Here is a 72089-nt window from a genome sequence, read left to right as displayed (position 1 = left end):
AAAGCAATGGTTGTGAAAACACATTTAACTCCATAACTTTTAGAAACAATAGTTACAAGGACACAAATTTTGAATTTGCTAGTGCTTTTAAAATATGTATAATGTGGACTAGGTCCGATAAAACTTAAAAATATGGATATTTTTTGTTATGGCGTGAAGTCATATGTATTTTCTTGTAATTCTTACATAAAAATTTTGTGCCTGTTGGGTTATCCAGTGTGGCTTTGTAATAGAGGGATCTAATAATTGACCAATGCTCTCAATAAAAGACACGGTTATCGTTTGACTAATGAATGAAGGAAAAAAACATTGAGCTCCCAAAGGGGCTCCAACTGGGTTGCTCCACTACTAGGTCTGCCGAAAGCACCATTGCCATTGTGGAGATTTTGAAAGACGAAAGACCTGTTTACCCCTATCCATGGGTAATTCTTTACATCAAAACAGGAGTGGCAACAGATCAACGAACCCTAACAAATACAACCCAAAAAAATAGCAAAAAACACAAAAACCTTCTCACAGGCTTTAGTTCGTTCAAAGTCGACTCCAACATGAATCTACACTGACAGAAATCAGTTACTAAAACTAGATATATTTGACGAGGGCAAGCTTAACTATAATGCATGATCTTTCCCCTGATTCCCTGAGCATTTAAGCAAAGCTTTAAGCACTTGTTGACTTGTAGTGACATTCATCGATGGTAGAGTAAGCCAGCCCTTCCGATTCAAGAGATGCTATTGCTTCCCTATCAAGATTCAAAAAAGATTAGGTTATAAAGAAGGGACTTGTTACAATCTGCATGCAAATGAAAATGAGGAACAAAATTGTCCTTTATCTTTTTGTTTGATAGATAAAGAGATATACTTGATTTTCTCCAGAGGAACTTTAAGTTGTTGAGCAATTTCATTCCAGTGTATCCCTTTCTCCTGTGAACTGAACATGGATAGATGATAAGATTTTGCATCTAGAGCTAGGAAACATGATCAACTCAAACGAAGATGAATGATGTTCTTCAAAAGACCCCTTCTACAATATTACAGCTTGGTATTAAAAGCAGTTGAGTGCTACATGTTGCAGAATTACTCAGACGCCAACTACATGTTCCACAAAAAGCAAAATTGGTACGAGCCGATTATGTTTTAACTACCATCGAGCAATTCAACTCTAGGAAATGATATCTATCTTGATTTCAAATGAAGCATGGAATCTTGATCTTTTTATTAGTTTGATGGAAGATTCACCATATTTCAATGCATTTCTTCCTTGAGGGCATAATTATTGTGATTCCCTCCACTATACAATATCACTTACTCCTACAAATAGAGAACAGTGTTTTTATTTTTGATATCCATATGAAAACAACATTCGAATCGTCCTTAAATTTTAATTGCTACAAATATGCATGACCAATCAAGCACTGAAAATAACCTCCACAAATGGTTCTCATCAAAGAACATTTTCCAGATAATAGTTTCGGAAAATGTTATATGCACAATCAAATTTATAACCGTGGTGCCTGGTCCAACTTGAGCAAGCCAGCCAGCGACAGATTTTGGCCAAATTATGATGCACGTGAACCCATGGTCTTTCCTCCAAAACAAGTATTTTATGTACATATTTCCTAGAATTGATCTTATTTGTTGGCCCCCATGCTCCAAAATGGTTGAATGGTGCATTTGGTTAAATATTGAGTTTTCTACCCCAAAGGAAGAGGTATCAGTTCCCACTAAATATTCTTTTTTCTTCTTTCTTAGCGGTGCACCCATGTTCTAAAAATCCTAAATCCGTCTCTGGCTTGAGCGCACATTGACTAATTCCATGGGATACTTGCTACCTCCCACAAGCACAACCAAATAGGATTCACTATTTTCAGTAAATATTTGGCTTAAAATGGCAAGTAATGTCAAATCAAATGCCTTCAGCACTTTGAGGCAGTAGTTTCAAAGCTGCTGACCTCTTTTCTACTTTTCCTTTCTTTCAGAACTATCTTTTTCAAAATCAATTGCTCTGAACAAAATATAATTATCCCATAAAGTTTACCAAAATACTCTCAGAGCATCGTCGTCATTGCAAAATATGAACATAGATAAATCATGTTGTGTTCAGTGTCTGCTCAAGAGGATTTAGATTTGGGCTGAACTGTGTATATGCATCTTTGTATACATATGCATGTATGTGTGTATGAATGACAGTATCTTTTCTAGCTTCACAAGTTAATCACAGTAGAGAAGTTACTCAAATCAAGTAAACCTATATTCTTGCGGCTGCCAAATTTGCCTGGAATGTTTGAAAAGCCAACTAGGTGCCATTTAACCCTCAGAAACGAGTGTGACGAAGGATAATGTTACCCCCTTCTCTTCAATTCGAAGTTCCTTGTCTTTTTAAAAGGTCAAACTTGATCAAACTTATTTCTGATAATTCTCTCGTATGCTTTTGAAGAACAAAATGAGAAAAATAACAAAATATAAACAAGTAAGATCAAGAAGAAGCTTCCTGGATTTCAAATGCTGAATAAATCTTTCATCAAATTAGAGTTTTAAGAGAATCTTAATTTTTGGATGAACAGGGCGTCGTTCACTTTGAGATGGAGAGGAAACTCAAACCAAAAAAGTTAGTTTAACTCTTGAAAACTAGACTATGTCATTCGGAAAGCATACGATTCATACTCAATAAAATTTTCTCTTCTGAAATAGTATATCAACCAAAGAGAAGCTATGAGCATCATGAATCACTGATATGATTAACAGCATATTAAACAACTTACAGTGATGACGGCTGTTCCAAATAATCGATCACTGCCTTCTCTATGCCCTTGAGCCCATCGATGCTCAAATGTCCAGACAACTGAAAGAAATAATGGGTGAAGCAGATAATCACACAAAATCATCTGTGCATGATGCATAATAGAATAGCGATCTGGAATCATCATTCACTGCATAGTCCAATACTAACCTGACTGGAACTGAATCCACTTAAAGGGGCACTAACTGCTGCAAGCACATCAGTTTGACCGGGAGCGGAGACAGAGAGACCGCTCTGTATTGGAGAAAAGAGTAAAGTTATTCTACAAGTAGGGCTGTAGAAGGAACAGAAAAGGATGATTTATATCAAACTCTCATTTGCTTTTAGAAGCCAATTTTTACCTGTGGCTTCCTATTGCAGTGATGGACATAGATACATTCAAGGTAGTGTGTAGCAACTTCATTGTAATCAGTAATCGGTCTGAAATATCATTAACGACCAAAATAGTGTGTTTATTGATAAGCTTATAAAAGAATCGCTATATACAATGATGTAAAGTTTTTAGCAATCTTTCTGGCAAGGGGGACAAAGAGTTAGGATAAACCTTTTGTTACAACTTGAAAGGAAGAGAATTTGGGCAAATTTTCACATATCATATTTTGGAGGAAAATAAAAGCTAAAGAAACCAACTTCATTTTACATTAGTTGCACATGCAGCATAAACTAAGTTACTTGGAGATAAAATGCTTGCTTTCGAAAGGTTAAGAGGTGCTATGCATATCTTGAAAACTCAGGGATGCCACGTGAAAACTGGAAAATAACCGGGGAGAATGAAGTCTCACCCTTCATCAACAACTGATTCTAGAGTTCAATTTAATTAAAACTAAGGTCCATAAGGGACAAACAATATAAAATCTCTAAATTACAAGTAATAAGCCAAACTAAAGATTAGTCAAGGATGATCTGTGGAACAAGCAAAGTTCAACCACAAACCACCCGAAGATAATTTCGGCACTCAATATCACTATAGACATCCTAAAAATGATCAAGAAAGAGAAACACAAAGAAAGCTATACATAGGAATTGGAAGTTATACCAATAAACAGATTTGGAAATCAATGTCGAAAACCTCACACCATCTGAAAAGACACTCAAAGGACATTAATTCACAAACAAAGAGTACGCAAGTCCAAGAAAATAGTTTCTATAACAAATAAACACTAAGCTGTCCTGATTCAACTCCATAGCATGTCCCCAGCGTCCAATACTAAATTGTTTGTCTTCTAATATTCTACCTTTCTCTAGGCAAAAACAAAAAGTTGGGAGCGCGAACTTTAATACAGTGTACAACAAGAGGAGGCATGATTGATAAATTATGGATCAGTCTTAAAATGTTTAAGAAAATACCTGGAAAAGCAGATATTACATACTTTAAATGACTAATCATACCAAAGTTTGATAAAGATCATAAAGTTCAATTGACGAAACACCATAAGACATACACTGTAAATCTCTATGGTTCTCAGTGAACACCTCACACTTGAAGGACTGCAAATTTGGCTATGTAAGTTGAAATCAGGTAGTGCTAAAGGGAAAGGTTGTTCCCCCCTCAGAGAGAACACAAATAAATGAACAAAGAGATCATCCTTGGATCAAAACTAACAAGTAGAAGAGGATTATGGATTAGTTTTCCCCCACTAATTGGAGAAAAATCAAGGGTGTGAATATTCTATCAAAAAAGTAGTTCCAATCGTTGAAGACATTATGAGGTCATGATATTGTTTAACTCTTGAGAAGAAAAAGGTATTATCTGTTAGAGATATTAATGACGAACTGCAACATAATTGCAATAACAAGTAAGGAAAATTTGGCCATAGAATAGTTAAGATCGTACAAGTTTAGAGCATTTTTTAAAATAGAACAAGAATAGAAGCATAGACTTCACAAACCTGATAGCAAAAATCACTAGCTGTGTTTTACCCTGAAAACCTTTCAAGTGTCCGTGGACCCGCACATACATCCCATCCCTGCTTAAAGAAATGTAGATTTACAAAGGTAAAAAAGAGAAAACACATCATTGGCTCCCAAATGGTTGATAGAGACGTGACTTACGATACTTCCTCTACTTCCTTGGTATCCACAGCATCATTCACCCTGAAAAAGGGTAAGAGATTAAACCTAGAGCCATCAAGGTAGACAACATCAAGCTTCAAATACTGCATTGAGCTCCCTAATTTTTTTAAGTTTGGTCAAACTTGTTGCATTTCAATTACAGAAAATACAAGTTCACATTAGTTACCAAAAGAGAAAATACAAGTTCACCTTCATTTTATGCACAGGAAGAACTTTTTTTAAGAAGGCACCTCCATTTTTATGTACTGAAAGCAGTATTAGGAATAAAAGCACCCAAACCAATCGATAGGAAAATGACTAATAACACAGTAAAGATCCTGTATCACCATCTTAAATACTTCAATTGTTCAAGAAACACAGCCAAAATGTGAAAGTTACTTACAAGAAGTAAGTTTTAATTTAAGTGCTCTTGCAGCAATGGATCCCCTTAGGATGACCATTGTTTGCCCCCTAACAGCATGTAGATCATATATGTATTTTTATGTCTTTATATAAGTGAGAAAATGTAATGTCAAGAAAAAGAAAAGCAAGAAAATTTACCATCTAGTGCATTCAATGCGACCAGTGCCATCATCAATTGTAAAAGTCACATCTGTCACTCTCTCGGATTTTTTAAATGCCAATCCGACCAATCTCACCTAAACCAAAAAGTTGGGTAAAATTTCACAGACAACCCCCAAAATATCTTTTCTAGTGGAAGGAATAAATATGCAATATTTACACAACACTGGAAATGGCACCTTAGCACACAGCACCACCGAAAGAGTAGCTTAACCCAACAATTGCCCTTTGAATTGACTCAATTTTAACCCACAAAAACTACAAACCAAAAATTAAGTGGAAATTTCCACAGGTATACCTGGATTTACTGAATAACAATATTGACCCTCAAAAATTCTAAACAGAAGAATCAAGTAATCCAAAATATTACCTCCTCCCAATTCATATGACACTATTAATATGAACAGTCAAAGTGGCTTTTTCTTGAATCCTTGTAATCACAAACAATTGTGATTTGAAAATACTTTTCATTTCGTTTCCAGTTATGTGAATTCCCATTTTTTCTAGAAAATAAGTTGCGACATGGATACCCCAATTAAGACCAAAATTTAAATGTTTTAACCCTTGTGCTCTTTTAGAACGGACCGAGTACCCAAAAAAATGAACAAATTCTTGACTTCAAAAAGAAAAAAAAATAAAACAACACTTACATTATTGACATCGACACCATCAATAACAAAGTTAGATTTCTCATCACTTGATTGTATTGCTTGGCTTATCTGTTTCACTGTTAGCGGAAGCAGAGGTGGGTTATCACGACTCTGTCCAAAAAAATAAAAAGAATCTTGTCATGTGCGAGAAAAATACATCAGAAAAGGAAAAGGTTTATTGGGTTTGGCAGTAGAGATTCATTACCTTAGCGGAAGTGCGTGAAGGATCGGAGCCTTGAGTTGATTGAGAAGGCATAAAACCTCCGCCAGAAAATGAGTCCAATTGACTGCCTCCGAACATTTTTTCGATTCTTTCTTTACTTTACTCTCTCAAAAAGGGAAATAGATTAAGTTGGGTGTTTTGTTGACAGAGGAATTTATTCTATATTGTAACCCTATAAAAATGTTGAAGAATTTTCCCGCCATTTTTTGCAACTTTTCCCGCTAATAAACCGAAGGGGTTTGCATAACATGTATTCTCTTTTTATAAATTATTTAAACGGTACCCACTTAGTAGTAAATTAATAATATTCAAACAAAAAAAAAACTAAGGAACATTATAAAAGTTGCGTCCAATATAGATCGTGTGATTTGCTACCATAATTTCTAGTTTTTCAATGCAGTAGCTTTATTCAAAAATCCAAAACTTGTTGTTGATCATCAAAAACACTTCAGATTTAATTTACAGATGTAGTGTGAGTATTATTTATGTATTTATTTATCAATATTTCTGTAGTTGATCGAGCTTTCATCAAGCACTTTAGATTTTGCATTATTTTTGTGGTTGATCGAGCTTTATATTATAATTAATTAGAATCAGATTCTTTTTTTTGAAGTTTAACAATTTTAAAAAAAAAAAACTTCACGAAAAAAATAAAATTTAGTAACTTTATGTTACTTAAAATTAGTTAGAAATCATATTTAGTTGTCTGATATTTGAAACTTTAGATTTTATAACTTGTAGAGCCTCAAATATTTTGAAAGCTTAAGATTTCATAATAAAATCAGCTTCAACAAACAACCAATTGTTTCCAGAAAAATTTCAAATGAATGAGTCTGAAGTTCTAAAATTTTAGAAGCTAACTTTAGCCATTTTAGTCTGACATAAACTAGTTTTGTTTTACTTACAATTGGTTAGAAATCATATTTAGTTGTCTAAAATTTGAAACTTCAGATTTCATAACTTACAGAATCTCAAAACATCTTGAAAACTTCAAATTTAATAATTAAAATCGTGTGAAATTTTAAAAAAATTTGAAGAAGTAACAATCACTTTTTCAATGAGTCTGAAGTTTCAAATTAGAAACTAACTGCATCGTTTTTTATCTGAAGTGAAAAACACTTCAAATATGATATCTTTTTTGTGTTTTACTATAATGATTTGATCGGTCGTTTTGAGTACTAGCTTCACTTTCTGTATTTCAAAAAATTTCATAGCTTTTTTTGATTATTTATCACTTGCGTGCATGGTCCGTGCCTATCTTCGAAAAATTCAAATGTGAATTTTTAACGAAAAGGGTGATTTTTTACTTTGAAAATTGCTAGAATTGACCACAGTCAATGTTTTTGGTTAACAACCTTGGATCGGTGTTTTGATGATTCATGTAGGTTTGCATGATGATTTTTGACCTGTACGCATGTTTGGTTGGGTCCTCGGGTGACCCGAAGTCGTTTTGGCGCTTTATGTGAAAAGTTAGAAAAATTGAGAACTTTGAAAAATCTTGAGTTTTGATGATTGATTATTGATTTTAAATGTTATTTTGATGATTGAGCTTGCGAGCGAGTTTGTATGGTGTTATTACACTTGTGTGAATGTACTAATTGGAGTCTGAGGGACTCGGGTAAGTTTCAGGTAGGGTGCAAACTGATTTTGCATAACTGTTAGGTTGCTAGTGTTGTTGATCTGCAAATCTCGCATTTGAGAGATTCTGATCGCAAATGCGAGTCTCGCATTTGCGATGCTGGAGGGGACTGGGGAGCTTCGCATTTGTGATGAGAGGTGGATTTCGCAATTGCTGTCTATTAGTTGCATTTGCGACCTTGGAGAAATTAGGACAGCTTCACTTTTGTGAAGCCAATTCTGCATTTGCGATTGGTCCCATGTTCGCATTTGCGACAACAAAAGAGCTGAGGCATGGGGTTTGCAATTGCGATACCTGCGGCTAGGTAAAATATGGAGATTTCAGGACTTAGCTCATTTTACACTAATTTTAGACCTAGACTCAATAGAGGCGATTTTTAGAGAGCAATTTCTTCTCAGCTTCATAGGTTAGTAACTTTAACTTATTTTCATGAATTTTCACTTTTAAATATGAGATTTCATATATTAGAAATTAGGGTTTGAGTAGAAATTAGAGATTTTATAAAATTGAGATTTATATCTCAAATTGAGGTCGGATTTCGAAACAAATTACATATTCGGACTCGGGATGAATGGGTTTGATCTTAATTTTAAATTTTGACTACGTGGACTTGGGTTACCTTTTAAATTATATTAAAGAACCTTTACCATTCATGGGTAATCTTTAAAGTTTGTTTTGACTTGTTTGAACAATAATTGACTAAATTCGGGTGGTTTAGATACTTGTTCCAAAGGAAAAGTCGTGTTGAATTGTTGATTTTGTTCCGGAAAGAAGTAAGTATCTTGCCTAGCTTTGCTGAGGAAATTTTCCTAATAAATGATATTATTTGCGACATGCGACGGTGATACATATACGAGGTAACGAGCGTATATGCATGTGCTAGTTTTTCATACTCGGGGAGGGGGAATTATATGCTTCTTCGTGCTTTGTTGAACTTGGTGATCCCTTGAATTATGCTTCACTTAATTTTGTGACTGGTGAATTTAATTAACTGTGTTAGAAATCATGTTAGAATGTATGGCATCTTAAAAGGATTTAATATGTTGTTTTGAGATTGTTTACGCATTTAACTTGTCCGTAGTATCATGAACACACATCTATACATGTTATTGTCATATTACTTGAGCTTATTTATCTGTAGTAAGAGATGATGATTAGGGCCTTAGGACAATGTTTGGCACGGTGGGTATTTTCGTGCGGTTGATATGATGTTGGCATAAAAAGTATTTTCGTGCGGCTTGAAACAAGATTGGCCTTTTGGTTGTTTCCGTACAAAAAGAAAGGAAGTTGTTATTATTACTCATTTGTTAGACATATACATGCGCTCTATCTTGGTTCTCATCTATGTCTTTTGTTTTGTATGTTACTTTCACACTTGTGTTTTTTTATGTAGTTTGCCTCTATGTTTCCTATTTTGTCTGTTACTATTGTCGCGCCCCCTTTTCCCTCGCGGGGTCCGGGTTTCGACATTCATGGGGGAACAACTCGTTTTCTTTTGGGAATTGGGTATTTGAAGAGTCGCCACCTAACAGATTAAGGTGCGTTTGGGCACCTAGAGCGATTAACTCATGTGACTAGTTTGCATTACCAGAGATTAGGGTAAGGGCTTGAAACAACCTTGAGGGGAAGGTGTTAGGCACCCCTCGCGGTCCACAACGATTGGTCCCGACCGAACTTAAACTATGAGAATTAGTCAATTAATAAGTAGCATGTATTTGCAAATAACGTAGTTTTCCCCATCTAAATGCATATATGATCAAGGAAGTTCAGATAATGAGGGTAAAAGGGGTTTGGACAGCTTACACACGTATATATAAAGAAAAGGGAAGTTTAGATAATTTAAACATATATTGAAATTAGGAAAGGGGAGTCCTAAGTTGATTAGCCTACAGGATCAATCTATGAAATGCCCCGGTAATCCTCCTCAACTAGAGGGGCTACACGTGACATTAGCGCACATGTCATCATATCCTTTACTACCCATTACCCTCCTCTTAATGGTTATATAAGCGAGTTTGATTAACGACCTCTAAGCGTGCTACTACCTGTCCCTTCCTTGTGGTCCTGGAGGAGCTTAGGACCTCTAAATCGGGGCAGTTCTAAACAAACCTAAGGTATTTAAAAGGCAAAAATCTAGGCGACAAACAAAATAACATATAGGACAAGCAAATCGGGAAAAGGCAGTTAAAAGGCTCATGTTTACCTCCGCATGTATATAGGCAAATAGATAGCACGTCTCAAACAACTGATTTTGAAGAAGTTCAAAAAGCCTAGGAATATGATATCTAGATGAATGTTACAGATACAGGATATGCAACGTTTGTTTTAAGGGAAGTGGCAGAATCCTAACCAGTTGCCTACTAGTTTTATAGCCTGTTAAGCCTAGATAATTTCACACATAAACATGACTGGATTTCACAGTAATTTAATGGCCTAAGGCTTGCCTAGGCGTGTGTCTATATGCAGTCATAATCTAGGAATTAATTAAGCAACTTGAAGTTAGTTAATCCTATAGGCATGCTGATCTAAGTGACAATGACTGATTTTAGGCATGTTGACAGTAGGACGTGATATCTATGTGTTTGGACTATTTTTAAACCCTTTTGTAGACAGCTATTGATTTGATCTAAATAAACATGGTTCAAACAGATGCAACTAGAGTTCCTAGAAAATATGGTATCTAATCCATACAGGAGATGACTACTTTTATTAAGGCGGGATTATTAACTTAATAGCAGGATCTCTAAGTGAAAATACTAATGCAAAATCAAAGCTGGAATAGAGATATATGACATGCAATATGCTGAAGCAATAAACGTGAATACCCTAAGAACGGGATGTTTAGTGTGCATGTTTAACATTGTTTGAATGCAAATAGACATACCAGTCCTAGAACATGATTTTTAGTGTAGATTTGCGTAATGTAAAGCCTAAAAACATGATTTCTACCCAGCATTACCCCACAATACCATACAACTACCCTCCCGTTTCACTAGTTACCCCAATATATGTTTACAAATAATTATTACAAACCAGGATTGAATAAATTACATAAATTCAATAGAAATTAAGCTGTAGGGAGCCTGATGCAGGCCCAAAGCAAACCTGGGGTACCATGCCTTCAATAGTCTCAAATAATGTTGTATTCTGGGCCGGGTCCGGGGCCTAAATGGGCCAAACGGGCCGGGCCAAATGGGCATGGGCTTGGCGGTCCCGGGCTTCGTGGGCTCAACGGGTGGAACCAGCCCGTGACGGGCCTAAGCCCATATGGTCCTGGGCTAAACGGGTCGGGCTCGTAGGCTTAGCGAGCCTAACGGGCTTTTTAATTTCCGGGCTTTTTTTTAAATTTTTTTTTGTTTAAGGCAATTTCTTGTAAACCATATCATGGCTATATAAATAATATGTATGTAATATATATGTAGAAATCTAATTATTAAAGTGCTTGACGAAAAAGTAAAATAACAAAACAATAGTAAAACTAAATTGCCATGCATAATAAATTAATAAGAAAGTACAACATGAAGCATAAATACGTCTAATAATTTTAAAATAACACAAATTGTTGAAATATCTTAAAGACGAATTTGCGGATAAATACCATCAACACAATACGTTATATGCCTCCTTAAAATGCCTGTGGTACACCCTGAACGAAAATTTAAGACTCTTCCACAGTTCTTGCATTTTAATATTTGACCTTTTTCATTTTCTTCAAGCACTTCATAGTAGTGCGAAACAAATAAGCGCACTTTTTCATAACGAGGCATGATGTAACTTGAAAATTAAGATTGAGACTTGAAGTCTTGAAAATTGGAGATTGAGAGAAATTTAGATTGAGAAATGAGTATTGAGTATTGAAATGAAGAAGAGGGAGGGGGGCATTTATAGTGTTAGAGAAGGTTAGTTTTGTAAATTGAAAAAAAACGGCTATTTGTGCAATATGGCCGTTGGTGGTCATTAGGGGTGGGGCCCTCATTTTGAATTTTGAAAAATCTTGTTTTGTAGTATATATAGTATACTAGTATAGTATATAATATATATATATATATATATATATATATATATATATATATAGTATACTGGTATAATAGTATATATTGTATGTTATGTATATATATTACCTTATATATTTTCTTGTAGTATATATTGTATGTTATGTATATATATTACCTTATATATTTTCTTGTAGTATATATTGTATGTTATGTATATATATTACCTTATATATTTTCTTGTAGTATATATTGTATGTTATGTATATATATTACCTTATATATTTTCTTGTAGTATATATTGTATGTTATGTATATATATTACCTTATATATTTTCTTGTAGTATATATTGTATGTTATGTATATATATTACCTTATATATTTTCTTGTAGTATATATTGTATGTTATGTATATATATTATAGCTTATAAATAATTGCAAGTTAAAGACAAAAAAATATTGCAAAAAGATATTCAAGGGCATGTCTTATAATTTTTATTACCAAAAATGGTATATCTTTCTTAGTCTTCCTCCCCCAATGGAATGACCACAACAAGGTACTAATACCACCATTAAAAGGGAAAAAAACTAAAAGAAGATATGCCAAAAAGTACAAGGTACACCATAATCTACATTGTATCTCTAACAAATTTTATAAATCCTTCAAGGTTCGGAGGAGGTTGCGTTGGTGGTGGTGGAAAAGAAGCTTGTTCATCACCACTTCCGGGCGAAGCAGCATCCTCCGCAAGTTCTGCCATCATTTCTTCATAAGCTTCATCTACCGCCGGTTGTGATTCCACAATTCCAAAGTTTCTTCTTTTCGAGCGGATCCAATCTTTGAACAGTACAGATTTTTCCAAGCTCTCCCTCATTGACGCTCTATGATCACCTATTTGAAGTCTTGCTTGACTGAAAGCGCTTTCTGATGCAAGTATGCAACAATTGAAGCTTGAATAGATAAAATATCCCGAGCCATCCTTGCAAGAACCGGAAAATATTTTTCCCTTGCTTTCCACCATTCCAAAAGATCAAAAGTGCCGTCTGGATTCTCCTTTTCAAGTCCCTGCGACAAATAAACTTGAAGCTCATTTAGATGTGAAGTTTCATCATAATTATCACCTTGAGAACCCCTGAACTCCGTCCAAGATTTAAGTGCTTTTAAGCCCGCAGCTCTTTTAGACGATTGTGAACTAGACGAAGTAGGGGTTGGAACATTTGGCCTAGCATGCTCTAAACTTTCGTACATATAATTTCATCTAGTCGGGCAAGCTTTAGGAACCTTTCTTTCTCTAAGGCCATATTCATCACATTTTTTAAAATATTCTCTTAGTCTACTTCTACGGTTTGAATAAAAAAGCCAATTAAGAGTCATCCTAACCTTTTCAATTTCTAAATTTAAAATTCGCATACCATCACCGACAATTAAATGATAAATATGACAAATACATTTAACATGAAATATATTCCTAAATGCGGGATTTAGTGTTGTTGTAAGTATGCCTATAGCACTAGTGTTACTAGAAGCATTATCCATAGAAATTGCCATTATTTTATCTCTAAAGCAAAAATATCTACAAATATCTGCAACAGTGTTAGCTATAAACTTACCTGTGTGACATGAATTAATTATTCTATACGCAATAATGCGTTTTTGCATTGTCCACTCCTCATCTATCCAATGACTTGTAACAGTTAGATAATCACAATCATTACCACTTCTACCAATATCAGTAGTAATAGAAATCCGATTACTTATATGAGTAAATAAATACCGCAAATATTGTTCATATTCATGTTTATATTTATAAATATCGCTCTTAACTGTTGCGCGAGGCCAACCTTTATAAGTAGGATTAAAAACTCTTCTAATATAATGCACCCAATTAGGATTAGAGGGAAAAGAATAGGGTAAGCACATAACGGTAACCATCTTTGCTAATTCTTCACGATCTCTATTTGGATCGTAATATAAAATACCTCCGGTCACAGTGTTAATTCCTGGTTGAACTAGATTTGAACCTGTACTAGGGTTAACATCAGAATCTACATGTGTTCCCTCTAGCTGCGCTTTCATTTGTAAATATCTAGCTTTATCTCTAGGGTGTGTTTTTATGTGCCTAGTCAAACTACCCGTGCCGCTACGGTCTCCAGTATATTTATGCGCCAGTAATTTCCCACATGTTTTACACTTAGCCTTATTTTGTTCTCTTACTTGAGTAAAAAAATTCCAAACTAATGATGTTTCTAGGCGTTTAGGAGGTTGTCTATTAAAACTAGGGGTTTCTACAGGTGGGTCGGGCGGTACATCAGTTGGGTTATTAAAAGGACTAGTAGGTGTATCATCTAAATCCGGTTGGGTTTCATCTTCATCCTCATTTTCAAAGATAGTTTCATTAGGATAAAGAGCATTCATAGTTTCATCATCTAAATTTTCACCTGGTGCAACATTATGGCAAAATTGACTATCGGAAAATTGAAAACAGGGGTTATCACTATCAAGAATAATAGGAGCAGCAGGACGTCTACCAGGTCTGGGGCGGGGAGCCGGGGGAAGGGTAGTAGGTTGGTCACTACTTTCACCAATTTTAGCTTTACCCTTACCACCAAAAATATTTTTCAAAGAAAATGCCATATTAATTATAATTATACTAAATAAAACTAACAAAACTATAATATTAAAACTTAAGAGTTGGAACGCGTTTACCGAATTGCCGAACAACTTCTTGAAAATTGAAAATCGTTGAAGACTTGAATACTTCAATTCACCAACTTCACAATTTTTCACGAAATTTCAACAATAAAATAAGCAATTATAGTAGAGAGATTGATGAATTGGTGAGTAAAAATGAAAGAATGAGGGGGTATTTATAGTTGAGAATTGGGAAAAAATATAATTATATAAAGTTTGGAGGCCAAATGGCTATTTTTTAAACTTCCAAATAGTCAAAATTGCAGCCCAACAGCTATAATTTTAATTTTTGACCGTTGCTACTTTTTTTTTAAAAAAAAAAAGTAGTCGTTAGGCCCGGTAAGACCAGCCCAGGCCCGCCAACCGGCCCCGAGCTTAGCGGTCCCGGGCTCGTGGACTTTTTTATCATACCCGGCCCGCCACAGGCTTTTTGCACCATTAGGGACCGGCCCACCAGGACCGTTTAGCCCGTTAGGACTGCGGGCCCGGTCTGATTCCGATCCCAGACCGGCCCACCGTACAATATTGAGACTCTCAAATGCCCAAGATTTCATTGCCACATTTGTGTCCAAGTGTGTCAGAGTTCCCTCAAGGATCCTAGGTAGTGCTCACACCCAAGCTTTCTCAAATAAAGACTGATTATATGCAGTGTGGAAGAACCAGCCCTGATATGCCAGAGTAAGTACATACCAGAGAGGCGAGACTTAATAACCTAAGAGTAAGTGAGAGTGCTTGACATAATTTTGAAAAGGTTTTGGTAAACAGTATAAAGAGGACTCTTAGGAGTGAGAGATTTTCTGAAAACCAGAACTAGTTTGATGGTAAAACAACTTGAGAAAAGTATGAAAACACTTTGAAATCATAACATAAATCATAGAACAACCAGATTCAGAAACACTTGGCAAACAGATTCCACACAGGGAGAGAGGGGTTGAGGACACATAGAATATACCTTGGTGTATAGTGGAGCACATAAGCAACTAGTTGCACAAAATTCTCAAGAGTTTGTAGAATTAATAAGTTAGTTACAAGGGTAGGTGATTGAGACATAGAGCAGAGATTACAGCAAAGACATGTTGAGAACACATAAACCTTGGACATGACCAAACACACAAATAGAGTTGCCTTGAGAGACTAGATGACTTAGCATGATCTCATTAGTAAAGCAGAGTAGGCAAGGACTTAAATGAACAGGCTAAGCAAACATCACACAAGCACTCATAGTTTAGAGATGATAATCACATATAGAACAAAACAGGGTGAGGCATGCTAGATGAAGTAGTAGACAGGTCATTAGACATACTAATCACAGATTGAACAAAACAAGGTTCAGACATGCTTGGTGAAACAGTAAATAGGCAATGTAGTTTGGACATGCTAATGAGCAAACAAGATTGAGATATGCTAGGTAAAGCAGCAGACATGCAATTATCACATATTGAACAAGACGGGATTGGGCATGTTAAACAAAGCAGTAAATAAGAATAAGAATATAACTCACAATTGATGAACTAGGGCACATAAGGTTTAGATTTCAAAAATTAATCAGGGGCATACCAGCTAGGAAGAAGAATACAAAATGTAGAGCAAAGGTTGTGTAATGGTTAGCCTGGCTTTCAGCCGGCTAGGCCAAGGAATATCACAAGTAACAGAGAAGAACAGAGAGAGCTTTTAGAGCGTAAGTGCAGTGGTGAACTAATGTTTGTGTCCAGAAGTGAGAATAAAGGAGAGTATATATAGTAGTTAGGAATTAAACAGAATAAGGTAAAAGATCAATTGTTCAGCAATTAGGAAGATTTACAGAATCAATCATGCATAAAATCAATAAGGTCTCCCCTAATTAAGGGGTAATCAACCAACGGTAAAAGGCAGGACATTATTTAAGGAAAGAAAATCGAGTAAAACTTAAGCATGTAATGGGCAATTAGGGGTAAATAACAGGGGTTTAATTAAGAAAATCATTTTAAGGAATCTGTAAGTATCATAGTTGATTCTAATAAGGTAAGAAAAATAATTAGAAGGTGTAAAAATAGGGAAATAATCAAAATCAACACATAGGTCTTAATAGAGCAAATCAGTGAGTCAAATTCAAACAAATTATACTGATTTAAGGGAGAATAATATAGGTTTCCATGAATAAACAAGTAGGCCAAGTATAAACACATAGAATCAGTCGAGAATCGAATCATAAACTCTAATAGAAACATATTAGGGTAAAGATTGCAAGATATAGAATTAAGCTAAAGGAAAATCATAAGAATCAAAACATAGAACAAAAACGGTGCACGAGTAATACGGTCAAACTCAGAATCAAAGCAAAAAATATCAAAAAATGGGGTTTCAGCATAAACTAGTTAGGGTTGAGGCAAACTCAACATAAACGGTCAAAAGCACATAAGAATAAAGGATCAAACATCCAAAGTCAGAAAATGTTCTGGAGAAAAGGATTTTCAGGAAACTCTAATTTAAGAAAAATGGAAATCCACTCGTAAAACCAGAAGATTTTCATTAAAAATAAGTGAAATAAGTTCAATCCATCTCAGATCTATACAGATCTGAGAAGTTCAAATAACGAAATTAGGGTTTTAAGAAATAATACAGAGATGGAGACATAAGCTTAGAACTCCATAAGTTCAAGATAAAAATAAGAAATTCTTACTCGAAATCGAACCGGAATGGCCTGAAACAGGCGAGAAAGAACCAAAGGCGTAAGCGGACTAACCCTGGTCCCTTGAGGACCTTAGAGACGGAAATACCCAGCATAGTAGACACCATTAGAGGCCTGGGGTGGTGAGAAACCACCATGGATGGCGGTGGATGAGTGACGGCGAGGGTGAGTTAGGGTTAAGATTAGAGAGCATTTGAGATAAGGAGAAGTGGTTGATAACGGGTGAGAGGAGAGAAATGAGAGGGTGTAAGGGGGTCATTAGGGTTTAATTATGGTAGGAAGGTTGTGGGTCGTTGATAAAAAATGATCAACGACCAGGATCCAACAAGAACTGGGTTGGGTAGGCAAGGGGTTTGGACTTAGGGTCTTTTGGGCTGACTTATAAGGGTATTTGGGCTGGTAGATTTTAGGTTAAAATTGAAATAAAAGAGGCTATTTGTTAAATACCCTAAACAATTGATTAAAATAATTTTTAAAATAACTACTAATTATAAAAAATGAACTTCATGCATAGAAATGTTTTAAATATAGTTATTTAGTATTTAATAATACAAAGGACTCTTTTTTGGTAAAGTAATAAAAAAAATATACGCATGGGCTATAATTGCAAAGTTATTCAATTATAGCCAAAAGGTGCCAAATTGGCTATTTATGAAATAGTTTGGACTCAATAAGACCATAATAGTAATATTTAATCAAGACATGTTCTAAATTCATTTGTGATGCAATTTTACAATTATTTATTAAAGGTAAAATACTAAGCAAATTAATTTAACAAATGCAGAAATTGTGGAAAAATACCAACTGTTGCTAATGCATGATTTTAAAGATATATATGCATTTTAAAACAAGTATAGGAAAAAATTGGGTATCAACAACTATCATAGCTTTGTTCCTAGCTTATATGTTATCGTTTACATCTAAGCTTTTACTTGAGTTACTACTGCTACATGTCCTTACCTAATTCATGTCTTTACTTGTTACTAGTCTTTATATGTTACATGCACTTAATTGTTACGTGCTTTACTTATTAGATGCTTTAACCCATTATGTGTCTTCGTTTACTACGTGCATTCCCTTACTATATGCCTTTACTTGCTACATGTCTCTACTTTACATAATTTCACTTATTAAATGCTTATATTTGATACCTATTTGACTTATCTTTTCCTTATATACTGTTGTTACCGTTCAAAGAATGTATCTGGTTTGGAGTAAAGATTCTGATATTTGTTTTTCCTGGTTATAGATATATGCAATGATTCTGTTGATTTTCACTTTGTGTCATGATAACATGATACATTTGATCCTCTCTCTAAGCAATTCACAATGGAACTAAGCAAATACATTCCTCTTGCTTGTGCTTTCCTTTCAAGTTTAAAATATTTTTTCTCATAAAACCTTGAATTTTAGAGATGAGGTTATTGAATAAGTGATTTAATATTCTTATGATATTTTATAGAATATACGAGTATAATAAGGTGAAAATTGAATAAATAAATTAATTGATTGTTACACCCCCATGTTTTCGTACATGAGAGTACGTTGTAAGTCAATTGATGCATGCTTAGAAACGAGATCGTCTTTGAAGGTACATAAAGTAATTTAATCATGTTACCTTAGATGTTACAAATCGTTAAGATAATGGCTAGCAAGTACCAAGAGGGTTGAAAGTCTTAGAAACTAAACAAATTGAAGAAAATAAGTTTCGTCGAATGTCGACAAATTGGGCATATAATAACATGTATTTTGGGGTGATACTAGGGTGCTTAACATGACAAGGTAGTTATGTTATAAGTTATTTTAGTCGTATGATAGTCGTGTATTATGTGGTGAAGTCAAGCGAGTTGTGGAACAAAAGTTGGCAAAGGTCATCACAAGTTAGATTCATAAATGTGCTGAAAATTAGGTCAAATTTGCTAAGATTTTCTCCCAATGTACTTGAAATTATGGGATGATCCACCTACCCAATTGAATATCTATGAGTATAGTTTCTATCGCATTCAACCGTTCATCGATACGATATCTGAGTAGAGAGATATTCATGTTTTCGTGATACTGCACAAGCAGCTCTCAATGGGACCCACTTAAGCATTGGATGACACTTGAACATTTTAAAGGGGTTGGACGGCTCATTTTTGGTCGTTTTTGAGAAAGCACAGTTCCTAAACTCTCTCAACACTTTCCTAACAGTTCTCCAAGGTTCCAAGTTGAATCCAAGGTGGTTTTACCTAAACCTAGCCTCAAAAGTTAACCTAAGTGAAGAAGAGAGTCTCTATGGTGTTGTGATGTATTTAAGGGTGCTTGTAAGCTAAGGGAAGCTTTGATACGAGTTTGTTTACATTATTTAAGGTATGTATAACACCCTATTTCTTGGGATTAAGCTTATCTATATGTTGGTTAAGTTATTTGGATGAAGAATTACAAGATAGAACTTGAAGTTGTATAAGAAGTAGTTGTCTCTTACTGGACTGGAGTTGTGTATATGACTTTATATGGCTGAAAACAATGGGGAATAGCTTGGTTATAATGTTCTTATTGTTATTATATCGAATATGTTGATGATGTTATAAATAGGAGAAAAAACAGTCACACAATACCTAGAAGTTGTCCATGTTATTGTGATATCTTCTTGGATGGTTTGATATTACTTTTATGATAGATATAAGGTTGGAATGTCATATCAATATATATATGTTTATATGCTGGACCCGTTTATGGTGTTGTAAGTGTTACACACCGTACTTTTCTACATTGGATTTGTCATAGATAATTGACATAAGTTCAATGACAAGAGTATTTTCGAGGTTATAAGTGCTTATGATATTTATAATAAGTGATAGGTAAAGTCGTGAAGATGAGAGGGTAAACGAGTTGACGAAAATGAGGTTGGTCGAAATTTGACATTTGGAGATGAAATATGGTTCAAGCTATAATATACCGTATTTATGGACTAGTAATATACCACATGACTATGATAGTAAAGATGTACTAAGTGTGTTAAAAGTAAGTAGTATTTTAAGTAATTTGAGATAATTCTTAATTATTTAGATAATTGGTTAATTATTGATTAGTGGGAGATTGAAAAATTAATTAAAGAATTTGTGGATAAGCTTAATTAAGTTATTGGATAAGCTTAATAAGCCAAAAACGTGACAGCAACTCAAAGCCAATTTACTGACTCTTTACTTGCATTGTTAGGTGGCATTTTAAGAGATATTTGGTGGCTAAAGTAAGCCTTATTAAGTGGGGACCACATCCATATATAAGCATCTCAAATTTAAGAGTCATGAATAAAGTAACGTGAGTCATTCTATTATGCATCTGCATATATCACACAAGCAACAAAGATCTTTTACAATTCAAAGCAACGTGAGATTTTGCAATTCTAAGGGAGTACGGTGCAACCTTTCTCAAGAATATCATACGGATTTTCCCCTACTTTGATCCACCGTTATATGTTTTTCGCACAAGACATGTGCTAGAGGGATTGTCAGGAGAATCGGCTCAGGTATGTTAAAGCTATCCCTTCTTTCTTTTGGCATGATCCAAGTAACGATACATAAACATAATGCTATTTCATAAGTGTTTCTACTCTTAGCAGTTAAGGATGTCTATGTTATTCATTTTTGTAAAGTGATATTCAAGCATGTCTAAGTATGTATCTAGTTCCTTATTGAGGTATTTGATAAAGATGCTAATGTTGATAGTGGTATTATATGCATCATTATTTACCATCGAGCTACGGCTGGTCGGACAGTCATGCATTCACCACCGATCTACGGCCGGTTGGGCAGTTATACATTTACCATTGAGCTACGGTCGGTCGGGCAACCATGCATTTACTACCGCGCTACGACTGGTTGGGTAGTTATACATTTACCACCGAGCTACAACCGGTCAGGCAGTCATGCATTTACCACCGTGCTACAGCCGGTTGGGCAGTTATACATTTACCACCGAGCTATGACCGGTCGGGCAGTCATGCATTTACCACAGCACTACGGCCGGTCAGGCAGTTACTACTGATCAGTTGGGCAGTCATGCATTATACGATATGGATAATAGTCTCAAAGGGAAGCATTATATATATTTAAGCATAATAAGTATGATATACGGTGGCACTTCAGAGATTTAGGTTGATTCTTATACGTCTTTAATTAATATTGACTTATTGTTATGTTTCAGTTCTGCCTTACATACTCAGTACATTATTCATACTGACGTTCTTTTTGTAGGGACGCTGCATTCATGCCTGCACGTATAGATAATCATTTTGATGAGCTGTCATAGTAGACGGGATTGGCATTCAGCGAATGATCAGTAAGACCACCTCATTCGGAGTGCAGCCAAGTCTATGAGTCATCGTGTCAGAGTTTTGCTATAGACTTATGGGTAGTCTGGTACCCTGTCCCATTTGATATCAAATAATCTAGAGGCTTTGTAGATAGAGGTTCATTTTGTATAGTATGTCAGAGGCCTTGAAGGCCCATATGTATTCATGTTTTACGAAAAATGGCTCAGTGATACAATATTTTCCACATATAGTTGTACATTATGAGTTGTGGCCATGTGGGCCCATAATAGTTACAAAAGGAATGAGTCCATCTAACTCGACCTATGTATGTTATAGTTTTGGTCGAACGATCATGAGTTACAAAGTGGTTCGCTCGGGCCAGCATGGCACCGGGTGCCAGCCACGCCTCCCCAGGTTTGAGGTGTAACAAAGTGGTATCAAAGCGGGTTGTGTCCTAGGAAGTCTAAAAAGCCGTGCCTAGTAGAGTCTCACTTATGAGTGTGTTGTGTGCCACATTTATAATTGAGAGGCTATAAGGCATTTAGGAAATATTACCCTTCTTTTGTTTTTAGAACGTGCCATAGAGCTGAATCATAAGAAGTCAGTATAAAGCTTTCGCCAGATTTTGTATGCACCAGAGGTGCAAGTATTACAACAGAGCTTTAAGGTGTAATTTCCACCCATGTGTAAGGGAGGTTATGAAAGAAACAGAAGATACGATGTGATATTGAAAGGTAAGTAAGATAAAGGTGAAGAAGATACGAGATACACAAGTACAAAAGGTTGTGAATAGTCTAGATTTCAGATAGAGGTTGGGTTTTAGTTTAGTTTACAAAGGAGACCCTAGTGAAAATTTTGTAAATCTATAAGAATTAACATTCGAGGACGAATATTTCTAAAGGGGGGAAAGATGTTACATCCCGTACTTTTCTACATTGGATTTGTCATAGATAATTAAGTTCAATGACAAAACTATTTTTGAGATTATAAGTGCTTATGATATTTATAATAAGTGATAAGTAAAGTCGCGAAGATGAGAGGGTAAACGTGTCGAAGAAAATGAGGTTGGTCGAAGTTTGACATTTGGAGATGAAATACGACTCAAGCTATAATACCCCGTATTTATGGACTAGTAATATATCACGTGACTATGATAGTAAAGATATATTAAGTGTGTTAAAAGTAAGTCGTATTTTAAGTAATTTGAGGTAATTCTTAAGTATGTGGATAATTGGTTAATTATTGGCTAGTGAGAGATTAACAAGGGAATTTATAGATAAGCTTAATAAGCCAAAAAAGTGGCAGCAACTCAAAGCCAATCTGGTGATTCTTTACTTGCATTATTTGATGGCATTTTAAGAGATATTTGGTGGGTAAAGTAAGCCTTATTAAGTGGGGCCCACATCCATATATAAGACATCTCAAATTTAAGAGTCATGAATAAAGTAACGTGAGTCATTCTAATATGTATCTGCATATATCACATAAGCAACGAAGATCTTCAACAATTTAAATCAATGTGATATTTTGCAATTCTAAGGGAGTACGATGCAACCTTTCTCAAGAATATCATATGGATTTTCCCTACTTTGATCCACCGTTACATGTTTTTCACAAAAGACGTGTTAGAGGGATTGTCTGGAGAATCGGCTCAGGTATGTTAAGTCTATCCCTTCTTTCTTTTGGCATGATCCAAGTAACGATACGTAAACGTAATGCTATTTCACAAGTGTTTCTACTCTTAGCAGTTAAGGATGTCTATGTTATTCATTTTTGTAAAGTGATATTCAAGCATGTCAAAGTATGTATCTAGTTCTCTATTGACGTATTTGGTAAATATGTTAATATTTATAATGGTATTATATGCATCATTATTTACCACCGATCTACGGCCGATCGGGCAGTCATGCATTTACCACTGAGCTACGGCCGGTTGGGCAGTTATACATTTACCACCGAGCTACGGCTGATCGGCAGTCATGCATTTACCATCGTGCTACAACCGGTTAGGCAATTACACATTTACCACCGAGCTATGGCCGGTCGGGTAGTTATGCATTTACAACCCCGCTACGGCCGGTTGGGTAGTTACACATTTACCACCGACATACGGCCGGTCGGGCAGTTATGCATTTACCATCGCGCTACGGTCGTTTGGGCAGTCATACATCATACGATATGGATAATAGTCTTAAAGTGAAGCATTGTATATATAAGTATAATAAATATGCATATATGGTGGCACTTCAGAGATTCAAGTTGATTCTTATACGTCTTTAATTAATGTTAACTTATTGTTATATTTCAGTTCTGCCCTACATACTTAGTACATTATTCGTACTGACGTCCTTTTGTTGGGGACACTGCATTTATGTCTGCATGTATAGATAATCAGTTTGACGAGCCCTCATAATAGACGAGATTGACATTCAACAAATGATCAGTGAGACTCCACCTCATTCGGAGTGCAGTCGAGTCTATGAGTCATCGTGTCAAAGTTTTGCTACAGACTTATGGGTAGGTTGGTACCTTGTCCCATTTGATATCAAATAATCTTGGAGGCTTTGTAGACAGAGGTTCATTTTGTATAGTATGTCAGAGGCCATGACGGCCCACATGTATTCATGTTTTAAGAAAAATGGCTTAGCGATACAGTGTTTACCACTTACAACTGTACATTATGAGTTGTGGCCATATGGTCCCATAATAGTTACAAAAGGAATGCGTCCAGCTAACTCGACTTTTGTATGTTCTAGTTTTGGTCGAACGATCATGAGTTATAGAATGGTTCGCTCAGGCCAGAACGGCACCGGGTGCCAGCCACGGCTCCCAGGTTTGGGGCGTGACAGTAAGTACGGGGGAGATGGGAAAAAAAGTTGGGATTTGATTCCAATCCAAGCTTTCTGCTCGTGGTGTTAAATAGTTGCTTTGTTGGTGATATTTGTGTACTTGTTGTTGTGTAGATTAATTGGTGTTGTTAGATTGTTGGGTATGTTGTGGTGCTGAAGGTATATTGTTGAAGGTATGTGTTCTTATTGTTTTGATGGACTTAGGGGAAGCAAGGAAAACAGGGGAGATGTTGTTTGTTTTAATATAAAATAAGCTTGTCATTTGTTGTACAATAGTTGCATCATTTGTAGCTTAACGATAGTATTATTATCGTTGTTGTAGATTAAAGTGATACAAGACGAGTTCAACGTAGTCTTGGACATACTATGATAAGGTATGTTAAGGATGTCCCTTCTTCCCCTTTGGTATGATCAATATGATACAAATGAAACTAGCAAACGCATAACTTTCACAAATGACTCTATTCTTAAAAATACTAGGGGTGCCTATGTTCTTGATTCTCCATGTGTCCTATTATTATATCGTTTGTTCATGGGTCTCAGAAAATACATAAGTTGATAAAGTTTATTTCATGATATTAACCGAAGGCATATTGAACTTAATACATTCCGAGATATCTTATCGACTTACTTCCTTATGCATTACATTCATTTATACATGTACATTGACCCATTACCAGATGACGTTATATATGTGTATATTTTATGTATATGGCATATGAAAAAAGATTACGACGTTATATATGCACCACCACCTGATCAGTTGGTATACGTTGATGATTTTCCCAACTAAGGCTGATATGATATGACATGATACCCCCAGAGGCTTGAGGATGTTATGTACGCATATACCCATGCATGATATGGAATTTATACGCATATACATGTTGCTATAAAGGTTTCATGATGCACCGAGTTATTTAGACTTACAAGTCGAGTCCTTTACTCCATGTTTCTTTCATGTCTTTTATATACTGATTCCATGCATTGCATACTCGGTACTTTATTTGTACCGACGTCCCTTTTGCCTTGGGACACTGCGTTTCATACCCGCATGTCCCGATAGACAGGTTGACAGTTCTCCTAGTAGGCTATCAGTTCAGTGAAAGGTGTTGGTGCACTCTACTAGCTCCAGAGTTGCCTATTTGATCAGTATGCTTTGGACATGTATTGATTGGTATGACGGGGCCCTGTCCCGGCCTTTATGACATTTATGCACTGTTAGAGACTTGTAGACATATGCCATGTATATGGATGATTGTATGGCCTTGTCGGCCTATGTTTTGAGTGTACAAATAATCATTTCGGTTCTTATAGGCCCGCATGTTACATGTATAAGTTTGTATACCATGTTGAGTCGTCCTATATCGAGTATCCTCTTATGTTTAATTTTGGTTATCTCATGACGACCTTTACAACTTATTTACCCATGATAGTATGATAAGAAGGATAAGCTACGTTGGTACTCGGTTGAGTTAGGAACCAGGTGTCCGTCGCGGTCTTTCGATTTGGGTCGTAACATTGATGCGGGTCAATTTAATTGATAATAGAATTTCTTTTTTCGAAGCTCGATATGGGGTGATAAAAAATCTATTTAATTTTTATTTTTATTTTGAAGTATACAAGTTTGATCATACTTATGGGACGTGGAAAGATGCTAACTTATTTGATTGATAGGATACTTTCAATCTCAATTCTACGGCAAAAGATCAGTACATAACAACGTGGAAGATCTATTTCAAATTGCTTTACAGATTACCCGTGTACTTTAGACTAAGCCGAACGTATAGTTTTTCTCCTCTTACTCATCTTTACCAAGCAAATTGTTATAATAATTTTTTAGTTTTTGCTTATTAACTTTGCTGTTATATCAAATGTATGGAATAGTGAAAACTTGCTTTATTTTACGCATAGGTCCAAAAAATTCTAGGAAGAAACAGATTTATTATCATTTAATTTTTTTAAAAACTCTTTTCAGTTTTCCTATTTTAATTTTTTTTTGTGTTGATTCTATTTCCTTTTAATCCTCATTACTCTTTAAATTCTCTTCAAATGGGTTAAGTAAATATATTTCTTTTCAACACTCTAATTTTTTTTTTCCAGCAATCCGCTAGGCAAGCGCCTAGGGCTATTTTTTTATTAATAAAAAAAATAACAGAAAATACAACAATTAGGAACAGTACAAATAAGGGGGACAATAGCACCGATATTGTTACCAATATGTCTTGGCTATATAATCACTCCTCTGCGCCTCACATTGCGTTATGATGGCAGCCTCATGTAGAGGATTCATGGTGTAGCTGCCGGCAAAGTCTCACGAGGCATATAATCTCATAGCCGTGTGGATATTTTTCCAAAGGCATAGGACAAAGGCAACTCAAACCGGGCTAAACCTTACCTTACTTATCCTATTGAGGCAATGAAAATGCCTCACCTACTAGCACGCATGTAAAAAATAAGAACTGGAGAGTACCAAATATTCAATGATCATCACAGAGATTATAACATACTCTGTGATGATATTACAAATGAGAATACTAATAAAGTGGTATAATAGAATGAAGTACAAATTTGGTTCATGTCCCTTCTTTTCCAAACATGTAAAATCTTCAATTTGCAGTTCTTTGTTGTTTTCCTCAACCGTGTTCAAAAAGTATTCAAAAATCATCATTTCTTTTTTGAACGGTTGGACCTCGTTGAGGCAGTTAGGGCAGCCTTCTTTTGTTTGGCAACTCTCATTGGAGGTCGCCTAACATTTAAAAAATCACTGACCTTGTCGTCCCAACTATTTTTCCTTGTATGTGCCTTTTTTATTTTTCCACTATGCATAGGTGATAGGTCACCTCTTCTTGATGCCTCTGCCTGGCATTGATTTAAGATATCATCTTCCTCCCCTTCTTCATATATATCTCTACCTACCAAAATTGGATTTGGCATGTGTTGAGAAACAGCTTGAGTCATCAATGTATTTCCAGCTTATGCAGGAACCATATTTGTCGTACTTTGTTGTTGTTTTTGTGATTTGTTCCTGCTCACATTCCCACGACCAGTGCGAGAGACTGTATGACTTAAAGAACGTAGAGGAGCAGTACTTACAATTGCATCCAGTAGTTGTCTCTTATCAACCGAAATAATTGGAGTAGTTGTTGTGAGTTGCTGCTGCCCAGAATTTGGTTTTGTTGCTGCTGTGCGATCACCAGTATGCATACTAGTTGAGGTGTGCAGATCATTTTGTTGCTGCTGCATTTTAAGTGTTGGTGTAATCACAATTTGACTTGTATTAACACCTGGAGTGGTCTGCTTGGCACATGTTTACGCAGCGCTAACCAACCTTCCAGCTGCTGCATCTGGCATAACAGCAGTAGGAGAATTTCTGGGGATGAAAATAGGAGCATGAATGTTCAATTTGGTCGTGGGACTTGATGTTGTTGCCTCATGAGGTTTTGGCTTTACTGTAGGGTCGATCTCCTCACCTGCACTCTCCTGATCAACCTCCTGCTCACCTTCTTCAGAAGAATAGCCAGCAAACCCATCACCCCAATCCTCTTCATCCTCCTCCTCTCGTTGTTCACGCCACAACTTAGAATTGATAGCCATTTCCTTTACCTTTTGTTGGATAACCTCATTGTTGTTCCCAGTTGACAGGACAAGCTGCCCAGATTCACCTTTGAGCTCCCCAGAAGACTCTACTGACTGAGAAGGGACATTAAACACGGATGTGTTCAAAGTCACCATTGGTTGTTTAACCAATGTGGTGTTCATTACCATTTCTGCCTGGGCCTGTTTGATAATGTTTTCCACTTGGGAACTGGAAAAAAGAATCGTAAGAGTGCTGGACCTTGGTACAAGCTCGCCCTTTGACACTTCTACTACACTGCTATTTATAGCATTTTGTCGCTCTCCGGAAAGAACCATCATTTAAGGATATGAACCATCATTTAAGGAAAGAACCATCAATTGGGACTATTTGTTGGTTAAAAGAACCATCATTTAAGGATATTGTGTTCCCAATCTTCTCATGGTAGTCATTCACGTTGGCTAGTGCATTGAAAGGATTCACACAATTTCTCAAAATCTGCTCAACCTGCATCATTTTTTTTCTATTTGGAGTGCCTTTTTTGCTGGAAACCGTTGTCCAGTTATTCTTACTAATTTGCTACCCAGCTTCCTTTGTATCTTGTCCAGCATCAGTAGGTGTTGAAACAATTTCAGCTAGAACTAAAACAGCAGTAGATACATCTACAGGAGTTGTACCTGCTGCTGCTGATTTCTCAACTGGTTCAACCAGTGCAGCAACACGATCAACAGTTGTTTTCAATGCAGTAGTAGACTCCGAATGTGCACCTACACCACCACTATGTCCTGCCCCTGCTACCTTTAGTTGGTTATTAGCAATGTTTGCTTGATTCAAAAACTCCTATTGCATATTATTTTGTGTAGAAGTTCCTTGGTTTTCCTGTTGCCCAACCATATACCTTTCTTTCTGCACGTTACCTATTGGTTTTTCAGCAAAATTAACAAATACAGCTGTAGTTTTAGGAGCCCCAACCAAATGTCGATCCCCCGATGCAGTCAATACAACAGTAGACTCCAACGTTAAACATATAGCAACTACTTCAATTCCAGATTGAACAACATGTCCTACTACTACATCTGTTGCATTATTTGTGGCCTTGGTTTCTCGATCAGCAGTAGTATTAGCCATCCCCGCAACTGAGACTTGAAGTTGTTTAGTTTGTACATTCACCACTTTATACCCTATTGAAGCTGCATATTCCAACTCCATAACATTTACATGATTTACCTCAATAGTAGTTTCCACACCAGTTTTTTTTGAAGTAACAACTCGATCATTACTATTTTCCAGAGTCCCAGCAGTATGTTTCAAAGGAGCTGTAGGTTTCAAAGCTCCAGTATTAGCCTGTACACCTGCAGCTGAATTTTTCATATTCACAGCCTTACAAGCCGTAGAATCAGCACACTCCAAGGCCTCAGTACTTACATGTTCCTGCCCCTCCTCATTCACAATAATAGCTTTGTATCCTGCTGTATTATCAGCTTGTTCACCTGTACCATTAATAGGTCGATCACCACCCGCTACTGTCCCTATACTACTGCCATTCCCTCGATCTTTGAACACCTTATTTCCTGCTTCTACAGACATAGCTTGAGATATCCTAGCTAAGGCACGATCGACAGGAACAATAGCGACACTCTTTGAGATCCCAGAATTGCTGAGAATCTGTGCACCATCAGGGATATTAACATCAGTTTTTTCTACTTGCACAACACCTCTAACACCTGTTGCATCTGCCCTTTTACTCAAATCATCACACACCTGCTGCCTAGCATTCTTATCATTTTCCGATCCTTCTATAAGTTGTTGCCCAGCTCTCTTAGCATTCAAAAAATCTCTTGCATCACCCTGCAATTTTTCAACTATTTGATGCTCATTCTCATCACAAACACGAGCTGCTTGAACTGCCTTTCCTTTTAAGCCCCGACATTGATTTTCTTCGTGTCATTGATGCTTACAATGGCCGCAATACGAAGGCAAATTATCATAGATAATTTCCTAGTAATCCTCAACAATCTTACCAGTTTTAACATCAAGATATTGAAGCCTAATCTTTTCAGGAAGTTTGCCAAGTAAATCAATGATAACCTTGACTCTTGCCGTGCTAGGACGAGATCTAACTTGTGTTGCCTTATCAATTGCGATTGGTTTTCCAATAGCAGCCACAATGGACAATAAAGGCTTACGAGCAAACAGTTCAGGCGACAAATTCGGCAAAGAAATCCAAATAGCCACCTTCGAAGTTTCCTAGTTTGGATTATATCCAATACTCCATAGGAAAACTCTATATTGATGCTCCCTTCCATTATGTTGAAAATAGTTTACAGCTCTTGCCAAACAAGCAACATAATCTTCATATTGATCACAACGAATTAAAATTTGTCGTGGAGCCAAAGAACCGAACAAGCAATTACCTTTGATACCAAAGATTTTTGGCAGAATACTCTTTAATATCTGTAAATTTGGTGCGTCGCTGGACAGTTTTATCATCACTGCTTGATGTAATCCTTCCTCCTTTGCAAATTCTTCACGTTCATCCATGGAAAATTGAATCGTAGGAACTTTGAGTTTGGATTCTACTCTCCCACAGCCTTTGGCTGGGGAGAGACGTTGGCTGCCATGGAAGGGCTCTATTACGCAAAAGTTTCAACACTACATCGCACAGAAAAGAAGAAGCTGCCGAGATACACTATTTTGCTACAGTAATAGACGAACCAATTTGTAGATCTGTAACAATTGGCTAGGGATTTGAGGGTGAAACCAATTGGGGATTGTGCGCAAAGAGAAAATGAATCTTTTGATACCAAGTTTGCGAAAATCCACTGCTAGATTCCGAAGTTATGGCCGATGAATAGTAACGGATTTACTATTCACCCTTCTTCCTAGAGAGAAGGAAGAGTTCCTTCCTTTGTATTATTAATCATCAACAACACTCTATTTCTTTTCTCAAAATTCTTTTTTTTTTGTTAATTTCCATTCATAATACTACGATAGTTTTTTTTTTTTTTTTTTGCATTTGGTGTTAAGAGAGAAAAAGAGCAGACGAAACCAAAATCAGTTACAGTCAAAAGAAGCGAAAAAAAAGAATAAAACCTCTATCACCGTCGTCTTAAAGCTTGACATGCATTATGAAGTTTGTTCCAACAAACGTTATATTCAATTTTGTCATTTGGGATGTAACTAACAAGACATTAATCAGACATTGACAATTTGTAGACTGTTTAAATTAACATATAATGTATTAATCTAAGAAAGTAACATGCTATAATAAGTTACCATTGACTATACACTACAGTTATTAGTTGCTAATTTATGTGTAATTTTATTGATGTTTATGAACTTTTTAAATTCATTGATATTTTAAGACTACGCGAAACACGACTAGATTTACTAGTAAAGTAATATAAATGGCCAAGAGCCTTAACTTTTTATTGTACACATGACCGGTAATGTATTGAATCATACCAAATAGTAGTAAAAATAACACGATATAGTCAATTTTCGGACTGGTCGTTCAAAAATAGCTAGCATTTACCAAGTCAATAAAAAATAGTCACTATTTTGCTGCAATAGAGACCGGTCCAGCATAATATACTGGAGTTCAGTGCACCTGTGTATGAACTCCAGCATATTATGCTGGACCGATATACTTTGCTGGCTCAAGTATAATATACTGGAGACTGGAGCACCGGTGCTCCAAACTCCAATATATTATGCTGGACCGGTATACTTGCTGGAACTCCATTATATTATGCTGGACCGGTATACTTGCTGGAACTCCATTATATTATGCTGGAGTTCCAGCATACTTATCCTGGAACTCCAGTATAATATGCTGGAGTTCAAGTACACTTATGCTGGAACTCTAGCATAATATACTGGCGTATTTTTCGGGTTTTGAACACTGTTTTCGCTCAAATTTATTTTTACATGAAAAGTGGCTAAATTTCGATTAATCTTGAAAATGAGTTATTTTTAAACGACTAGTAGTAAATCTGATTATTTTTGAATTTCTCCCAAATAGTATGGTAAAATGCAAAACCAACAATTCATAGAGTGGTACACAGATACCACCCTAGTCAAGTAACGTCGTTAAATGTTAATCTAATCCAACGGTGAGTAAGCCACCGGACTTTCACAGTAGCCAAGGTAATAATTCCTCATTTTAAGCCTCTCCGCTTGCAAAATTTTACTCCAATTTCCAAAAGCCCAAAAATCCTTTGGCGCCAATTCGCCTCTCTTTTTTCCCCTCTTCCCTTCTCCCACTTCTTTCCAACAATCGGAAATGCAGCGGCAGAAATCTATGCTTTCCTTCCTCAAGAGACCTTCATCGGAGGACCAAAGCTCCGGCAATAACAAACTCAAACTTCCAAATCAAAATGCAGTCCCTCTTACCAAAAATATTCCGGACATTTTGGGAACTGAAACTCCTCCTGAGAAGCTGCCACGTCAGGTTCTCCCCTTCAACAGCGGCCATGATGGAAATAAGTCTTCTGCTTTCTCTTCTATTAGGCACAAGTTTATCAGAGAAAAACCACGCATTGATCGGTATCTCTTAATTTCGAGATGTTCTTATTTTTTTAATGAAATTTCATTGCTTACAATTTTAAATATCGGTATCTATTACTGCATGGTCTTATTCATACTTACTATACTGTAAATTGCACTTTATTACTATACTGTCAAAAATAAATTACGTTATTACTACTAACTTACTGCTATTCGGAACTTACATTTGATACTACTATAGTCCATTACCAATCCAGTTTATGTTAAAGGTGGTGTAGCTATGTTCAGTTGTTGCTCACTGCTCCGTTGCAATTTTGACCTGCTATGTTACAGTTGAAGGTGTTAGCACTAGTACAAAGTCTTAATTATTCCCTTTCTCTACTTTATTAGAGCTACTCTCTCTCACACATGGCTTTGTTTCCTACTATTTTGTAAATTGGCTTTTTCTTTTTAATTGATATAAGCCTTGTCAAAATTATGTGAATTTGCTGACTTGGTGTATTCCTTTTTGTTGCTCCTTTGCCATTGAAATAGAGGGTTTACATTTTAAACTATTATGTCCCATTAGCAACCATGTTTATGTTAAAGGTGGTGTGGTTAAGTTTTACTGTTCTATCTTTTTTAGGTGTCGCAATAAGCATGGTGTTAGAGTTTGGTTCTGTTTCTTTTCTTCTTGTGGGTGATCGAATGCTCACTGCTTCCTTGCTTATTTTGATGGCTATTTATTATGTACAGTTGAAATGTTAACCGCCTTTTGGTTATATTGTGTGCACAGAATATTCATACTGTCTTGCGACATGATGTGTGATATTAACTACTTTTTGATATTGTGTACAGGGATCTAGCGAAGAATGATTCTTTTGGGATCCCCTCTCTTTGTACAAAAAATGAAGGATCAGAAACACTGGGGAATCCTTCTGTTTCCTTGCGGTTAGGCTCTAATAGAAGTTCTGTTAGTTCTAATCGAAATAGTAATCAAGAGGGTAAAGGATCAGTATCTCTTATACAAGGTGATGATCATGGTTTTGGGCCGGAAACACCAAGTATGCAACCTTTTGTACCTGGGTTAAAAAGAGTCCAAGATGACATGCGTACCTCAGGGGATAGGAGTGATTGCTCTTCATTGAACACAAGCAAGAGGATTAAGAGTCTTGAGGGTTTGAATATTGGAAGGAAGAACCTTGAAGCAGAGTTTGAAATGACTAGCAAGTTTGAGTGGCTTCATCCATCTCAAATCAAGGATGCGAATGGTAGAATGGCAGGGGACTCACTCTATGACAAGCGGACACTGTTTATTCCTCCTGATGCGTTGAGAAAAATGTCTGCTTCTCAGAAGCAGTATTGGGATGTCAAATGCAAATACATGGACATTCTGCTTTTCTTTAAAGTGGTTAGTTCTACTTTACCATCTTGTATATTCTCCCTTCCAGCCGCTTTGTGTCATCAATTTACTGGAAAAAGTGACTTTGCACCGTAATCGTATGCCAGTTCATTCTTTTTCTTTCTAGTGCAACAAGCTTTTGAGCTATGAGCTTTTGCTTTTAGACAGTTTAACATGCTGATTGTACTTCATCATATTTAATAAATTGGGCTATTAGACAACTGGAAAGAGTAACGATCCAGATGGCTAGGCTTGTGAATATTGAGTAGCTGGATTACCTAAAGGCTTCTACATGGAACTTGGAAAATAACCATGTTTTACCTAATAACGTACATTCTTCTGTATCATTATGATAGGATTTGGTAACACTTGTTACATTCCTTGGACTATATCCTTGGAAAAAATTTGAAGTTTTAAATCCATTAGGGAAATTCTATTTCTTGTTCTTTTGATATCTTTTGTTATATATGAGTGGACAGTTATGCACTGCACAGTCATATTTACTGAATAATATACAATTCTTTGCTTCTCTAATATTTATGTCATGCATTAGTTTGTTCCGGATAATTGTTTGGATAAGGTTTGTTTTAGGTTTAATATTTGCATAAGTATTGTTTCACATATGTATTTCGGTATCAATTTATTAGAATGAGGAAAATGTTTGTAAAATTTTCACAAAACACTTTCCTGTTTTTGACAAAAACTTCCCTGGTTATTTTTTTTGTGTGTGTGTGTGTGTGTGGGGGGGGGGGACCTTCATTAGTGGTCTTAAGAGTATCCTCTTATTAATTGTGCCATTGGCAAGGACTACCCAAAAATCCATGTTTTAGGTATCATGAATTTGGTAGTGACCACTTGATAATAATCTTTTAAGTTTGTTCTTCATGTAGAATCCACGGAAAGTAAACTTTTTTGAACTATTAGAACACAGAAGCCGTGGTTTTGTTTTTTCATTTTTTTTTCTAAAGTTTTGATCCAAACTCTAAATATTTGACTCACTGTATTCTTTGTAGAAGATCCATCTCAATTTACTCTAAGGTTAATTTTCTAACAAGATATTGCTAGATGGTATAGCTTCTAGGATTTTTCTAGGAAATGCAGATTGTTTTCTTGTTCTTTCTCTTGCTGTAATTTTATCCGTTAAGCATTGCTTTGTTTTCTTGGCTTTCAAGTTTCTCGATCTACAATTTTAGGTCTTCTCTTTTTCTGTAGGTTATATATATGTATCATACATTTCTCCAGGTCTCTGTTTACCTTGTAAAAAGAGTGACAGTATGAAATCTTATCGTGGAAAGAGTTCCTAATTTACTAAACTGTTGCCTCTTGCTGTTAGTTATCTGATGCACGTTTCTTTTTCCTCTGCGTTATTTGCTGCAGAAAAGTTACTTTACTATTTTGAAAATCTTTGTTTTCACATATTAAGAGTATTAACCATACTACTGAGATATCCTGATTTAAACTTTGAATACCATAAAATACCAGGTTTTTGGATAACACACTGCTTAAATGGAAGTTACAAGGTTTTCAGGGTCGTGCTATTAAGATTGGACAGATAATTTTCTTGCGATGTTGGTTTCTTAAATTTAAAGACATTAATTGCTGAAAATTTATTATTAGATGGTTAGCAACAGTGTTATGAAGAGCGTGAAGCCAGAAAAAGCGACAAGCCCCTTTTCGCTTAAAGCAAGAAGCGAGAAGCGAAGCGCCCGCTTTTTTGAAGTGAAGCGGAATTTAAAAAAAAAAATATTAAAATAAATAGTGCATAGACAACACATGTAACTGTAAGCAAATGTTCAATACTTCAATGTAAAAACTAAAAACTAAAGAGTAGTATCAATTAAAGCACAAAATGAGCATCCTATTCTTCTACAAGATTGTCAAATTCTTGTATTCCACTATCATTATTATATTGCTCATCATCTTCTTCAACTTCTTCTTCATCAACTAGGGACAAAGAAAAAATTGGGCAGCATTTCGCTGTAATTTATCACTGAAACAGTGAAAGAAAAAGAAGAAGAAGAAGAACTAAAGGGGAAAAAAAATTTGCCAGCATTTCGCTGCTATTTTGGGATTGAAACAGTGAAAGAAGAAGAAGAAGGAGGAGGCGGAAGCAGATATCACATACCTGGGCTTGACCTTGATGAACTTGAGGTTGAAAAGTGCAGAAAATGGAACCCTAGTCGCCTGTTGTTCTCTGTTGGAAAGTGCTGATCGATGGTCTTTTAAAAAAAGAGAGCGCCCTTAATATGTAGAAGCGCTCGCTTCTGTCGCTACTGTCGCTTTTACGCTTCTCGCTTTATTTTGCAGAAGCGATTGCTTTATTGAACCTGCTACCCTTCGCATCACAGACGCGCCCAAGGCCTCGCTTCGCGCTCGTTTTTAACAACACTGGTTAGCAATGACCTTACTATTGATAGGACCTATTGGAAAAAAGAGGCCTCACTATTGATAGCATAAGTAAATATTTGTTAGATGTTGTGGATTTTCCAGCCAATAATATGGGAGGATTACTTGTGAAAACCTTTGGGATACGCCTATTTGTTTGTCGTTGCTGGCTTAGACAATGCATGTTTGAATCGTTCTATACATTTTGCAATTCCTTTTGGAGAAGAACAAGGAATGAAATGAGTATTTGGAATGTAATCTGGATCTACTGCTAATAGTTAAAGGGCAATTTAGGTGAAGATACTTGGACAATAAGTGCTAGGATACCCTATATATGGTTAGACGTGAGGAAAAGAAAATATTTGCTTTCATTGAAGTTATGGTTTGTCTTTGTTTGATTTTCAATACTTCAGTAAATGTATTCTTTTATTTTCTTTCATTTCGAAAAAATCGTGCACAAGGCTTCTTATCTGATATAGTTTTCTCTAAAATATTAATGCTTTAAAAGGGAAAATTTTATGAGCTGTATGAGCTAGATGCTGAAATTGGTCACAAGGAGCTCGATTGGAAAATGACACAAAGTGGCGTGGGAAAATGTAGACAGGTATGCTATACGTAAGTCACTTGGGATATCTGAAAAGGTAGTTTTGGTAATTTTCGGTCTAGTTTAATCTTCTGAATCTGATCCATAGACTTATTTTCTTGCTTTTCTGTCAGGTTGGCATATCTGAAAGTGGGATAGATGAAGCTGTTCAGAAGCTCCTAGCGCGAGGGTAAGAGTTAGAAGTCTCATTATTTCTTCCTATCTGTCCAAGCCATGGTGGATAGAGTTACTTGGAGGTAGCAAGATATAGTCGAGGTGTGCACAAGCTGGCCGAAACACCACGGTTATAAAAAAAGAGTTAGAAGTTTCATTTTCCAGATATGTATCTTTTATCAAGGAAACAGGCTAAAAGCTTTTGCTGCTGGCGATTTCCAATTTCCTACTTTCTAATGACTGTACGAGTTTATCAGTAATTGGAATTTCTGATTTGCTTCATCTTAATCATTTTTTAACAGTTCATTACTATGTCACCTTTTCTCTGCATGGCTTATGACTCATGTTAGTAGCAATTTGCAACTGACCACCTTGTTGGTAATACTTGTTTAGTATCTTATTAGGTATCTTTTCATTTATCTTGAGTTTATCTAACTACTTTGAAGGTACAAAGTAGGACGGATGGAACAGTTGGAAACATCTGAGCAAGCAAAATCTAGAGGCTCTACTTCTGTAAGTGCAGCATGAATTTTGTGAAAGCATGAAGGCATTGACTTAACCTAGTTCTTTAAAAACAGTTGTAATGCTTGCTTTCAAGTCGTTGAGTTAACCTAGTTCTTTAAAAACAGTTGTAATGCTTAGGGCTGTGTGAGGTTAGTGATGGTCCTTTAACTGTTCTAAATGTGATAATAAACAACATAAGATACATAGAAGCAATTAATGCTTTGAAAAATTCTGGATACATATATATAGTTTGGTTGAGCATTCATAAATTACCTAGTTCTTTAAAAATATTTGCAGCGCTTAGGGCTATGTGAGGTTAGTGATAGTCATTTAACTGTTATAAATGTGATAATAAAGCAACAGAAGATAAATAGAAGCAATTAATGCTTCGAAAAATTCTGGATGTATACATTTTTATGAATCTTTTTGTTGGGCACTCATAAATTTCTTCTGCATCTCTAAAATGAGCACTATCAACTCTTTGTTCATCATGGCATTGAGTGATTTGATGATGAGAATATTGGTTTCAGGTTATTCGCAGAAAACTAGTTCATGTACTCACTCCTTCTACCACAAGTGAGGGTAATATTGGGCCTGATGCAGTTCATCTTCTTGCAGTTAAGGAGGTTAGCAGCTTTTTATATAAATTGAGGCCATTGGCATGATACAGTTCTGTTAATTCTACATGCCAGTAGAGTTATCTATTATATGAGCAGAACAATGCTTCATGCAATCTTATGCTGCTTCTGTTCTCTCCCCAAATTTTTAAGAAAAAGCTTTAAAATTTTTAGTGTCCATATGGTCATCTTTGTGCTACAAAATGAGACTTCAAACTGAGGCAGAGGATTTATTGGCTTCTTGCACTGTTACATCTAGACTTGCAATGAGCAAGAGAATGGTTCAACCGCTTTTGGCTTTGCTTTTGTCGATTGTGCTGCTCTGAAAGTTTGGGTTGGTTCCATAAGTGATGATGCATCTTGTGCAGCTTTGGGGGCTTTGCTGATGCAAGTACGACACTTTAAGATCTAATATCTTTCTTTGAGTAACTTAATAGAAGATCTAGTATCTTTCTTTGAGTAACTTAACAAATATGCGATTCGTTTGCTTGATTATTTTATGTTGCTCTGTCGCATCTGTAGGTGTCACCGAAGGAAGTTATACACAATGCTAGGGGTAAAGCTTTTTTTAAATTAGACTTTGGAAGGATTATTTTTGTTCTTTGGAAATAAATATATTGAGTCTGACTTCCTCGTCTCGCACTTCTATTTTAACAGGTTTGTCAAAGGATGCTCAAAAAGCTCTGAAAAAATACTCATTAACAGGTGATATTTGCTTGTTTCTTAAATTGTTGCTTACTGTATCATGAAATGGCTGTGATTGTGATAATTCTCTCCTGATTATCCAAGGCATTATGTCCTGCCTTCATGTCACAAAGCTGTTTCTTTGTTCGGGCAGTTCAGTGTGAAAGCCTGGATCTTCATATTGTTCCATTTAACTTTTTCCCTGAAAGCCATGTATGGTGGTCTTTATTTGGCCATTATTTATAGTAAGTTGCGACAAATTCTCTAAAGAAGATGAGTTTTGCAAAATATTATAATTCTTAAGTGGTCATTAGTGGGACCCGCAGTATTGTTTTTTCTGTAGTTGGAATGAGATTAGTTAGCAGTGAGCAACTTTAATGCTATAACTAAGGTCTTGTATTGCCTATGAGATATGACCTGGTGGAGAGAAATTGAGAAAGGATAACTTTCTTAGTTTGTTTGAGAGACTGTCCACTTTTGTCAAGTTTTGCCGAGTGATATCATTGTGGGACATGTTGTCCTCTTTTCTAGAATTTATAGAGAGGAATAACATTAGACCTGCCCCCTTTCTTCACACACTGTTTCTTCTGACAGTAATTGTGATATATAGAAGATTAAAGGTTCTTTTCTGTTATCATCCGATTGTGTTTCATGGAAAGAAGATTCACGAGCCCAAAGGAATTATAACAGATTGTTGTTTCAATCATTTCCACCCAAAATGGTTGAAGATTTAAAGCCAATTGTCACCTTTTTTCTAGAAAATCCATAGACAAGAAATCACACTCTCGTCTTCGTGTACATTTCATTCTCTCGAGCTTATCTGCTCCTAAGTTGAACTAATCTATTCATTCTTCTTTGCAATTTCTTGTTTCTCTTCTTTCTTTAACTTGCACATTTTAGGGGAATTTGCTAGCTGAGAGTAGCTCATCATCCAATTTCTCTATCAATAGTTTCAGCTGCTTTAAAGTTTTACCCCTTTTGCTTTTCTTGAGATAAATAACAATATTACAAGCCCTGGTAGTGTTCAACGAGAAGAAAAGTTGCTAAGAAGGCCCAAATTGATCCTTATCAAAAAAACAAAAGAAGGCCCAATTTGGTACTGTTGTGATAAGGTTTGTATAGTGCATGCAGTATTATTCCAAGCCTCCGCTGTCATAGTTAATACTTAAAATTAAAATACACCACTGTCATGATCACAAATCCAGGTCTTCAGTAAGTCGTCTATCTTAGGATGTACATGCTTCTTGGACAGCATCATTGGCACACGCAAGTTGCAGCTAGTCTATCTTATGGTTCTCAATGTGCACTAATCTTGAATGTTCATCCATTTCCATCTGATTAAAGCATGTTTTATAATGGGAAGCATGTTTTATAATGGGCCCATGTTTTCTTTTTGTTTCATATTAAATATATAAATGTCACAAAGGACATGCATAAAGGGGCAGTCACTAGTAGGAGATACAAAGGAGTTTTTCCATAACTGTGGGTTTACACCCGGGATCAGCATTGAGCCTCTACTTGTTTAACCTAGTTGTTGAATAGCTAACCACACAATACAAGATGAGATCCCATGGTATACTATTCGCTAATGATAATGTGCTAATTGACGAAAACGACAAGGGTGTCAACCGAAAGCTTGAACTATAGAGAAGTGAACTAGTGAGTAAGGGTTTTAGGATAAGTAGAAGTAAGACTGAATATATGCGCTGCAAGTTTAGTCAGCACAAGAAGAGTGAAGTTGTAGTGAGATTAGACGGGATTGTGATTCATAAACGTAAACTATTCAGATACTACATTTGTTTTTCCAGCCTCCGGGAGAATTTGAATGATATATGAAGATGTTACACATAGAACCAAAATTGGATGGTTGAAATAGAAATGGATGGAGCTGTCACTTTCTTAGATCTCTTGATGAGTATCCTTTGTCCAATTAGGTCCTGCAGTGCCACTCCTGTCCCCAGTCCAGCCAGGTGCTGATTTTGTTGATCCTGCAGAAGTGAAAAATTTCCTTGACTTGAAAGGTTACTTTAAAGGATCTTGTAATAAGTGGGACCACACCTTTGATGGAGTAACGAGCCATGATGTTGCTTTATGTGCTCTTGGGAGTCTTGTCAATCATTTAGAGCGATTGATGGTAAGTCTCAGAACCGTGACCTATCTTCTGTATGCAATATTTAATGGTATTATTTTGGTGATTGTTTCATTCTGTCATTAACAGTTAGATGAGGTCTTACGTAATGGCGATATTCTATCATATGAAGTCTATAGGGGTTGCCTCAAAATGGATGGACAAACACTTGTCAATCTTGAGATCTTCAACAATAATGCTGATGGGAGTCCATCAGGCAAGTACAATATTTTTGTCAAATCAAGCTTTGTACTCATTCTAAGGGGCAATTGTGTCACTTATATTTTCTTCTATTCTAACTGTGAGTGATTATTATTGTTTTCAGGTACTTTATACAAGTATCTTGACAATTGTGTTACTTCACCTGGGAAGCGGCTTTTGAGAAATTGGGTTTGTCATCCCCTCAAAGATGTGGAGAAAATCAACCATAGGCTTGATGTGATTGACAGACTTGTTGAAAATTCAGAGGCTACATTATCCGCTGCTCAATATCTTCGCAAGCTTCCAGATTTGGATAGGTTGTTTGGACGGGTTAAGGCTAGCATTCAATCTTCTGAAGCACTCCTACTGCCCTTGATTGGTGCCAAAATATTGAAGCAGCGAGTAAGTCCTGTTTGACATCTCAATTTGGTTTGCTTAGTCTTGGTGCAGTTATGTGCCAAAAGATGCTCTCACTACCTGAATTACTAGTTTGTGTGGTTACACCACAATAGTTCAATCTGCTTCCAGTAAGAAAGACTAGCCAATATAGTAGCTGAGCATCTATTTCCATTTTCACACCTTTTTTACTTACCAGACGAATAATAGACTATCTCGTTATTGCGCATTGGATGACATTGTGTGTCATTTTCACACCTTTCCTACTTCCTAGACAAATGAGCTATACGCAGAATAGTTATTGATTGTTCTATTCAGATGGTAGTTTCCGGTTAAATTTTATTTCAAGGGGTTGTTTGTTACTCTGATGGTTGTTTATTACTCTGATGGTTGTTTGTCCAAGAACCACTATTCTAAATCATCAATCAACAATGCGTTAATTCCAGACTAGCTTAGTCAGCCGTATGGATTCTCTATATTCATTCGCTCTTTTTTGATCCCATTTCATGGAAAAAATAAATAAATCATTTCTTAAGATAAAATTGCGGGTTCCACAAAACTAGAGGTTCTCTAGATCTCCCAATTATTCTTGCATTGACGCACAAGTCTTTGACTATACCGAAAAGAATCTTGGCAAACACATGACCTAAGTTAACAACAATGATTATCCTTTGTTTATATCGCGTTGAGTTCTTAGCTAAGTCTGCAGTCATTCTGAGAGACTGTAGGTCAACAACAACAACAACAACAACGAACCCAGTGTAATCCCATAAATGGGGTCTGGGGAGGGTAGTGTGTACGCAGACCTTACCCCTACCTTATAAAGATAGAGAGGCTGTTTCCGATAGACCCTCGGCTCTGAGAGACTGTAGGTCCTTTGTGACAATTTTCGTTCATGTGTATTTAGGTCTGCCTCGTCTACATTTACATCTTCAATCATGATAGTGTTGCACCTATAGACTGTCATATTTGGAGGTCATCATGACACAGTCAAACCTCTCATTTTATCTTCTAAAGCTGATACACCCTCTATCAGATATATTCTATTTTTTTATCTTGTCCAATATTGTGTTGACCATGCATTAACTTTAACATTCACATTTCTGTGACACTTTGTACATGTGTTGGACCTTAGAGGCCCAACGTTCCCTCCTATATGATATTGTCATCTCATAATTGTAGTATAGTTGTGCTTTTGCTTTATTAGGTATCTTCTTTTCCTGTTCCTGCTGTGCACTTTTACAGCTCTCCTTGATTTCAGCTGTCGTAATTTAGATCAATGTGATGTCTCATCTATCATGCCATTCTCCTGAAAAACTGAGCCTTCATATAATTTGTCTGCATTTGGGCACCACTGTTTCACCCTCATTTTTCCTATAGGGGTAAAAATTGCTCTCTGTGTGTGTGTATGTATATATATATATATAAAATCCATTACTTATACTTATTTTAAACCTCTTACTCTCTAGAGGGCTTCAGGTTGAGCTTTTGGCTGACTCCTTGTGTCTCTCACTAGCTTCTTCAATTTAAAACAATATTATGTGCAAATAACACGAAATATGGACCTTCATCCTGTATATTATTTTATCGGTTAGAATCCATAATTAATTTACAACTAGTAGGGGCTCAACGGGTAACTTCTCTATATCCTTCCAGTTTTCCCACTCTTCTACCTACTCTTAGTTGCATATCCTTTATGGTGTTTATATGTTTGATAATTTCTTTGTATCCAAGCATCCACCAAATGACTTTTCTTGGCACTTTTCCTGGTTCAATGGATATCCTTTTTCCTCCACCTACAGATTTCCATAGATCTTCTTAGCTAAGGTAGGAGGCAATTTTGTTGTTACCTTTAAAAATTCTCAAATTTATTCATTTGCTCCAACTGCTAATTTCTTTGGTCTAGCCGTGCTTTACCTCAAATTATCCAAATCATCTTATGCCCCATTTATTTTCATGCTGTGGGCATATTTTCTTTCCTGACTATTATAATGAAAGTGTTTCCTAAATGACCTTTTGGTACTTGAAACTGGAAAAAGTTCATAATCCTATTAAATGTCCTACCACAGCCGTGGGTGGTAATATATAATGACAAAATTATTGACTACAGCAAGTGTCTTCATTTTCACTTCTACTTTTTCTTCTTCTTGCTCTACATTCGTAAGCTAATAATGAAGTTGCTCTAACTATTTCTTCTTTGAGCATTACCTGAGTTTTTTTTGCAAGTCCAATGATGTAGGTAGGTATCTAATTGCTTACTTCTCTTTTTAATGTTAGAAATCCAAAAATTCATATGCTTCTTTACAACGAATATTTATTTATGTTGGACGTGCTTTTGCACGACTCATTTCATAGTACTTTTGTTCTCCATGAAGAATTTTCTGGTTCAGCCCATGGGAATGACCTTTCAGCTCTATTGATGTAGTATATAACCTCTGTTTCACTCAAGGTTTTCTTCTTATTACTACAGGTTAAAGTGTTTGGGTTGCTTGTTAAAGGGCTACGGATTGGGCTAGATTTGTTAAGGTTGTTGCAGAAGGAACATCTGACCTCTTCCTTGGCTAAAGTGGTATCCTTGCCTGTTCTAGATGGTGACGATGGGCTTGATAAGTTCCTCGGCCAATTTGAAGCGGCAATCAAGAGTGACTTCCCCAATTTTCAGGTTTGTGATACAAGATTCTTTTGGCTCTTTTCTTGTCAAGATTGTTTTGGACCATTATATTCGACCTCTTTAATATTCAAATTGATGGGAGTGTGCTCGTTATTTTTTCATCTATATTTTCATCTTTTTAAAGTATCAGAGAAATCCCCTGCAGGCTTCTGGTCCGACTCTAGTTGGCGTACAGGTTCAACACTCACGGGGAGTATGGGCCGCCCTTACCCTCTTAAAAAAAGAAAAAAGAAAAAAGAAAAAAGGAAAAAGAGAAGAATGTGCTTGCTAGTTGATTGTCTAATCATGTGTGTTAGAGTCTGGCCATTAATCCAGTCACAGTTTTCCTAAATCTGCATTTTCAAGTTTTTCCGATTGTGCTTGAAGGAACTGTTACATTGGCAGTCCTTTATTGTTTGGAAAGAATCAGGTGTTTGAGGACTTAGGGAAACATAGTGTAAGATTGACCCTTATATCTGCTTTTACTCAGTAGTTCCCAACTTTATTTCTTGTTTTCTATAATCAAATAGTTTGTGCTTGATTTTTAAATCGTTTCTTGATTGGAGACATGTTATGGACTCGTTAGGTTCTCTTTAGGGTGTACATATAACAGTGCTGCTTTGATGTAAACACATCATTTTGGTACTGTAAACAACTGCTTCCTTTCCCCACAGCTGGACACAACCTCTACATCCCCCTCCCCCTCCCTTCCCTCCCCCTCCCCGCTTCCAAAAGAGAAAAAAGAAGTAACAAGTTTACCTATCAGGTCATCGATGCAGCTACCTCATTCATCCCTGTGTCATGATCTCGTACTTCAGTTTGATGCTTAGCCATAGTTGTATGCATTATAAACCTAATTATACTAACGGTTTCAGTATGTCCCTTTGTGAACCTTCTGTTTTACTAAACCTCATCTCATCCTGCAGAGGGCTGTCAGTAATTCCTTTTTCCTGTGCTGTGCCAGGATCATAATGCTACTGATTTTGATGCTGAAACACTATCCATTTTGATGGAGTTATTTGTTGAGAAGGCTACTGAGTGGTCTCAAGTCATTTATGCCATAAGTTGTGTTGATGTGTTAAGATCATTTTCCATTACTGCAAAATTTTCCTCTGGAATTATGTGTAGACCAGTGATCTTGCCTCTTTCAAAGCCAACAAATTTCTGTAGAGAGACTGGTGGGCCAATACTAAACATCAAGGGGCTTTGGCATCCATATGCTCTTGCTGAAAGTGGGGGACTGCCTGTTCCTAATGATCTCCATCTTGGAGGGAATACAAATATCTGCCATCCTCGTACTTTACTGTTGACTGGACCAAATATGGGAGGAAAGTCAACTCTTTTACGTGCCACTTGTCTGGCCGTCATAATGGCTCAGGTTCATTCTTCTCTATGTTTGGAAGAGATCATACATTCATTTAGATGGTACTTAGCTTCTGGAGTTTAAAGATATCAATTTCTCTGCAGTTGGGTTGCTATGTGCCTGGAGAAACATGTGTGCTTTCACTTGTGGACATCATCTTTACACGTCTTGGAGCAACTGATCGAATCATGACTGGTGAAAGTAAGTTTTAATCAAAAGAGAGCTTATTATTTGAACTATCTTCCTCCCCTCTTTACCTCCTTTTTACTATCTATGTAGTCTTTCATTCTTCGGAAAAGTCTAGACCACTGTCAGAAAGGAATAAAAGTCAGAAAGATAAAAGAGAAGAGGAAAAGGTCAATTTAGTTTGGACCGGAAGAGGCCTATAATTGACTTCTTTTGGGATATTCAAGTGATAGTCTTCACTGTAGTGACTATGCTTGTGGAATATCTTATTATCATAACAATGATAAAAGAGTGCCTGGACTTTTCTACTTGACATAAGAATAGCACAAATTGAACCATCGTTGTTGATGTTCTTTACAATCATCATCATTATCATAACGAGCACTGAATATTTTAGCACTTGGACTATATGAATTTGATTACTTCAGGCTTCAGCTATGATGCAACGGGTGGACTTCTTGTGAGAAATATAGTTCCTGCTTTATCACATTCTTTAGGTATGAGTCGAAGTCCATAGCAGTGGACTTGGCTTGGACAGTAAACTTCTTCACTCTCGGAATAAAGATGAATTTTATATCAATGGCAGCAGATATTTGTGGTTTCACAATTTCTGTCCTCTTCTTAGTGCATTACAAAGAAAAATTGACCATGTGTAAAGCTCAAAGCAGAAACATCTATGCCCCACATGCATTTTAAAAATTAATTTTCATTTTCACAGGTATTCATTCTTATTTTTACTTTTTACAGGTACCTTCTTTATTGAGTGCACAGAAACCGCGTCAGTTCTTCAAAATGCTACATGCAATTCCCTTGTTCTTCTGGATGAATTGGGCAGAGGAACAAGCACTTTTGATGGATATGCTATTGCATATGCTGTAAGTTCCCCATTATTTTCTTTTATTGTATGATTTGATTAGCTGCATGCAAGAGTTCTGTTTTCTTGATAGACAGATTCTGGGAGTCTTTTTGCATTAGTTTACATGATGCTTGATCTGTCTTTCCCAGTCAACTGGTGTAATGCCATGATAAGTGCCTAAAGTGTAATACACAATTATAGTTTAACAGCTTTCTAGTACAATACATCGAGCTTCGTTGAGTTACTCGGGCAAAGTATTACCTAAAGACGTGGCATGACATACCATATTACTTTATCTGAAATTACTGAAGCATTTTTTTGCCATCTGAATTATCTTTTTATGCATGTGACCTGTTCCTAAGGTATAAGATCACAAGATAAAGAATGGAGCTATTGTAGCTAAGAAATTGAGCAAAACTTGTTGGGGCTCGGCCAATGCCTTTAAGGTTACTATGCGTTATTGAAAGGGAATCTTGCTTGTCTTTTGAGTCATTTTGGTCATGGCATCTTTGGTTTTGTTCCATACATTCAAGCTGTGAGGTGAAGTTTTTGACAAGTTACAAGTTCTGTCCAGGTATTCCGACACCTTATAGAGACGGTGAACTGCCGCTTACTGTTTGCCACACATTATCATCCACTCACTAAAGAGTTTGCTTCTCATCCTAATGTGACATTACAACACATGGCCTGCTCTTTCAAGTTGAAATCTCAAAGTTCATCTCCAACAGAGCAAGAGCTGGTGTTCCTTTACCGTCTAGCCTCTGGAGCATGCCCAGAGAGCTATGGAATGCAAGTAGCACTCATGGCTGGAATCCCGAAAATTGTGGTTGAATCCGCATCCAATGCAGGGCAAGTCATGAAGAAAATGATCGGAGAAAGTTTTAGGTCATGTGAACAAAGAGCTTGCTTTTCAACACTGCACGAAGAATGGTTCAAGACACTTCTAGGAATCTCAAAGACAGATGGTGAAGTTAACGATGACCTATTTGATACATTGTATTGCTTGTGGCATGAACTAAAGCTGATAGATCCACTAGCTGAAGATGTTAGTCTCTGAGTTATCTTGTATATTCGTGAAACTCTTCAGTGGGAAATGCCGATGAAATTATGATACTAACTGGAAGGTAGGAAAGTTATTGTTGAAGTTTGTATTTCTTTTTTTTTTTGGTCGAGAGAAGTTTGTAGTATATTGTCTGTTCTATAAGAGTAGCAAGGTTAGTAAATTTTTTGCTTTATGGAAAGAGGCAAGAGAAACTGCAATGTTGTAAAATTGTCCTTTACTCCAAGAGAATCTTTGCCGTTATAGTTGCTTGATGAAGAGTTAATATGGAGTGAATAAAATGTTAACAAATTAATTGAACATAGTCATCCTTCAATTGTTATTGCTTCCAGCACTAGGCAAGTAACAGAGAATAACTTTGCCTATACCTATTTATCATTAATATAAACAATGATGACTCATTGAAATACTGGTTGATAAGCATATTAATGAAGGTGTCAAAGACCTGTTTTTTGATTTGACAGTCGCTTCTCGTCATCAGAACGTAGCAACCCAAAGAGGCAAAGACCAATAGAGTCCTCTTAGATCATCTAGAGGAATGGAAACTGTGTCGCGATGAGAATTCTAAAAAAGTACTATATCTGAAAGGAATTTCAAAAACTCTTATGCGATCGTAAAGGAAAGAAAGATGTTTATAAAATTAATTAAACAAAATATTACATTTGAAACGGTAAATTAGTAACATACCAATTTGCTTACACTAATGACAAATAGGTTAAAAATTTACTACAAAGAAATTAAAATAAGGGCGGTACGCATAATATAATTAATCATAAGGGAGATTAGTGTTACAAAGCCAAATCTAGAGGGAGCTTGGAGTTATCCTTTCTATTATTTAATGTCTAATAATTAATCAGACCTTTAAGGATCAAGCTTATTCTGGCTAGAAATATTAATCTGTCTATACTATATTAAAAGCACGATGATCCTTAGCGAGATATCGTTTTCTTTTTTTACCCCTCAAAAATAGATTTCACAATCTTTGAAATCATCAAGAGTTTTCGTTATTAAATCTTTTCTTACTAAACTAGGTAGAAAGTACTAAATAAATAGGACATTAAAGTCAATTATAATTTTACCTTATATTGAAAACAATTCGTTCATAACATATTTGCTTATTATATGTTGGCATACAAATTAGGTACACACATAAAATTGATAAAGCAATTCAAAGTTCCATTCAATATACACGTTTCTTTCAAAATAAATATTTAAACTATTGTATGTATGTGAACTTATATTATTATTTTCTTGAAAAATATACTTCTGACGAGCGCAAAACACACACTTAAATATGCTCGCTAATCGAAGATTATCAACAATTGAGATTTATACGATTAAGCACTAAAATTAACTAAAAGTCTAAAGTTATTGACTAGTGACAATCGTAACAATGAGTAAGCAAAGAAGGTTATTAGTGGGAGAAAATAGGGTTTTGATGGAATAGGTGCGAGATAATTATTTGGGATCTAACTCTAGATAACTAACTTCTAATGTTCAAGTGAATCTCTCGAATTCACTCAATTATTAGTTCAAGCGTTCTGCAGAAACTCCTCTCTCGATTAAGTCTCAACCTTACAAGATGAACCAATTTAAACTCAGTGAAGATATGCAAGAATGCGTAGTGGATTGGTCTTTAAGAGAACCTCACTCGATTATCCTCCTAACTATGTTTAATCAATGATTCAACTAGCCTCTTTCGAATATTAAGAAGAATTAATGAACTCAACCGACAATAATGCAAAGATATCACAAGTTATGCCTCTCTCGATCACATAAACAAGTGAATATAGATGCAACAATTAAATCATTCAAAACGATTCAATACATAAAACTAGAGTTATAATCCACTAAAAATCATCAATACACCAAATCCATCAAACCCTAAAGAGAACTACTCCATAACCATGGAGCAATTCATCACAAATATATTTAAAGTATAGGAAAATATAAAATGATCCAAACTTGGGTCTTAAGTGAGAAATGAATAATGAATTCCTTGTGCTCGTGTTCTTCCAACTCCTCCTTAGCCTCCTTAGGTCTAAAATATGTCAAAAGTCCATAAAATAACGTTTTTCCATGTATTTACACCAAGTAGGGTCGTGCCCAGATGAAACCACCTTCTTCTAGCCGAAATAGGACAATTACTATGGAAAAACTACACAGGCACGTTGTATGGGTCGACGCACCATGCGGGCCAGCAGTGGAGATCTTAAGAGGCTTGACACTTTTGCAACATGCAGCTTTCATACAGTCGCGGTGCCCCACGCGCCGCAGCTATAGGGTTTTCTCAGAGTACGACTTTTTGCTTGCGTTTTGACGTCCATACTTGGTCCTCGACCCCCGAATACGATCCCGGCTTGATCCCCTGGGCTTTTACTCAGACTTCAAATCTCCAAATAGCTTGAATTAACTCCACAACATCTACATAGCTCAAAATCACTCCTAGAAGGAACAAAACACACAATAAATGCAAAACACTGCCAATTAATGCTCAACACAAGTATAGTGCAATGAATTAGAGTGCAATAAGTGACTAAAATACGTAACTATAGCCTACCATCAACTTTTATTATTAAAATGTAGCCCATATTTGACTATCCATAACTTTAATCTATTTTGACCATATAAAAATTACACGTAGTATGAAAATTTTAAAGGCCAAACTTTGTAATAATGCAGGAGAAAATGTATAACATGAATTACAGATGAGTTGCCATTTCTTTTTTCTTTTTAAAAAATATTCTGTCATGACCCAAAATCTCACCAAGTCGTGATAGCACCTAATCCAACCTGCTAGGTAAGCCAAGCAATGAATAATATAACTCAAATGAAAGATCATTAATAACATGAAACAAGATAGCTGAATTTGATATAATTTTTCCACGGATTGGTAGTACAAGTCAAGAGCCATTAAAATTTAGGTTTACAAATTTGGTACAAAAATAAATACAATATCCACTTGGCAGATACACGAAGAGAAGTAAAAATTCTAAACTACCTAGAACAAGTGGTAGTTATATCCGAGAAATAGTTACATCTTCAATTCCAGCTTCTGCCATCCACAACAGCTCAACTCCAAGGTCTACATGCAAGGTGCAGGAGCATAGTATGAGTACAACCGACCCTATGTACTTAGTAAGTATCCTGACTAACCTTAGTAAAATAGTGACGAGGTCTCAGGTCAAGGATACTCACTATATAACACCTGTACAACTCATAACATATACGTATACCCAACAACAGTATCGAAGTCTAAACATGAAATACAGTACCATCAAACAGTGCACATAGAGAGGATGTACGTAAGTCTCTTAACAATTCAACGTATAAAGAAGATATGCATTTGATATCAGATAACACATCAATAATTGCATATATAGAAGATATGCACAAGTACTGTTATAGTTAAACTACTCGACATATGGAGAATATATGCGTATAACATTATTAAATCCTCAAGCTTGCATATGGAGAAGATATGCGTATAACATTATTAAATCCTCAAGCTTGCATATAGAGAAGATATCCATGATTAAACAAGTCAAGTTACACAGATCCATATATAGAAAAGATATGTATGGTGATTCATCTCATCAAGTAAAGCAGTATATAGAGAATATATATATATATATATATATAAGGCATGTATACATCTCAGAACTAGCATATAGAGAAGATATGCAGTGAAAAATCATGTATACATCCAAGCAGTTTGCAAATAGAGAAGAGATGCAAAGTCCAACCAATGAACATTTTACCATGTTTCACGTCAACCAAAAACCCGTCGGTTTCTACAACCCGCATGTACACCATCAAGAGAGAAATATGATAGGCTGACCTTCGGGGGATGGATCCTTATCCACACCATGCATGGACAACTCACGTGCCGTGCGGACAACTCACGTGCCATAACCATAATGGCGCACGGATAACTCACGTGTTGTCAATCCAATCCATCACAAAAAAACATATACAAAAGTACATGTATACCCTCAACGAATATCAAATTACGTACTCATGGATTGACAAATAATATGATACAGTTTATGCTTGTGCGAAGTATTTTATAACAACTCAAGTTAAGCGGGTACGCCATACAACAAAAAATATTATGCTTAACATGGAATCAACTCCTACACATGATCTCTAGCATGATTCACGGAGTTCATGTAGTCATACAAATATGTAGAGCATGATATCAAGAATCACACTATCCAAATCAAGGCGTAGTACAACCTAAAAACTATTCTGGTAAAAATCATACATAGCAACCATATATACGCTCGTCACCTCGCATATACGTCGCTTTTAATACATTTTAATTAGGCAAATAAAGTCATATCCTAAGGGTTATTTCCTCAGCGAGATTATACAAGATACTTACCTCAGACAAGCCAGATCAATACTCTAAAAATGCCTTTCCATGCGAATCGACCTTTGAAAGGCCCGAATCTAGTAAAAAACAACAACTCAATAATACCAAACAAAGCCATAGGAAACAATCCCAAACAATACAACTTCGATCTTCATGCAAATACATAAAGTCAACCCAAAAGTTAACCCGACCCGCACCCCAAAACCCGAAAAAACTCACAAATCTCGAACATCCATTCTAATACGAGTCTAAATATACAAGTTTTATCCAAAATCAACTCCAAATCAGGGTTTAAATCTCCATTTTTCACTTTAGAAAAGTTTTGCCAAAACCCCTAAAATACACTTTCTTATCCTTCAAGCCAAAATCCTTTTTTCTTCTTTAAGATTCCTTGATTTAGAGCCAAAATTAATGATAGATTTATGCTATAATCATAAATTCGAGTTAGGTTTACTTACCCTAATGAATTAGGTGAAAACTTCCTAAAAAGTCACCTCTTCTTGAGCTCTAAAACTTTGTGAGAAAAAGTAACTAAATCTCGGAATAAGTAAAAAAAATAATATAACAGTTGTCCCAGCCCGAATTAGTTGCTAGACGATCCTGAAACTCACATTTGATAAGCCCAACATAATCCTTGCAATATTACACCCAATATAGCCTTTTGAATCACCCAATTTGACCTTAAAATAAGGGATATATGATGTTTTGAAGTTTTAAAGGAAGTCTAAAAATTTCAAGGACAGAACCTGTATTTTCGGGATTATTCACTAGAAAATCAGCAATTGCAAAATCCCCCTTTTAGCACCCAAGACTCATTCAGAACCTGCCGAACATAAACCATATATGCATTTCAATCATAAAACACGCTACAAACATGCTCGCGTACCCAAAACACCGAAAAGAGATCGTCTTGACCCGATATCGACCGTGGTCAAACTCTAAATCCTTAACTTAACTAGTCTCTCAGTCAATGATCCAAAATATACCCGAGCCTCTCGGGACCCCATCTACCAAAAAGTACAAATACATTATTCAAACTTATCCAAAGGCTCAAAACACCCACGGGAATATCACTATAAATAATTGAGGCTCACAGAATAGAATTTTTCTTAAGTTGTTAAATCTTCATTCTTTCAAAAGAGTGCCCGAATAACACTTACACGCTTTGGATTACTTCCAAACATTGCACACAACTTCAATTCAACTATAATATGTCTCGGAACACCAATTGGAGTCCAATAACATTAAAGTTAACTCTTGGTCAAACTTATGAACTCTTAAGTTCTTTTTTTTACCCGCCCTTCATTTATACAGCTATTCTTAAAAAAGTCTTCCATACATATTACAACATGATTTGGGATTGTTTTAACCAACTAAATATAACAATTTTTGTATCAGTCCTGAATCTATTATAAAAAATTAATCAGAACTTTAAAGTTATTATATCTGCTCCAATGAAAGAGTAATAACCAATTTAGTAGACAAAACTTAGATGTTGCAGTGAATCCAGACCTTGGCTATTGACTGTAATAATCTTTTTAGCTGCTGGAACTCAAAGCAACTGAGAGGAGGACCTTACCAAGCTTTGCTAAAAGTAAACAAATGGGACCAAACGTGCTGGCCTTAATATGATCACCACATATCCCTGAGATATCTTCCATCCATTTGGAGTTTCTTCATAATAGCCTCAGCTTTGGTTGAGTCGACCTTATCCTGCTCCTGGACTATGGTATGGAGCGTACGATGTACATCCCTGGCCATCTCTTTCGCATCCCCACATACATATAGATATCCCTCCTGGGATATTAAACTCCAAACATGGGAAGCCTTTTCCAGCATTTTATGTTGAACATACTCTTTCTGGGGTCCTTCCCTTGAAAATGCAATAATTAGCTCTGATATTACACCTTGATCCACAAAACCCAGAAGCTCCTCCTCATAAATAAAATCCATTCTACGATTCCTACAACCAAAAAACAACAAAGCAAGACCAAGTTGAGCCCCATCTTCCTTCAATGCTGCTCTTTCTTGCAGGAATCCCCTAAATGGTGCCAAACCAGTACCAGGTCCCACCATGACAATTGGAACTGAAGGGTCAACCGGTAACTTGAAATTAGATGGCCTAATGCAGATTGGAGCAGAGCTGCAATTTTGACTTTTTTCCAATGGAACTGCATTCTTCATCCAAGTCGAACACACTCCTTTGTGAATTCGGCCAGTGGGAGTTGGACCATAGACTAGTGCACAAGTCACATGGATTCTAGCAGGAGAAAATCGAGGAGATGACGAGATTGAATAGTAACGAGGCTGTAAACGAGGGGCAACCGCTGCAAAAAATACACCTAGGGGAGGCTTTGCCGAAGGGAACTCAGCCATTACTTCAAGAAGACTTCTTTGACTTGCAACAACCCATGCAGAATACTCATCCTTGCCCTGTGGAGATGCCAAGAACTTGAGCTTTTCTGCTTCACTAGGTTCAGCTGCATGGGCAACCAATGCAACCAAAGTAGCCTTCCGCGGAGGATTCAGAAGATCTGCAAAACGTGCAAGTGCAGCACGCAGTGTGCAAGGACCAGGGAAAGGTGGGGGCAACGAGCCTCCAAGAGCTGTACCGTCCTCCTTGTCAGTATGAATAGAGAATATTAAGTCTAATGACTGCCCGAGCAATCTCGCAGCTTCCTTAACAATTTCTTCAGGATTTTCAGTATAAACACCCACAATATCTCCTGTTTCATAGGAAATCCCAGTGCCAGATATATCAAACTCCAAGTGTATACATGAGCGATCAGATTCGGGTGTGTGAAGCTCCCTTTGAACAACAACATTTACTTGGCATGGATGATGGATGTCATATAAGGTATTTCCATTAGCCATGCTGGCATGCTTATCATCATGACTCGCAGCGGTATCATGGATAACCAAATGATATTCAGGAATTGCAGTTGTATATGGAGTGGCTGCAGAATTTGCATCATCCTCATCTCTAAGTATTTGATCTAATTCAGGCCACAGTTGTTCTCGCCAGGCAGCAAAATCATCTTCAATGCACTGATCATCATCACCAAGGCCAACAAGCACAATACGTTTTGCACCTTGTTCCCTTAATTGTTCATCTATCACCTTCCCAATCTTGTTAAAATGTTCATATTGGCGATTACCCAAGCCAAAAACTCCATAGGTAAGGTGCTGCAGCCACGTGCCCCGTTCTTGTCCCTCAGTGAACCACTTGTAAAACCTTGCAGCATTATCAGTGGGCTCGCCATCCCCATAGGTTGCCACCATGAAAAATGCTACTATTTCTTTCTTTAGTTTCTCCTTATACAGATCATCATCGGCAGCATAATCATCCATGTCCATAACTTTTACTACTGCCTTCTCATATCTTGTTTTTATCTCCTCTGATAAAGCCTTGGAAAAACCCTCAGCAGTACCAGTTTGAGTACCGAAAAATACGGTGACCTTAACTTTTCCAGGTTCCAGCTCAATCTCCTCCTCCGGCTCCACGTGTAAGGACTTGGGGAACATGATAGGCTTCACTTCTTTACTCCGATCACTTGATCTCTTCAAAAACAACACCACTAACCCAACGATGACAGCAAACGACATCGTCAGTAGCACCAACACCGTATCGCTCCCCAACGACACTCCTAACTCCGATTCAATCGATCTCACCAGCTCCGAACTCGACTCCATACTTGTAGGGTTTTTTAATGGAGGAGGACGGCGGAGGAGACAGAGGAGGAAGAGCTCTTAAGTTCTTCAAATTGCCCACTTTTGACAAACAATGTCGAGTTCTTCTAGGAACCTCCAAAACCAAATTCAAACATATGTACAAGTCCAAAATCACTATACAAACCTATCAGAACCATCAAAACCCGATTCTGAGTCCGTTTTCAAAAAGTCAAACCTTGGTTAGCTCTTCCAAATTAAATCTTTCAAATTGAGAGTCATTCTTCCAAATCTATCTAGAACCACTCAAAAATAAAAATTGACCATAAACACAAGTCATAATACGTCATATGAAGCTACTCAAAGTCTCAAACCACCGAATGGAGCGCTAAAGCTCAAAACTACTGGGCGGGTCGTTACATCTTCTAACAAATGATAGCTCCCTATATTGTTTTTATAAATAAAGGTCTTTGTTATAATATATTAACTGAATATTAGTCATTTTAGAATTATATTTTCACTTTTTTTGTAGGATCTAAGCCAATCTCCTACAATTTATATTGATTTGAAAGAATGATTTTTATTTTAGAAGCTTTTAGTTGGAAGAGTTGATCAAGTATGACTTTTTGCGTATTTGATCTTGGATCGATGTTTTAATGGTTCAGTTAGGTCCTCATGGTGATTTTAGACTTAGACGTATGCCCAAAATTGAATTCGAAAGTTTCTAGGTTGGTTTGGCATATTTTGGCGAAAGTTAGCAATTTGAAGGTTTAAAAATATCCTATATTTGACCATGGTTTAACTTTATGGTTATCGGATTCGAATCTTAGTTTTGGGACTTGGAATAAGTTTGTTTTATCATTTGGAACTTGTCGGCAAAGTTTGGCGTCATTCCGAATTGGTTCGATAGGAATCAAACGTGTGGTTGTATTTTTTAGAAGTTCTTGAGTTTCATGGTGATTTCCATATATATTGGTGTTCGATCCGTGGTTTCATATATTATTTCGGTGATCCAAGATCGCGGGGGAGTTTGTATGATGTTTATGTACTTGTATGGATGTTTGGCGAGGAGCCTCGGGTGCTCGAACGATTTTTAGATGCATTTCAGAGTATTTTTGCTGGATTTTTGGTTGATGTTGTAGGTATCGCAAACGAGAGAATTTTTTTCGCATTTTTAGACCTTGCATTTGCGAGGAGGGACTGCATTTTTGAGGTGATTAGGGCTGGAGAGTTTGCATTTGTGATATCACTAATCGCATTTGCAGACTCACTGATCGCATTTGCGATAATGGCAGACCTTGCTTTTGCGAGGTTATAGTCATATTTGCGGCATTGCCTGGGTTGGTCAGCTTCCACATTTGCGAGTCAAGGTCGCATTTGCGATGTTTGCATTTGCAAACTCAAGGTCGCAAATGCGACATCCGTAGCTTGTTTATAGCTGGGTATTTCGGGACTTAGCTTCATTATAATATTTTTGAGCCCTAGACTCGGTGGGAGGCGATTTTGAGGAGAGATTTCATACCAAACTATTGCGTAAGTATTTTTGATTATATAACATGATTATTTATGAGATTTAACATGTAAATCATGAGATTTAAAGAGATTTTTTTGGGGATTTTGACTATGTTTTGAAATCTTGGGTTCGAGCTGTTGAGAAAGGTTTGGTTGTGATATTTGAGTAACATGTTCATTATTTCTTTTAGTAGGATTATTTTACTATTTCTCGTATTTATTCTTATTACTTTTTTGTTATTTCTCTTACTTATTAACTATATAGGTTTATATAGTAGGTGTCTTATCTGTGCCTCATTACTACCTCATCGAGGTTATGATTGACACTTACTGAGTACATTGCATCGGTTGTACTCATGCATATTCAGGCGCTGGTATCAATGGAGTCCCTAGAGGTGCTTAGCTTGGATACTTAGGAGACTTGAGGTAGTGTCATATATCCGATCGTAGACTCTGGAGTCACCTTAATTATCTATACTACTGTTTATTTGTATAAGACAATATTGTATTATTTCAAACTTTGTATTTAACACTCTTTAGAACTCATGTACTCAGTGATACCAGTCTCGGGGAGTTATGTAGATAGTTGTGATGGTTTTAGACTTAATATTTGATTTAGGAGCTTTCACTCTTTATTTATGATATTATGCTATTAAACGTTTAGTTTTGCTTCTTTTATTATTGTTAAGTGTTGGCTTGCCTAGCAAGTGGTGTTAGGCGCCATCACAACCCGTTGGTTGTGATTTTGGGTTGTGACAAGTTAGTATTAAAGATCTAGGTTCCAAGGGTCTCACGAGTCATGAGTAAGTTTGGTAGAGTCTTGAGGATCGGTATGGAGATGTTTGTACTTATCTTCGAGAGGCTATAAGGCTTTTAGGAAGCTTCCCTTTCTTTTCATTCCTTATCGTGCGGTTGATCTGTCTGAAAATTTGAATTTCTCTTTTTCTATTCTCTCACAAATGGTGAACACACGTTCAACTACAATAACGGATGGCAGAAAGCTAATACCTCCGGCCAGAGCCAGGAAAAGTGGGCCCCGACGTAGATCTAGGCACCAACTAAAGGCCACCTAGTTGCACCTATTGATGGAGCATCCATTGAAGCTCGTGCATGCCCGAAGGCAGTATTATCAAACCACCCGTGGACCGAGAGGTGGATCTATTGATGAGAAAGTTGAGGTACCAGTACCAGATCACATTCCAGAGGGACTTAGCTTGTTTATGCACCAGCTCTTTAGGAGCCCACAATCAAGATAGTGAGCTTTATTGATAGTATGGTCCAGGATAGAGTTGTCCCTATGGCCTCAAAAAGTTCTCAGGCAGATGGGGGAGTTTAGACCCCAGTGACTTCCGACGCTGAAGCTCAGCATGTGATTAGGCCTGCGATGTCTGCTAATGAGCAAAATGTGATGACCCGATTGGTCGTCTTAAGAATTAACGCCCCGATCCCCTATTAACTGCTTTCCCCAAGTTTATTTCTGCTATTTTGAGTTGCCGGGATGTTGGATTTTAAGTTTCGGAGAGTTTTGGGATACTTAGTCCCTAAATGAGAGCTTAAGTGTTGGAAAGTTGACCGTAGTTGGAACAATGTAAAGACGGCCTCGGAAATCCGATGGTTCTGTTAGCTCCGTTGGGTGATTTTGGGCTTAGGGGCATGTTCGGATGGTGATTTGGAGGTCCGTAGGTAATTTAGGCTTGAAATGCCGAAGGTTGGATTTTTGGAGTTTCTGGTTCGATAGTGAGATTTTGATCCCGAGGGTCGAAATGGAATTCCGAAAGTTGAAGTAGCTCTGTAGGGTTGAATGTGACGTGTGTGCAAAATTTCAGGTCATTCGGACGAGGGTTGATAGACTTTTTGATGGAAAGCATATTTTGAGAAATTTGGAGTTCTTAGGCTTAAATCCTTGGTTAATTCGAGGTTTCGACGTTGTTTTAGGTGTTTTAAGGATTGGTACAAGTTTGAATAAGGTTTTAGGATATGTTGATGCCTTTGGTTGAGGTCCAGGGGGCCTCGGGGTGATTTCGGAGGGTTAACGAGAAAATTTAGAAAATGTTGTAGTTGCTGTATTTTTGCTGCTTCTGGTATTTTCGCATCTGCGGTTTGGGGACCGCAGATGCGGCGCCGCAGAAGCGGTTGAGGGACCGTAGAAGCGGAATTTTGCCTTTACTTCAGGTTCCGCAGATGCGGAAGTCACACCGCAGAAGCGATGTCGTATCTGCGAAAAGGTAATCGCAAATGCTGTTTCTGGTATTTAAATGAAAGTCGCAGATGCGACGTAGTTTTCACAGAAGCGGGACCGCAGATGCGGTCCCAGGGTCGCAAATGCAGAAATCGCTGGGCAGAACATATAAATAGTTACCTTCACGAATTTGAGGGATGCTTTCACCATTTTCATCCGGGTTTGAAGCTTTTAAGAGAGATTTTTGAGAAAAACAAAGGGGAATTACCTGGAGGTAACATCCTTGACTTCATAACTCATTTTTATGTGATTAAAGACCTAATTAGTGGTGAGATATTCGGGAAAATGGGTAATTAAGGCTTGAGTTTAAGAGGCCTTTAAATGAGGATTTGAGGGGTCATTTGGACTCTGATTTCAATGTTCTTATTATGTATAGACTCGTGAGAGTACTAGGTTTCTGAAAATATAAATTTCACCCGATTCCGAGATATGGGCCCGAGGGGCATTTTGGTCATTTTACATAATTTCGCATATTAACTTAGAATTTAATTGTAGAATCAGTTACTTGAAGTGTTATTTACATTATGCGATTGAATTGAATAGATTTGGGCCATTTGGAGTCGAGTACTCGTGGCAAGAGCGTGGTTTCAGGTTGACTTTGAGCCGGTTCGAGGTTAGTGGCTTGTCTAACCTTGTGTGGGGGACCTTCCCCTTTGGATTGGTATATTTGGTAACTGAATTGCCTTGTGCGTGAGGTGACGAGCGCGCACTTGTGCAAATTGTTGTAAACCCGATTTTCTTAAAGTATTCATTAGCATGTTTCTTTTCCTGCTTTTATTACTTGCACTGTTAAGCCTGTTGTTAGCTTCGAAAAGCATGTCTAAGTGATTTAATTACTTTAATTGTTCAATCTATTTACCTGACCTTTGTGCAGCATGCTAGGCTAAAATTATCTGTTGCCTTAATATGAAATTCCCTTCACTGAATATTTTCTTGTGGTCGCTGTGTATTTACATTGGGACTACAGATGTGGGATTTCGGTAGCTCCCCCTTGTCTGTTTACTTTGGGACTGCAGGTTAGATTCCTGATAGATCCCCCTGCACATTTACTTTGGGACTGCGGGTTAGATTCCCGATAGATCCCCCTGCACAGTTATATGGAACTACGGGAATGCATCCGGTGAATTCCCCCAGTATTGGGTATTTATATTTGGGGACTACGGATCGAGATTTCCGGTAGATCCCCTACGCATTGATAGTTGGACTACGGGACGGGATCCCGGGAGATCCTTCAGACATATATATGATGGACTACGAGACGGTATCCCGGGAGATCCACTAGATAGTTGTAATTGGGATCATAGGATGGTATCCTGGAAGGTGCCCCAGTTGTTATCTCTGTGTTGAGCTGTATTTCTTTTCGTGGTTTGTTTATCCCTGTTCTAGTTGTTGTGGGTTCTTTCAATTCTATGTTATTTCTTACCGTTGCACTTATTTATACTGTTTTATTCCATACTGTTAACCCTTATATTGTATTTAACCTCAATAGGGCCCTGACCATCCTCGTCACTACCCGACCGAGGTTAGGCTTGGCACTTACTGAGTACCGCTGTGGTGTACTCATGCCTATTCTGCTCATGTTTTTCATGTGCAGATCCAGGTACCGCTGATCAGGTTTACTATCCTTGAGGGAGGCGACCGCTCTAGAGACTTCGTGGTACATCTGCCGCATCCCCAGACCGAGAAGTCCCTTTCTATTCCTGCTTTTAGCATTTAGCCCTTCTGTACCTTCCTGTTCTTATTAGACATTCCGGAGTTAGAGCTATGTAGTATTGATCTTATCTTGTGATTCATGGGTTTCCGGGTCTTGGTTTTATGTTTGGTATTGAGAGTTAAACATGGTGTATGCCGAGCGGCACATTTAAACACTATTACTACTTTATTTCTATTTTAAATTGTTTACTTCCGCAAATTTTGGTTTTTCTTCCGCAAATTAGGCTTACCTAGTCGTAGAGATAAGGTCCCGTCATGATGGTTCACGTAGGGCGAACCGGGGTCATGACACAAAAGAGGATGGACAAGTATCAAAAATTGTTCCCTTCTCATTTCATCGGTATGCCTCTAGAGGACACCGAGAGTTCTTTGACCGATGTTATGAGATCTTGTGCAATTTGGGACTGGTTGAGTACAATGGGGTGGACTTCACTATTTTCCAGATGTAGCATTTGGCAAAAAGGTGGTGGCAAACGTTTGAGTTGGATAGACCAGAAATTGGACTCAATTTTTACAGCTTTTCTTGGAGAAGTTCATTCTGCTCACTTACAGAGATGAGATACTCAATTAGTTTGATCATCTTTAGCAGGGTGGTAAAACAATCACCCGGTATGAGACAAGATTTAATGATTTGTCTCATCACAACAATCATGATCCCTACTGAGAGGAAAAACATGCTGTTGGTTTGCTAACCGGTATCATTTGGGTAATGGTTCTTATTCTTCTAGGGGAAGATGTTTGGCACCCTCTAGAATCTACATAAGGTAGCTCCATAGGACTTAGACTAGGTTTGGGGAATTAAATGTCTACATATTACTTAGTTAGTGCTTAAAAGTGTATGGCTTACCTTATATTATGCTTTGTAAACTTATCAATTTTGAAAGAGAAGTAGTACATATACCTTGGAAAAGTGTAGGTTTTATTTTAAAGAAAAGCCTTTGAAAACGTCTATACAATTGAAAGAGTGTTTAGGGAAAATGGATTTATAACACTTACTAATAAAATGGGTTTAGGTTTAGAACTTTTGACTTTCGAAACAAAACGACTATTTGTGTAAAGTAAAGATTATTAGGGAAATGAGGTTCAGATATACCTTGGAAATTGGTTTCAAATCTTATACTCAAATTTGAAGAAGAATTGTTTGAAAGATCCTTGGTTTGCGACAATGTTTGCTTGATTTGTAGAAAAAGGCCTGACTTTGGAAATTATTTTCCGATTTTCAGTTTTCTTCTTGTTTTAGAAAGAGAGGCTGTTGACTTTGCAAATATGTTTTAATTCCCAAAAGCTTCATGAAAATTGTTAGTAAGAGTAAGAGTGAGAACTGAATAATAAAAGTGATTAACAAATTAGAATTATTTATTACTAAGTTACAGTACTTCTTTTATCTTTACCTACGTTTTTAGGGCTTGCCTAGGTTGTCAATGTAACTTAAAGAGATAAAATAATACATTCAATCAAATATCATCAGTGTTGTATACATATAAGAACAACATCAACTTATAAGAGCAATAAAGGAAAGGAAATGGACTCATGGTAGCAGCTCTGATGACTCCAAGTTCAGGCTAGAAGTTGGGCCTGAGTTCTTTGAGAACTCGGCAGGCCCAATTCAGACACATATATAAAAATAAGAAGAAACCCATTAGACATCTGGTCCAATACAACACTTAAATGCAAATAACATCAATGTAAGGCCCAAGACAGAACTATAACATGCATTAATTAAGAATGTAAGTGAAATTAATGTAAAGTCAAATAGAGTAAAGCAATTTACAATGAAGCCTTTTCTTCCATTTAACACTAAACATAAGGAGATTAGAAAATATCAATAATTAAAGGCTAAAGGTAAAATTCCATTCATGGCCAAGACACCCTTTGGATCCCTGACACTTCAAAGTTCATAAGAGTCTCAAGGACCCCGAGCAGTACTTGTGTCAGGGAGAGTATCTCAACCACGATCTAAATTTTACTCCTAAATACCCTTAAATACTCACACTTACTCTTCCATACTGGTTTAAATGCTAATGAGGCACTCAATATAAATTCCAATATAACATAACAATGACACAAAAACATGTACATTTTTTGTAGATAATTGCTCAGAATACTAGAGATAGCACCAAGGGAGATCATAGCTCACACACAAGCATGTAATATACTGTCATATACTTTTAACAAGCTCAAGAGTACTCAATGAAATCAGTTATAGGTGCATACAAGTATTGAGAACATCAACATGCCAATACAGGAACTCAGAATAATCAAGCCATGTAATATGAGGGGATAGAGGAGATATCATGTTTATTAACCTTGCTGGACCCATTGATAGGTGATAAGTTGGTGTTTTACCAACGTATTATGTCTTTAAGCTTAGATATTTGCTATGTTTGAGTGATAAAATCATATGTTTAATGTCATTTACTTCTATATTACAGGTTCTATGTGATTTAGAAGTGATCTTGAAGAAACCAAGTGAAAACGAGTCAAAAAAAAAGCTAAAAAGAAGAACATCTGAAAAATGGCCTCAGATGTCACAATTGCAACATAGACCTGGGAAATACGAACAAAGGAGTCATCGCAAATGCGAGAAAAGGCTTCGCAAATGCGAAGTCAAGCCAGTCAAGCTATGTTCGCAAATGCGAAGAAGGACTTCACAAATGCAAAGTCAAACCAGACAGTCAACCTTTGCAAATGCAAAGTCTTGATCACAAATGTGAAGGTCAACAGGAAAGTAAATGTTCGCAAATGCGAACTTTGGTTTGCAAATGCGAAGATCGCGCTTCAGCTCTGGGTACTTCTATAATTTCATATATTTTGGCCCCAAACAATTTAATACCCGACTTAGCTCATTTGTAAAATATCTTTGGCATATCTTTGGCGTAGTTTCAATCCTTAGACTAGAGAAAAACAAATTTTGGAAGCTACGGTTCTTGCACACACTTGGGTCTTGAAGACTTGAAGCTTTTGGTTGAGAATTTCTTACCCATTTATGTTCATTTCTTCATTTTCTTGCTTTGTATTGTATATCTAAGTGTCTAATATTTATTCCAATACTTGAATCTTGTTTATGGGAATATTCATGTTTAAAGTGTGGATTAAATATCTCATTGTGCTTATGTATTGAATGAGTTTTATTTATTGTGAAGTGAGTTATTGTATCTTTAATTATTCTTGTTCTTTAATGTTTCCAAAGGGATTAGCTAACCCTAGTATTTGCTCATTAACTTCAAATTAATTTTGGAAAAGATTATTTGGGGTTGGAAAAGATTAAATAACAAGAAATTGAGGCTTTAACTCTCATTTTATAGATTCTAACTAGGGATAGGATTGAACTACTTGTAGTCATAATCGGGTGTGCTTAATCTCTTAATTGTTTTAGGGATAATTCAATTAGAAAGTCTTGTTAGTCTTCGAAAGAAGCTAGTATAGAATTATTACCCGAGGCAAATTAACATAAACTCGCTCATGTTTGTAAAATCATGAAATACATTTGATCATTACTTGAGTGTAATTCCCCGTGTATCCACACTTATAGCAATTGATCATTTTATTTGATTTCTAGGTTAGTTTACATTTTTGCATTTAGTTATGAATATTTTCAAAAACCATTCTAAGTGTTTGGTATTGCATAATAAGTGATAATTCTACTTACAAGCCTAGTCGCCTACATATTGTTCTTTGTGGGATTTGACCCCGACTCATAGTTGGGTAAATTATATCGCATGCGACCGTATCCATTTACTTTTTAGTAGTGGAATTGGATGTCATCAAAATTGGTGCCATTGCCAGGGAATAATTTGGCGTATTTAGGTTGTTTGAGAAACAAACGTAAGTGCTTTGGTCCAAACTTGTGAATATCGGTGTAATTATCTTTCTTACCTTGGTCTATTTTTCTTGTTTGTTTCTTGTTTATTTTCTTATTTTTTTGAAAAATGGCATCATATAATGAAGATTGGTCGGATGGTAGTTGTTTATACTTTGATAATCCTTGTCCTTATTGTGGAGGACCACACTCGTGGCAAAATTATTTAAATTCTCCCGGGGGGCGGATTGTGCGCATAATCTCAAACCCATGAGTATTTGTGATAAGTGTGGTCGGCAAAATGTTCATTGGGATAATTGTGCTTATTTGTCCTTCCCTTCCCCATTGCCCCGCTATGATGATTCTACTTTTTGTGATAAAAATTATAGGAATAGGGAGGTGGAAGAAATTGAGCATGGTCAAAATGGAGAGTTCAAGCTCATGTTATAATGCCTACTTGAAGGAGGAAACAAAGAGCAAAGTGCCTTGGAGGAGCTTTTGGAAAATAGTCTCCAAAATGACTTGACGCTTGAAAGGTTGAACTTACAAATGAGAGAAATGATTGAAGCTTTAGAGGTCCAAAAAGCCTCAGAAGTGAATGATAGCCAAGAACCTTCCTTAGAGGTTGAAGCCGAAAATTCTTCTTTGGCACTTGATCCAAATCAAGAAGAACTCTCAAATGCTCAAAATAAGAGGATAATGCTTATGTTGGAGGCCATTCTTGAAAATGAAGAGAAACACAACTTTGCATTCGAGGACTTGAAGCAAGTCTTGACTCAAAATGATGAGAATATCCACACTTTGGAAGATCAAATGAAAATATTGGTTGAGGCTCACTATGCCCACCAACTTGAGAGTGTGGAAAGAGGTCAAGAAGAGTCCGACTTCGAGAAAGAAAGTGAGATTTATTTTGAGGAATCAAGAATTGAACATCCTCCAACTGACTCCATGCTTGTTAGTGATGCCGAGAAAAATATGGAATTAGAGTCAACCGGTGTAACTGAAAATATGGTTGAGATTGACTCTAGTCCGGGGGAAAAAGAGGATGTCAAAATCCGGGAAGAATTGTACTTTGGAGGTTTGATGTCACATTTCAAGCATTTTTCAACATTTGAATTATGTGGTGATATGGGAATTGAACTACACGAGTCAATCAGGGATTGTGAGGAGGAAAGACAAAGGCCATACATCTTACAATTTGAGGTAACAAGAAGGAAAAATGACATTCCTCACATGAGAGCCAAGAAATGCGAAACGAAAAAAATTAAAGTTTGGCTTGATCATCAACTTACCACCCCAACCGCTCGTGGTCACAAGCTTGATTCCAAGTTGGGTGTCCAATTCATATCGTCCAAGTGGTGAGAAAAGTGGTAAAGTTTATCCGCGTTGTGCCACGACGTTAAATGCGACGCTTGGTAGGAGGCAACCCATCGTTTTTAAATTTTTTTGGTCATTTTTGATTTTTTTAGAATAGCTTAGTATATTATTTTTGACTAATCTTCCAAGTTTTAGAATTTTTTGAGTTGATTTGAGCTGGTCGGAGTGGTCCGAAGAGCCAAAACCAGTAGCTGCTGAAATTATAGAAGCAATGTTCACATTTGTGAATTTGAGACCTTTGTAATATCGAGGAAAGTGTAACATTTGCGACCACTGTTGAAACTTCAAAGTTTGCAATTGCGAAAAGCGGGTCACAAATGCGACATCAGAGGGCTTAAACGGGTATGTGTTTCATTTTGAACAAAACTTAGAAAATTTGAGGCTCTTTAAAAGATACACGACCTTCATCTTCATCACTCTCCTAACTCTCAAAGTCCACAATTTTTCACTCCTAATTGCAAGCATCAAGGTATGAAGGCTCAATATTTGTGCTCTTACTGTCTATTACTTCGTCTTCTTCTCTCCATGTGCTACCAAATACTAGGGCTTAACTAAAATTTCCTTTTCTGTGCAAAAAATAGTTTGGAAACAACAGAAACTGTGTTTTCATTTCTGGGTGAGGTTGGTTGAGAGTGTGAGCCTATTTCTTTGCTTGAAAAATGGGGAAGTCTGAGTACCCATGGCTTTGTGAAAATAGAAGTTATTGTGTGTGCTTTCTATGTGATTGATGAAAGGACCAAATGAGATTCTTGGCTAAATCATTGAATTTTTTTTCAATTCATGGTTGTGTGTGAAGTCTATTGCATGATTTTGTGCTTAAAATTGATTGGGTTATCTAAAAGTTTGCTTTTGTTCAAAACTTTTTTTGGGGCTTGGGACTGTTCTCTCAAAGAAGATTGGCTGGGGATGACGAGATCGAAATTGCGAAGGCCTCTTCGCATTTGCGAAGAGGTGGTCGCAATTGCGAAAACTCTCAGCTCTAGCCACCTTCACAATTGCGATCTCTTGGGTTTCTTGTTTCCTTCGCAATTGCGAAGAATTGACCACAATTGCTAACTCTGTTGCCTTCGCAATTGCGAAGAAAATGTCGCAATTGCGCCATTAGAGAGTTGTGAGTTACAGACTTGAAATCCTAAAATATTTTTTAAGGCTGGGTTTTGACTGTCCAATCATTTCTTGACCATATTTGAATCATTTTGCAATGTTTTTATAGCCATACCATGTTTTCACTTCAATCCTTTATTTACAGGTATCGTAAGCTGAAAATGAGCTCTAACTCTAATGAATCCCGAATGACAACCCTTTGGATGCAGAGGAGAATTATGACCAACACCGGTTCTTGTCATTGGAATTCTAGGAACTGTACTACACTGAGCTGATTTCAAAGAAAGGTCTACCGGAAAGGGGTATAGCGCTGGATAAAGTCCTGGAACGTCTTCTCGAGTTCCATCAGAGGCTTGTATACATGGGATGGAACTATTTTACGCCTTAACCTTGCAGAGCCAATGAGCAATGCGTGAGGAAATTCTATGAGAATCTTCCAGCCATCAGGTTAAAGAAGCCAAAGATGAGGATTCGCGGCAAAATGGCACATTTCGAAGCTGAAGCTGTGAACCAAGTCTATCATCTGCATGACCATGACATGGCCCCATTCCGTGTAAAAGATTATGCCTCAGGAGAGTGGTTGGTCTCAAAATTGTGCCCGGGTGTAGATGTTCTATGGGCATCTGTGAAGAGAGGGATCACATCCAAAGAATTCACTACCAAAGCAAAAATATGGCTGGCTATCATATGCAGTCACATCTTCCCTGCAGGGAATGTATGAAATGTACTAGTGACGAGAACTTAAATGATAGCCTCCGTTCTTGATGGTATTCGGCTCAACGTGGGTGAAATTTTCACAAGTGACCTGAGGGAGTATCTGACTCTTGGGGGTCAATCACTGATGTTTCCATCTCTCATCACCAAGCTGTGCCAACTTGCTGGAGTTCAGGAGGCTCCGGGAGACAACTGGATTGATCCAGAAAAGCCTATTCAACCATTGAAGAAAAGAGAAGAGCGCGGCGCCGTCAAGAGCAAAAAGAGAAAGTTGGGATCTTCTTCTCAAACTGATTAGGGTAGCCAACCATCATATTTTGAAGGAGGACCATTTGCTATGCTTTCTGAGTAAATGTGACAGATTCGCGACCTAGTAGTTGGCATTCCACAGGTACCTGGGGAAACATCTGAGGGACCCGCTGTATTAATTTCAATGAAAGAGTTTCAAAATTATCTTGATGATTAAAATAAGCAGGGGGATCACCTTAAGAAGCTGGAGAAGGCATACACTGATTTGGCCACGGTGCACAGTAATTTGAGCAGTTCTCATGACAAACTAGCAAATGCACATACCAAGTTGAAGAAAAGGGAGAAGAAGAGAGATAAATTCTTCACCTGCATGTTGAAGGGTGTGAAGGGGTTGTGGAAAGTTACAAAGCTTCAAGACCCAATGCCATCGACCGATCCGGAAGATGATGATGATGCTCCAGTTCATTGGTCCGAGGAAGAAGAAAGGGAGGAAGATATGACTGAGTCCGACAGCGAGTCGAGCACTTGATGTAGTATTCAGGGAGCACTTTCCACCATTTTACTATATTTTGTTTAGTTGCATTGGGGAAATTGCAACATTTCTAGTTGGGGGTGGCTTCGTGTATAACTGTTGATCTTGTATAACTGTGGATAACTGTGAATATGGTAGATTGGTATTTTTTTTGTTTTCATGTGATGTGTTATATTAGTATGTTTACCATCTTCTTGAATTTTTGTTTTTATATATAGTATGTTTTATTGACCTGATGTTCATTAGCTTCTTAATTCTTTTTAAAATAGTATGTTTTATTTTGGTGGCGATATACTTGGTTTTCTTTATACCACGGTTCTTTTTCAGAGGATGCCATTTTTTTTTGCTCTTAACGGTGCCGCCCTCTCTTTTTTCTTCAATGGTAGAATAGGCTTTTCCGGATCAATCCAGTTGTCTCCCAGAGCCTCCTGAACTCTAGCAAGTTGGCATAGCTCGGTGATGAGAGATGGGAACATCAGTGATTGACCCCCAAGAGTCAGAGGTTTGGGACTGTTCTATGAGAGAAGATTGGCTGGGGACGACGCGATCACAATTGCGATGGCCTATTTGCATTTGCAAGCTTTGCATTTGAGAAGAGGTGGTAACTCTCAGCTCTAGCCACCTTCACAATTGCGACGAATTTATCGCAATTTCAATCTCTTGGGTTTCTTGTTGCCTTCACAATTGCAAAAAATTGACCGTAGTTGCGAACTCTGTTGCCTTCGCAATCGCGAAGAAAATGTTGCAATTGCGCCATCAGAGAGCTGTGAGTTACAGACTTGAAATCCTGAATTTTTCTCTAAGGCTGGGTTTCGACTGTCCAATCATTTCTTGACCATATTTGAATAATTTTGCAATGTTTTTCATAGCCATACTATGTTTTCACTCCAATCCTTTGTTTATAGGTACCTAAGCTGAAAATGAGCTCTAACTCCGACGAATCCCCGAATGACAATCCTTTGGAAGAGGAGGATAACTATGACCAACACCGGTTCTTATCATTGGAATGCCAGGAACGATACTATGCTGAGCTGATTTCAAAGAAAGTTCTACCAAATCGGAACGTCTTCTCGAGTTCCATTAGAGGCTTGTAGGCATGTGATGGAACTGTTTTGCCCCTCAACCTTGCAGATCCAATGACCAATGGGTGAGGGAATTCTATGCAAATCTTCCATCTATCATATTAAAGAAGCCAAAGATGAGGATTCGCAGCAAAATGGTACATTTCAAAGATGAAGTTGCGAACCAAGTCTATCATCTGCATGACCATAATATGTCCCAATTTCGTGCAAAGGATTGTGCCTCAGGAGAGGGTTAGTCTCTAAATTGTGCCCGGGTGTAGATGTTCCATGGGCAGTTGAGAAGAGAGGGATCACATCCAAAGAATTCACTACCGAAGCAAAAATATGGCTGAACATCATATGCAATCACATCTCCCCTGTAGGGAATGTATGGAATGTACCAGCGACGAGACCTTAAATGATAGTTTCCATTCTTGATGGTATTTGGCTCAATGTGGGTGAAATGTTCATAAGTGAACTGATGGAGTATCTGACTCTTAGGGGTCAATCACTGATATTCCCATCTCTTATCACTGAGTTGTGCCAACTTGCTGGAGTTCAGGAGGCTTCGGGAGACAACTGGATTGATCCGGAAAAGCCTATTCAACCATTGAAGAAAAGAGAAGAGCGCGGCGCCGTCAAGAGCAAAAAGAGAAAGTTGGGATCTTCTTCTCAAACCGATTAGGGTAGAAAACCATCATCTTCTGAAGGAGGGCCATTTGCTATGCTTTCTAAGGAAATGCGGCTGATTCGTGACCTAGTAGTTGGCCTTCCACAGGGACCTGGGGAAACATCTGAGGGACCGGCTACATACATTTCAAAGAAAGAGTTTCAAAATTATCTTGATGATCATAAGAAGCAGGGGATCACCTTAAGAAGCTGGAGAAGGCATACACTAATTTGGCCATGGCGCACGGTAATTTGAGTAGTTCTCAATACAAACTGGCAAATGCACATACCAAGATGAAGAAAAGGGAGAAGAAGAGAGATAAATTATTCACCCGCGTGTGGAAGAGTGTGAAGGGATTGTGGAAAGTTCCAAAGCCTCAAGACCCAATGCTATCGACCTAGCCGGAAGATGATGATGATGCTCCAGTTCATTGGTCCGAGGAAGAAGAAGGAGATGAGGATGTGACTGAGTCGGATAGCGAGGCGAGCACTTGATGCAGTATTCATGGAGCACTTTCCACCATTTACTCTATTTTGTTTAGTTGCATTGGGGACATTGCAACATTTCTAGTTGGGGGTAGCTTCGTGTATAACTGTTGATCTTGTATAACTGTGGATAACTGTGGATATGGTAGATTGGTATTTTGTTTGTTTTCATGTGGTGTGTTATATTAGTATGTTTACCAGCTTCTTGAATTTTTGTTTTTATATATAGTATGTGTGAGCACGTGATTTTTGCCCTATATGAATTACTCCAACAAATTTAAAACAAAATAATTTCTTTCAGCGTTTGCAATTTTGTTGGATTTCGTGACATTTTCTGTTAATTATTTGCATTTGTCTGTGCACGTTTATTTTATTTAATTCAGGAAAAATACAAAAAATATGTTGCATCTGCATTTAGGATTTAATTTTATATTTTTAGAGTAATTAGCAAATTAGTTTGTTTTATAAAAAATGAAAATCACAAAAATTAATTCATTTTGCATTTTTACTTTTTAATTTTGAATTGTGTAATTTTTCTTTAAATTTAGGATTTAATTAATTATTGTAAATACCATGATGAGTGATTAATCTAATTGGGTAGGTTAATTTAGTTAAAAATTATTGTTAATTAAGTTAGGGTTTATATTAATTTTGGGAAAAGAAAAAGAATTGTGAAATTGAAAAAGAAAAGGAAAGAAATAAGAAGACCTAAATCTGGGCTCAAACCCAATCCAACCCTCCCAGCCCAAATAATAATCATCCAATACCCGGCCCAAACCCATGTTTTGACCCGATCGGTTTCCCCCCAGTACCATACGATGCCGTTTCATTAAGATTGATCTAGGCCATTGATATTGCCTGATCCAATGAATCAGAACTGGGGGAAGATTTA

General features: G+C 36.9%; 3 protein-coding genes across 3 annotated transcripts; 1 reads left to right on the top strand and 2 right to left on the bottom strand.

The window, feature by feature from the left end:
* Positions 1 to 219: 219 nt before the first annotated feature.
* LOC104232390 (replication protein A 32 kDa subunit A-like) lies at positions 220 to 6449 on the bottom strand. Its single transcript, XM_009785578.2, has 10 exons — positions 6289 to 6449; positions 6084 to 6194; positions 5413 to 5510; positions 4852 to 4893; positions 4689 to 4766; positions 3141 to 3219; positions 2950 to 3033; positions 2762 to 2841; positions 862 to 930; positions 220 to 742 (listed from the first exon to the last, which is right to left on the bottom strand). Exons 1-10 carry the CDS (start codon positions 6382 to 6384, stop codon positions 661 to 663), a joined length of 819 nt encoding a protein of 272 aa, XP_009783880.1. The 5' UTR covers positions 6385 to 6449; the 3' UTR covers positions 220 to 660.
* Positions 6450 to 32197: 25748 nt separating this feature from the next.
* Positions 32198 to 47997, top strand: LOC104238915 (DNA mismatch repair protein MSH7). The gene is made up of 17 exons (XM_009793422.2): positions 32198 to 32566; positions 33365 to 33917; positions 36802 to 36897; positions 37011 to 37066; positions 37497 to 37563; positions 38085 to 38180; positions 38431 to 38562; positions 38694 to 38727; positions 38829 to 38876; positions 40790 to 40989; positions 41074 to 41200; positions 41309 to 41586; positions 44051 to 44242; positions 45195 to 45608; positions 45698 to 45794; positions 46527 to 46654; positions 47210 to 47997. Exons 1-17 carry the CDS (start codon positions 32304 to 32306, stop codon positions 47690 to 47692), a joined length of 3264 nt encoding a protein of 1087 aa, XP_009791724.1. The 5' UTR covers positions 32198 to 32303; the 3' UTR covers positions 47693 to 47997.
* A 5429-nt stretch (positions 47998 to 53426) lies between these two features.
* Positions 53427 to 55812, bottom strand: LOC104238916 (NADPH--cytochrome P450 reductase-like). Its single transcript, XM_009793424.2, has one exon. It carries the CDS (start codon positions 55764 to 55766, stop codon positions 53706 to 53708), a length of 2061 nt encoding a protein of 686 aa, XP_009791726.1. The 5' UTR covers positions 55767 to 55812; the 3' UTR covers positions 53427 to 53705.
* Between the last annotated feature and the right edge of the window lie 16277 nt (positions 55813 to 72089).

The sequence above is a fragment of the Nicotiana sylvestris genome, chromosome 11 (assembly GCF_000393655.2).
Source record: "Nicotiana sylvestris chromosome 11, ASM39365v2, whole genome shotgun sequence".
Taxonomy (NCBI): domain Eukaryota; kingdom Viridiplantae; phylum Streptophyta; class Magnoliopsida; order Solanales; family Solanaceae; genus Nicotiana; species Nicotiana sylvestris.
Note: the sequence above shows the minus strand (reverse complement) of the source record. Positions and strands in the feature narration are given on the sequence as shown.

What these genes read in the sequence shown, in the direction of transcription:
- LOC104238916 (XM_009793424.2), bottom strand. Translation starts at nt 55,766, where the DNA reads ATGGAGTCGAGTTCGGAGCTGGTGAGATCGATTGAATCGGAGTTAGGA.
- LOC104232390 (XM_009785578.2), bottom strand. Translation starts at nt 6,384, where the DNA reads ATGTTCGGAGGCAGTCAATTGGACTCATTTTCTGGCGGAGGTTTTATG. An exon ending in AAGGAAGTAGAGGAAGTATC is followed by an intron (nt 4,767 to 4,851) that starts GTAAGTCACGTC and finishes TTCTTTAAGCAG; the next exon opens with GGATGGGATGTATGTGCGGG. An exon ending in ACTGCAATAGGAAGCCACAG is followed by an intron (nt 3,034 to 3,140) that starts GTAAAAATTGGC and finishes TCTCCAATACAG; the next exon opens with AGCGGTCTCTCTGTCTCCGC.
- LOC104238915 (XM_009793422.2), top strand. Translation starts at nt 32,304, where the DNA reads ATGCAGCGGCAGAAATCTATGCTTTCCTTCCTCAAGAGACCTTCATCG. An exon ending in ATCTTCTTGCAGTTAAGGAG is followed by an intron (nt 38,181 to 38,430) that starts GTTAGCAGCTTT and finishes TGTTACATCTAG; the next exon opens with ACTTGCAATGAGCAAGAGAA. An exon ending in AGTTATACACAATGCTAGGG is followed by an intron (nt 38,728 to 38,828) that starts GTAAAGCTTTTT and finishes CTATTTTAACAG; the next exon opens with GTTTGTCAAAGGATGCTCAA.